The sequence below is a fragment of the Pezoporus occidentalis genome, unplaced genomic scaffold (assembly GCF_034315485.1).
Source record: "Pezoporus occidentalis ecotype Australia unplaced genomic scaffold, CSIRO_AGI_Poc_V1 ctg126, whole genome shotgun sequence".
Classification (NCBI taxonomy): Eukaryota; Metazoa; Chordata; class Aves; order Psittaciformes; family Psittacidae; genus Pezoporus; species Pezoporus occidentalis.
Genome location: NW_026913060.1, coordinates 883,294 through 954,745, shown reverse-complemented (window position 1 = coordinate 954,745; position 71,452 = coordinate 883,294). Strand labels below are relative to the sequence as shown.

Here is a 71,452-nt window from a genome sequence, read left to right as displayed (position 1 = left end):
GCTGTTGAAGGGGTTTTTCCTTCCTAACAAGCTTTATCCTCCTCTGGTGTTGTTTTTTTAACCCACCGGTCAGATGAAGGTGGCTGTGGTGACAGGCTGGCTCTAATACCAGCCCCCTCCACCTTAAGACTAATACATTTTTCTGGACCTTCCTCCTAGAAAAATGCTTGCTCTCATTCAAGAAGAGGGGAAAAACACAAGATATTAACCCTCAGAAACACTTCCCTCCCTTGCATCAACCTCAAACTCACATCCCTGCCTTTCTGAACTGCCCTCTAAGGGCAGTTGAATAAACTCCTGGCCCTGAAAGCACTTAAGCTAGGTGGCAAGAGCTACAAGCCCTTCGATTTGCAAAGGGAAACCGAGGCACAGGCAGGAGAATTTCCTCATTCTAGTTACCAGTGAAGCACTACATGGGGACCTATTTTACCTCATAGCAAGGCTCTCTTCTGAAAGTAATTTGCACATCTCTGGGTGATGTGCAAATGAGCACACACACAATATATATCTGTTGTTCTTCCCTCTCTTTACAACAGAATAATCACACAATCTTTGTTCCATGGAAGTTTGACTGCTGCTGTTTATTGCCCTCTGGAAACTGGATGACAACAGCCCACAGCTCTTCCACAGCAACTCGCTAAGTTCTCCCGAGCAGAGAATTACGCCCGTTGGAGGCAATAAACAGCAGGAATGGTAGAGTGACTAAGCACCAAAGTTCCTGTATTTCTGTAGAAACTATCAATGAGAAGGAGGAAAGGATGCCCTGGAGGATAAACAGTGCCTTAGGAAAAAGTTTCCAGCATGTTCTAAAAACGAAGGTTTCCATGCATAAGACACAGGCTAAATTTGAGTCTCATCCCACCACTGAAGCTGTCTGTGGTCCTGAGTAACGCTTCCATGCCAGACATGGAGGAGGAGAGCCAGCAACGTGGTGTCCCAGATCCTCCCCACCTACCCCATGAGGAGGAGTGATGGGCATTCAAGCTTGCCCTGGTCCCACCAGAGAAGCTGGTGGCTGTTGTTTCTCCTGCTTCCAACTATCACCCAACCCCATCATGGTGGCAGTGTCATGGGTCTCTGCCAAGGCTCCCTGCACCCAGGAGGGTGCATAGGTCAAGTGATCTTAGCCCAGTGTAGGTCCAGCTTTTTTCACCTGCAGGTCATGGTGTTGTGGTACCATGGTAACTCTGGGAATGGGCTTGGGTCTGATGAGACCCATAGCGAAATCATAAGCTGACAGGTCTGCAGCAGTGTACATTATGTACTATATATAAATTACGATGATGAGGAACTGCTGCTGACACATGCTAAACAAAGCCCATGGCTGGAGACATCATCATCCAAGCAAAAGGCAGTGCAGGCAGGCAGACAATCTCTTCCTTGGGGTGCTGCTTGTCCAATTACATGATGGCACCACACCGAGGGAAAGTGTTTCCTCCGGGCACACCAGCTTACTGGAAAACTGGAAACTTACAGGAAAATTGGAAACTCACAGAAAAATTGGCCCAGAGTACCCTGAGATACACCCTCCTCCTGCCCTGCCCAATGTGGTTTGGGTGTGCGATATAAGGACAGCTTGCATACAGAGAGAGAATGTCTTCTATCTGAAGTCATCATGTGTTGGGCTTCTGTTGCTGAGCTCACCCCCGTCCGGTTTTTACTGCCCTGTGGGAAGCCCTCATTTAGGCACATAAGGATCAAAACCATGAGGGGTTTCAGCACAGGAAACTGCACACCAGGCTTCTTTTTTTTACTGAGGCAGAGCTGCTCTGGCAGTGGCATTGGCAATATGTGTTCCCACAAAGCTGCTGTCCCAGTGTAATCCTGAAGTACACAGGAAAAAAAAATAATTAATGTCCTTTTGTTCTTTTCCCTGACCACCCCTTTCCTACATTTTTCTTTTTGATTAATTTTTATGTTCAGTGGTATAAATTTTGCAGGTCAGTGCCAAGTCCCTTGGTTGTGTGATCTTTACATACCAGCCGACATATGCAGAGAGATGAGAGGAAACCAAGTGCAAACCAATCCATCCTACTGACACTTTTATTTATCTATTTTCTTTCCCCATCTGCCACTGCTCAACTCCCTGTGTGTCTGTGAAAGAGGGATGGGGAAAACGGATGGGATACTGGTAGAGCCAATGAAGATCTCTGTAGCTGTAGCTCTCTCTGTTCCTTCCTACTCACCTGCTATCCATCCCTCCTCTGGTCTTCTCACGTTGCCTCCAATCCTTTGCTCATGTTCTGCTTTGAGGCAAAAAAGAGACTAATGTATCAAATAAAAATAACACAGGGGGTTTTAGTGCTGATGCAAGATGCCAGCATGACAGTCAGGAAGCTGGAGCCATCTGCCAAGCCCAGACTCGACACCAGTGGCAAAGCTGTCCTGCTGCCAGGTGCATTAAGGACTCCCAAGCAAGAAGCACCAGTGTCCACAGCTTGAGCTGAGCTCCACGGCTGAAAGCAGAGACAGATGCACAGTCTGTGTATCAGGCAGAGGGAGGGACTCTTAACATACACTATTAATGGCCCTGACATCCAGCAACCACACTGAGAGGAGAGACAAGAGTTTGTTCTAGATTCACATTTAACCATGCCCTTCCCACTGAATGTGCAAGCCAAAGCTAATCACAGCACACAGTGGAGTTCTTTGGCCACTAGGCCTGAGTCAAGGCCTAATTTTTTTCATATAGTCTGTATCAGCTACAACAACTGCTACTCTACTCTTACCCAAGATGGTTCTGGACCATCAACTACAGACAAAACAAGGTCCAGTGGATGCTAAATCTCTCCTCTATATAATAATTATCATTTGGATAATCTCCATCCAGAGTATTTAACTTCTACAGCAATCCTGTTTTCTCTTTTAGGAACTAAGCCTTAAGAACTCATGACCCACCAGGTATTTGCAAAGTGGCATGCATTCAAAATGCGCTTATTTTATAGCAGTGATGTTATCACATATTGAGCTTGTTCCTGGAATGAGCATTGCTTAGGAGTTGTCAATACTTCAATCTGATTTACACAAGCTGTGTTCTCTCTCTCTCCCTCTTCCCTCAAATAAGCACTAATAAGTCCTCAACCTGGACAAATCCCAGGTAGTGGGATCAGTAACTGGCAATATAACAGCTTTGTTGTTGAAATCGGGGATTTCAACATGAATGTCACTGCTTTTAGTCTCAAATTCCGTCAGCATGATACTGTGCTGTGATGCAGTCACAGTCAGCATCTTGGTTTGACTTATGTATTGCTTCACAATTTGCACCAGGAGGGCTTAAGGCCCAATTCTGCAAAGAGCTCTGCAAATGAGAAAATTCATGCCCACAACTGCTAACAGACCTGAGCCCCTGACAACCAGCAAGCAGTGTTCCCACAGCATGGGAGAGCACCACCCACCCCAGCAAACCGGTATGGAAATGGTGGCCATTTCCAAACTTTTCTTGATCTCATAGGCAGTGCTTGATTTCTCGGTGTTACAGTGAATCCAGATGGACAACAGGGAAAGGATCAAGGGACTTGCTGAAAACCCAGCTGCTGCTTCTGAGCTTGGATTTTCCAGGTCAATACATTTCAAAAATTTTTCCACCAACAGAGAGAAGGGAAAACCTCACACTTCTACATTCAGCCTTAAATCTAGGTCCTGCAAGATAATTTTAAAAGGAATTTGTTGGTTGTTAAAAGGGAAGACCCACTCCCAACCCGTACAGCTACACTGTCTTTTGATTCAAGACTGCCCCATAGCAATGAGCAGACCTACATTACTATCCCTCTACACAGTGTTATTGAGGGTCTCAGTAGCAAAGGTGGGGGTTGTAGCACAGACATCTGTTTTCTAGGATCTGAATAAAGAATCATAAACTCATTTCACTTAACACTAGTGAACAGCTGTCAGAGCAACAGCTTTCAGCCCTCATGAACCTAAGCAAAATGCAGGCCAAAAAGTTACTGGCAGAAGACTCCAAATTCATCAACAACTTCTGAAGCATTTTTGTCCTCAGCAGCAGCAGCATAATCTCAGATTAATACATTAAATCACAAATCCAGAAAATTACTATCTCAGCAATTATATATATTTGTACACATGCAAATATGTATACATGTATAAACTCAGTGTGTGTGCTGTCTGTGTATGTGTACACCCTTGCATGACAGGAGATCTAATCAGACAACTCTTGCACTTTTCTCCTTTCCTAATACAAAAGCTATGGAGCAACCACTGAATCTGAAAGACAGAAAATATCAGAGACCACCAGGATTAACTGTTGTTGCATTTTATGATCAGCAAGTGAAATATATCGCCTCAAGATACCACCCAGGATCAAAACGTGCATTTTATCATGGCCAGCCATGTGACAATCCCACGATTTATCACCTAAAGCATGGATCTAATCCCTGGTGCAGACAAAAGAAAGGATTCAGTGGACAATCATGCTGAATGGGATGAATAGTTCCTTTATTCTTGTATAATGAAGCTAAATCACATCATCTTTTACTGTGGTAACTTTTGTGTTTTGTAATGCTTTTTACTGGGCAGAAATATTCCAAACAATGCTAGTTTCTTGAGTCTCAGAAGTTACAACTGATCTTAGACAAACTTTTACGCCTACCAAACCATTACATGAGCAAACTTTCTGTAGATCCTTCATCAATCTTTCTCAGGGTGAGACACGGCCTGTCCTCACGATGTTACACTACTCTTTTCTCTTTTTTCTTTTCAAATGCGAGCTTGTAATTGAATTTGGGCATACTCGACTACATGACAAACACTAAACCCACTGCTTGTTGTACAATGTACGCTATGTTTAAGTATAGTCCCAGTGCAGAAAGAACAACTCTTTATTCACCTGTAAAGAGCCCTGCATGCCTGTGCCACCATAAGAATAAAAAATATTCATTGTACTACCAGTCCCTTGAGCCATTCATGCCACTTCCTTCTCCCTCACCACCCTATATTAAGCCTTTTAAAGATGAAAGGGGCTGTAAATCTTTCTAAATGCCAGAGGACCATTTTGCTAAAACATTATCCATCTTAACATCATGTCAGATTTCTGAATGAGAATGACTTCTTTGGGTGAGAAGAGGCATATATACTACTTCTCATTTCCTGAAGCACTGGAATTGTGCTGCTCCCTGATGTTATTTTATTAAGATGCGATTTGTCATCATATTGCTGAAAACAAGATAAAATGCAGGCTAATTAAATTCCTTATTTAACTTGATGAGCATCTGCTTTATGTAGCCACATTCTTTTAAATGGAAACTTTGTAGCTGTTTCTTAGGATCTGGCTATCAATTTTTGCTGTGATCAAAATGGGGAAATGCCCCCCCTCCCAATAAAGGCATGTGCATTCTCATTGCCTATGACCCGTGTTATTTATACTGTGAGATGGACAGCACCGCCCAGGCAGACTGCACCAGCACCTTGTGAGAATGCTGCCCAGACACTTCAAGAGCTCTCCCTGTTGTTTAATAATTGCTATCCCATGGAGCCCAGTGGAAGTCACTGAGACAAGCTGGTAGCAAAATACTGCAGCTGACGGCAAGTGTTTCCTAGATCAGGCTGCTATACAAAGTATAACAAATAAATCAACTTGTGATTCCCCCCTTCTGTAGCAGATGAGACTCCCAACATAAAGGAAAATCATCTCTGTTGAAGGAGGAGGCTCAACCAGCTTAAGTACACTCTTGAAGTTAAGTGTGTGCGTAAGTATGCCGTTTGCCAAGGCCAGATCCTAGCTCACTTTCCATTCACTGGATTCACAGAGATTTCTAAGATGACAGCAACCTTCTTGCATCACTGGCTGAGTGAAGACTGAGGCAGAATGGAGTCCTGTGCTAAGTCCATGTTCCTAATTAAAGCAGGAGTCTTATGCTGCTCCCAACTAAGTCACAACAGACAATACAGTTGTATCAGAACTGTCCTGGGTTCAGCAGTAGCAGTCATTTTTCCCCTTCTTGGTAGCTGGTGCAGTGCAATGTTTTGACTTTCAGCTCGGGAACAGAGCTGGTAACAAGCGATGTTTTGGTTTGGCCAAGGACTTTGTGAGCCTCATGCTCTGCCAGGGAGGAGGGGAGGCCAGGAGGAAGCAGAGACAGGACACCTGACCTAAACTGACCAAAGAGGTATTCCATACCACAGCACGTCATGCCCAGGATGTAACTGGGAGTTAGCCGGGAGGGCTGGGAGACTGCAGGGTTGGAGGAGGTATCGGTCGGAGCTTGGTCGGGCTGAGGGGGGGCAAGTTATCGGTCGGCTGGTGCTGAGGTGTTGTATTCTCTTCCCTTGTTATTTCCTTTATCATTATTATCATTGGTGGTAGCAGTAGTGATTTGTGTTATACCTTAGTTACTAAACTGTTCTTATCTCAACCCGTGGGAGTTGCACAGAGCAGGGGGAGGGCAATGACGAACGTTGTGACTGGGTTTAAACCACGACAAGAACCCACTGTAAGCTCAGAGCTTTTAGGAAAGTCTTGGGCATGCCACACCTGCGGGTCTGCCTCTTGGAAGCCCCCTTGGCATCAGACTTTGCATCCCACGGAAGTCCACAGCTGCTCCACGAGCTCCTCTTGGTCTGGAGTATGCTTTGAGATCCTCCAAGGAGAGATGCTGCTCCTGTGCAAAGGCAAAGGACCATTAATATTACATTGGTGGTTAGTTATTTAACATCAGTAACCTCTGATGCTCCTGCTTAAAGGACTTCTCCATATCTCTGGGTCTCTCATGCAACAGGAAGAGAAAAGGCAGAAAACTGTGGCTAGCTTTAATAAACAGTATCTTAAAAGTTGGCTTCACATCAGTACTAAAGCCATAGGATTAGCTGCTTATTCTGAGCTTGAAAACCAGGCCAGTAATTTAAATTCCAGAATAGAACTGGGAATGCGACTTTGTATTAAACTGGTTTCCTATGGAAATAAAGCTTAGGCAGTTAATTTTCTGTGTGTACACAAGTCCTTCCTTCTAACTTTGCACCCTTCTGTGAGTTCAACCATGTTTACACTAAGATAAGGTTTGTTCAGCATGTGGAGCAAAAAAAACACAGTCGTTTAGAGCAGAGGGATGTGCTCTGCCTTGATCTTAAGCATATTATAAGACATTGGAAGTCCACATTACTGATACCCTCACCCTAGCTGGACCACAGCTCACACTATATTAAATGCTGGTGACACAGAAGCTTTGGAAGCACTGTCTGTATCTCAGTGTATGATGTGGGTTTTTTCTCTTTAAAATCTGCCAGCAAACTGCCCCCCACACCTGGGCTGCATCGCATAAGATCAAGAGTCAGTTTAGATTTTCAGCAGCCCTGTGAGTGTGCCAGCGGCCTGGCAGCGAAGCAGAGGCCATGTGCTATGCAGACCATTGCTCTGGACTGGAGCTGTGGAGAGGAATCCAGCCAAGAAGGACAGAAGGCAAAAAAGAGACCCTGCAATCTGTTGGAGGGGTTGTACTATAAACAAGAGCAGGAGGGCTTCAGCATGCCAGGGAGGAACAAGCTGTGCAGATAAAAGAGGCTGCTTCAAAAGAGTGGAGGGTGACTAATTTTCCTTGCACTGGGTGGCCAAAGAGCAGGGAAAAAGAAGTGGTCTTCACTCAGCTGGCAGTCAGAGGAGGGGAGCAACCTTCTCATGCTGGAAAAGCTCAAAAAAAAGCCTCTGCAGGTCCTCTTTCATCAGAGTTTCAAGGGCAGATGGATTCAGCAGACTCTGAATTTTGTCTTTGGTGCTGCAAAGATGCTTGGAGAAAGGGCCTGATTCAGAGTTAACTTGCAGTACTAGCTGGGCTGTCAAATGGGCCAGCAGGTCCTTGATGTGCCACGATGGCAGGGGGAGAGTAGAAGTGAGTAACAGATGTCCAAGATACCCAGAAAGAACTTGCATGGGGTGGGGTGGGGATATGCAGATTCAGCATTCCTCCAAACCCAAGCACCCTCCAAGCCTTGGGCTCTGGTTGCCTATTAGCAAGCTTAGATCCCACTGAGGACACCAAACCAGAGCACAGGAAACACAACACTGCAGCCTACAGAGGACAGGTGCTGTAGAAAGTACTCAGGTCAGACCCTAGCAGCCTACAAGAAAGGGTTTCTCCAACCAGAAGTTCTGCCAGTCCAGGGTGTTCTCTCTGGCTCTCCTGCCCCAAGTCCTTCTCTGAAGAGCTGACCTGCATGTCCCCAGTCCAGGCACTTGATTGATTTTAGCTGGGAAGGAAGTGAGCTAGCTGCTCACTAGCATGGGATTAATTTATTTTGGAAGGTTCTACAAGGTCTCTATAGCTGGTCAAAGACTGGCATATTTGGGAACCGGTAATGGTGTCTCTGAGCTCAGCATGAACTACCAAAACCCTACAAGAAGCTGGGGCATCTGAGGACTATCAGCCTGGGCTGATTTCCAGTTGTCTGCTGGATGTCCTTGCTACGCACAGCAGCTCTACATGCAATTAAGCCCCAGCAGAGAGTGCAGGCTTGCCCTTCATCCAGGATGAAGTCAGTCAGCTCTGTCCATGCAGAGAACCACCAAGGTGTGTTGGCAGGGCAGAGGAATGGGGTGAACATATTCACTGTGACAGCAGTAGGACCTCCTAAGAACATCTCAAAACCTCTCAGAGGACAATCCATAAGATTCCAGGATAGCTCTGGGGTCTTGGGTCACTCATATTTTGGATATTAGCTGCTGCTCACACAAGAGGCAGTTCTGTCCTCACTTGGGAGCCAGCTATCAGGACCAGACACCCAGCCATTGAGAGGATGTTTAGAGCATGATCCAAGTGATGGAAAGATCCTGTTAAGAACAGCATTGGAACCCAAATTCCTTATTTCTTTTTTTTTTCACCAATGGGAGCATTTCTTCAGAAGTGGGTGAACCATTTCCTCTGCAACAGAGCTGAGGTGCGCTAACCCTCCCTGTCTGCCCAGGATTTTTTTACTGCATCTCTGCTCCCTGACCCACTATGTGGAGAGTGAGTCCAAGCCACTGCTGGAAGCATGTTCTGACTGGAAGGACACCTGGAGTGCTGCCAGAAAACTGCCCACAAACGTCTTCTCATTTTGTAGGTCTGTTCACTGCATGGCTGGGCTGTTCCTTGTGCCTTGCTGAAGTTGTGCCATTTGGAACAAATGTTCCAATGTCTGTCTGTGCGTCTGCCTGACTGTGCAACCCAAGAGCTCTTTGCAAATGATGCTCCCCTCTCTCATCATTTTCATAACTTGGGGATATTCCCCGATAGGGTCTTTTCTTCACTTTTCCCGAATCTCCCCCTTTCCTCTCCCCCACCCCCTCTCCACCCCAGATCTCCCTAAGCATAAGAAGCCATCACCAGAGACCTGGAACTGGATAGCTGCTGGGGGTAGAAGGTGTCTGGAAATAGTTGCAGAGTTCTCTCTGCATGTTCTCTCCCTCTCTCCCATATGTGACACTGGAATCTGGTTTAGCTTTGGGCAGTTAAAAGTGTGACAAGGAGGATCAAATAAGGTCCCTCATCCATTTCTTTCTCTTTCTGCTGCCTAGTCAGATGAAGTCTGCTGGCTTGAGGGGAAGGGAGGGCGATGGCAGAGGATCTGAAGGGAGGTCATGGGCTGAGCATCCCTTCCTAGCAAACCCCTTGAGCAGTGAGAGAGCTTGGATCTGGAAAAAGGTTCAACTTTTTTTCTTGAGAGAAGCTGGGACAAAACCCTGGGCTTGGGCCTCTGCTCAGCCCCACGGTTTTCCTTAGAATTGGTGTGTTTGCCAGCACCAGTGTGCACATGGTGTGCTCATGTCTGTGGTTGTGCGATTCCCAGGTGAGTAACAGCACTCCCAAGGTTTTGCTGTGTGTCAAGCTGCACCCGTTCTTCCTGCCTGCCTTGTTTTTCTCAGGCTGATGAACTCCTGACTAACAGCAGTCACTGCTGCTTAATCAGGAAGCAATTTAAGGATAACCTTTTCTAATTAACCATCAGAGAGAAGAATGAATAAACTGTGAAACAGCCAGCTGCCATCGGTGTCCTCAGCCAAAGGGTCTGTCAGGGGGAGAAGATGCCATCTGGGGACAGGGTGGCAGCTCCAGACCTGCCACTGGGCCGGGTAGTGCATCAGAGATGGGAGGGGATTATAGTTCTCCCCAGGGCTTCTCTGCTTTCTCCCCAGGTACTGCTCTGGTCATGCACATGGGGATCATAATCATCTAGGAAGGACAGCTTGATGTGTGTAATCAAGCCCCATATATAACTAAAACCCTGGGAGACTCTTTTATTCAGAACGTTGATGCAAATATGAGTTAATTACCTTATTATGAAGGTATTCACTGAACCACAGAACAGGCTGCATTGGAAGGGACCTTGAAAGATCACCTGGTCCAGCCCTTTGTGGGAAAGGGAGCTATCTCCCTTATCTAGATAGATAGCTAGATAAGCTATCTAGCACCCTGCCCAATTGTACCTTGTAAACCTCCAGTGATGAGGACACCACCATGTGCCTGGGGAGATCTTTCCAGTGATTGACTGTTCTCAATGTAAACGATTTCTTTCTTATATGAAGATGAAACTTCTTCCAGTGCAACTTGTTGAGCAACATGGGGCCCAGTATTGACCTCTGAAGGACCCCAATTGTGAGAGGCCGCCAGCCTTAGTAAAACCCATTGACCACTGCCTTCTGCATGTAGCCTGTAAGCCAATTTCCTACCCACCTCACAGACCACCCCTCTAGTCTTTATCTGGCCAGCTCATCCGGGAGGAAGCTGTAGGAAACAGGGCTGAACGCTTTGTTGAAGTCCAGGTAAACAACATCCATTGCTCTCCCTATGCAGACAGGAATACCATTTTGTTGTAGAAAAGCCAGGCTTTTCCTTGTCACCTGCTTCATTTGGTTTGGGATCATTTCTAGGAAGAATCGCTCTAAGACTTTCTTCTGTATTTTTCTCGGTCCTTTTTTGGGCCCTCCTTATAGATAGCTCTGACATTTGCCCTCTTCTGGTCATGAAGGTCACCCCTTCATCTCGACCACTATTCAAACATTACAGACAGTGGCCTTGCACAGATGTCAGCCACTGCTCTTAACACTCTGGGGTGGATTCTCTCCTCACTGCTCACAACAGGGTTTTCATCCTTTCTCATACATTACCACCATTTTTTATTCCCCATTCATAGTCACCCATTTAAAAGCCACGCACACTGGCATATCAGGCCCCCTACACCAGAAGCAGCGGGTGAGGGAGCGCTGCCCTAGCCGCGCAGCACAGGGTGTTGTCTGGGGCAGGGTCTCAGCCCGTGGCCAACAACAGGGCTCCTGCACCCAGCGTGCGTGCTTGACCCGAACCTCGATGAGGGCGTGGCGGGTAGGCTCCCAGAGCCCCTAAGATGGCGCCGGGAGGGGAAGACTACATTTCCCAGCGGCCCCAGCGCCCCGCGCGTGGCATCTCAGGTTTCGGTATGCCGCACTCTGCGGCTGCTTGGCGCCGCCGGGCGGGAGTGCGAGTTCTGCTGGGAGTTGTAGTCTGTGCGGCTGCCATCCTGGCCTCTGCCAGCCGGTGGGTTGTGCGGGCTTTTGGAGGGGGGAAGCGGCCCGCCCGGGGCTGGGCCCAGCGCGGGGCTGTAGTGGAGCTCCCGGAGGACAGGAGGGAGCGGGCGTGGACCCTGGCCTCAGTGTGGTGCGGTAGCGGCGGTGCTTGAGGATTGTGGGGGCCTCAGCCTGCGGGGCGGGGGCTGGGACCTCAGTGCAGTTTTGGATAGGGGAGCCGGGTGCCTGGTAAAGGAGCGGGGCAAGGGGTTAGCCTCACTTCTTATAGGGTGATGAGGAAAATAGGTTTTAGTGCTGCAAAGTGGGCAGCCGCTTGGGGCATGGAGCCGGAAGTAGATGGAGTGAGGGCAGCTCCTGGGAGGAGAGGTGGTGGGAGCCAGGTCCTCGCTGTTAATCAGAATGACTTTGGTCTGTGAGTGGCCGGTTCTCAAGGCAGCAGCTGATTCTGCACTTTGGGGTTCAGTATGTATTTGCTACGCATTGTGAGATGCCCACAAACTGGAAGGTGATCAGGAAAGACAAGATTTTTCCCCATCTTTGCTTTAGGTACCAGAAATACGAAACACTTCCACACAAGGCTGTACAGAAATGTATTGCTTTGCTTTCATCTCTTTGCAGGGCTGGTCCTGTATTACAGGGTGTCCCAGTGCCTTGGCTATTTTACCAGTTCTGCTGGGATTTGCAGAGAAGCATGCTCAGAACTGTAGCAGACCAGGGATTTTCTCCTTTTTCTGTATGTTTTATCTACGTGGAACTGACATGCAAAGCCCCAGCAGTGGCTGTCAGCATCTGCTTGCTGATAATGGCTCAGCATTGGTCTGACAGCTTTGCTGTACTACTGGGTTTTTGTGTAGGATCAGTTACTGTAATAGTCGCTAATAATACTTAGTTATCAATACAATAACTGTTTTTGTGGGGAACACAGTTGAAACTTCCTGTCTCTTTTTACTGTGCTTTACAGACACGTGTGACTGTGATTAATTCCTGATGCAGTTTTGATTCAAATTTATTGTTTAAATTGTTGAAGATGTCATCAGGCCTTACAGAGGAACAAAAGAGAAGAATTGAAGAGAACCGCCAGCTGGCTTTGGCTAGGAGAGCAGAGAGGTTGGCAGCCCACAGAGGTGGGCATGTGGGGGTCGCTGGACCTCAGGTGAAAGAACAGAGTCCAGGCCATCAGGGAAGCTTGAAGGAAGAGAACAATCATGTCAGATTCATTAGCCAGCACAAACAGAATCCAAACAGTCCAGTGGAGCAGAAGAGCAGTCTTCAGAAAGATTATAATCATTACACTGCAAACCAACAGATGGCTGGTTCGCATGGAGAGCAACAAAAGAATTGTTCAGAGAACTCGGAACAAGCAAGTGGCATTAAGCCTACAACGATCGCAAATTCTCTGAGTTATTCCCATAAACATTATGTGGATGCTGATGGTCAGGAACATGGACAACAAGCTTTAATTAATCTTGGTACATTCCAGCAGCCCAAATGCTACCCAGCTTTCAAAACCCCTATGGAATCATCTCATCCCATATTAATTGATAACAGGCACCCTGATGGTAGTAAAGATTTACAGAGTCAGAAAAAATCTGCCATAAAATACATTACACCACCAAGCAGTGCCAACCCGAGTGATACAGAAATGCTGATAAGGAGACCAAAGGAAAGAGAAGGGGAAGGAGGTAGAATGCAGAAGCGGACCAACTGTATCAGTGCAGGCTCTACCTTTGAAGCTGCCTCTTGCAAGAAAGGAAATAGTGTTACAAGAGGAAAATGCGTGAAATATGGGGAAGACCGATTTCAGGTTGAAATAGGGTATAATGCTGAGCTTATGGCAGTGTTTAAGAAGATACCAAGCAAAAGCTATGGTAAGAATTGGTTGTTTGCTGTTATCCGATGTCCCTGACCTTGGCAGGGGGATTTGAACTGTAGATGATCTTAAGGTCTTTTCCAACCTGAACTGTTATCTCCATTTACATGGGATTGAAGTTTCAGCATCTGCTGGAACTGTAATTGCTATATGCTCTTAGAAGTGTAGCTATTGCTGTGGTAAAATATGTGGTATTAAATGGGGATTGGAAAAGTAAAGACATCTGAAATTGGAAAGAAATTCTGGGCATATATAGCTTGCGCTTGGATTTAGCCAAGAGGTTAAGAGGCCCTGCTTTATGGACAGTGCTCTAAGAAGTGTAGTGGCAGTAGCTGCTTGGAGCCTTTGGGAGCGAAAGAAGTTGTCATAAATTGATATGAGAAAATGAGTCACTACAGCTGAAGTTCAGAGTTATTGAGGTGATTCTGTTAGCTGGGTTACTGAGAGCAGTGGAGTCTCCACCTTTTGGCTTGCTTCTGGTCTTTTCTCACTGCCTTTATTTGTTGTATTCCACTTTTGTTTCTCCCATGTGTTGCTGCTTCTGTGAATGGCTGCTGATTCTTCTTGGTTTAGTATTGATATTCCCTATGGCTTTTTTTGGTGTCATGTATCTGTAAACTTGAGCATACTGTTTTTCAGATGTGTATAAAAAAAGCTTGCATGAGTAGCTTGAATTCTGTCTTACCTCTCATGAGTGTTTCACACCACCATGTTTTTCCTGCTACACATGATTTGTATTCTGCCCTATTTTAGATCCTGATATGAAAAAATGGAATTTCAGCCTGAAAGATTACAGCAGTTTCAGTAAGTAAATGATAAAAAAGAATCCAAATCTTGACCCCCTTCCACTGTCTTCCATAATTATTAAGTAGTTTTGTTATTGTCTGGAGTAACAAAACCAGTGCTACTCAAACATAATGCCTATCTGTTAGGCATCTAGCTCATAACATTTTTCTGACGCTTTGTATTGATTAGAAATAACTTAATTTTTCACATAATATATATAACTTTTTCTGATGTTGCTGAATTTTCCAGCGTCCACCAAGCCTGATTGTAGGAAAAATATTTACTGTGCACATACTTCATAGGAATATGTATTGAGAACTGTGTTCTACTTGCTTAATTTCTAGGTCTGTTCATGTGTTTTCTTTCTAAAGAGCTCTTTTTATTTATTTTTAAAAACAAACAAACAAAAAAAAAAAACCCCAAACAAATCACACAACAGACGTATTTTCCTGTTAATTTGGGTGGCAGAAAAGGAAAAAGAGTTAATTTCTTAGGGCTTTGAGTGAGCCTGAGAATGGATTTGCCTTTTTCTGGCATACCAAATATGGTCTTTTCTTTCTCTCCTGTCATTTTGTTCTGGAAAGACTGAGAGATGATAAAGGCAAACACTTCAGGTAAGCTTTTCAAAAGTGTATTGTATTGAAGTGAGTGATAAATCACTATTGATTTCAGTGGGAACAGAATTAGGCCTGAGTTGAGCACTTTGAAAAACCCACAGTTGAGTGCTGGTATTTTAGCTTCCCATGTGGGTTGCCACACATTTATAATTTAAGTGCTGCTGGTTTGCTTGAAGTGTATCAAGTACAGATGAGAGCAGAGTCTCTGCACCAAGGAGCTTGCAAGAGAAGAGGATGGTTTTTAGAAATCAGGGGTTTTCCTTAAAGCTATCAAATATGAGTTTGTTCTGGAAAGTTCACGTTGACAAGTGAAGACAGTATCTGATCATCATTGGGCAATGGTATCAGGAGAAAAATACCCTGAAAAAAAGGAACTGACTTAAAAGGGCCTTGGTTTGAAGACTTGTAAGTGTAAAAACAATTATTTTAAAGGTTCCTACAGTTAATTTTATTCTTCTGAATAGTGTTATCCTGTACTACATTTATTTCTTTGTACTATAAATAATTAAACATGCAGTCAAACTTAGAAAATGATGTTGAAATAAAAGAGTAAAAAAAAGTTTGTTTTTTTTTGTTTGGTTTTTATGTTTTTGTTTGTTTGTTTTTTGTTTTTTTTTTTGGTTTTTTTACAATTCCAGTATTTGTTGTAGAGGTGAGATCTAACTATGTAATACTACATCGCATCTAAAATCTTTTGCTTGATGCAGTGGGAGTAGAGGGTATAAATTGGTGGCTTCCTAGTCCTCTACTTTAAAAGTTAGTTTCACTTTAATTTTTTAATTTTTTTCTTTGGAGTATAAATCTCAAATGCTTGAGTTTATTCTGGAAGTCAGTTATTGTTTTAAAATAAAGTTGAATTAAGTCCAAATGGTTTATTTATTTATTTCTGATTAGGAAGAAAGTGTCTGAAATTATTTCTTCCTTTTTTTTCCCTTTTTAAATCTTAACACTGAACTTAGATTTTGTATGTTTTTGTTGCGTATCAGTAAGCTGGACTATTTAAAAATAAGCAGAGTGGGTCATGATGTGCAGCTTAATGCTGAAAGGACTGGATTTATGCTAAAAAGCTACCTAATAGGGAAGATTGCTTCTCTCTACAAATACATGTGCTTAGGGGCCCTTTGCTTTTGAGTCTAATGGACTAGAGATGTTAATGAATCTTTGTTTTACTGTAGTACCTGTGAGTTGGAGTCTTGGGGATGAATTTCATTGTTTGATGCTGTAAAAATATAAGGAAAAAAAATGTTCTTAACCATCACAGTTTGGCTGTAATAATAAAGACAACATATGTGTGTAGACTGGCAGAGGAGCACAGGGAGAAGTGGAATGTTTACTAGTGTGGATAGCTGTGGTTTCAGGCTAACGGCTGTAAAATGCTGTGTCCCCTCTCTCCCCATGCCCCAGCATCATGACAGAGGCTGTTGCTAGTCAGCAGTAAGATTGGAGGACAGATGGTTGGGGGGAAGTAAAAGTCTAAGACACAGTAGAATAAAGGGTTATGGACTTTAATTATAATGAAGGAGTTTTAGGGGTTTGGACTAGATTCCTTCCTGATATCCTTCCTAAAGGATTGTGAGCATAACAGCAGCCCTCCTAGATGAGGTTGCATATCAGACACTGACATAAGGCAGGAGGCAAATATTTTTAGATCTTTCTCCTTTGCTGTTTGCAGAAGTAAGCTTCCATCTTTTAAGGCCCATACTATTGATCACCGTGCCCCTATCCCTGTGACTTCATAAGTGAAAATGCTGTGTGGCTGTGTGTAATTTACTGCTCATGTAAATCTGCAGATTGCTTCCTCTGCCCCAATAAGCCACATTTTTGGAAATGCCAGTAGGGAGCCTAATACAGTGACAGTGCTGGATAGGCCCTTGTTCACCTACTGTCACATATGCTTTCTGCCCCTGCTGTATTCTCTGTGGAAAATCCCATCAACCTGCTCCTCCAGGCCATCACTCTCTCTAGTCCTTAGCCCTGTGAGTGAAAGCAGGGGAATCATCATGCCTTTTAAACTTGAAGATACATGATTTGTTTGTCATCCTCCTGTCTTTTATCTTCCCAAACCATCCTGTGCATCTTTAGTTCATCAGTGTTCTTCGTTATTAATTCTTTTCTCTTATCTCGTGTTTTTCTCCCTAGTGGAAGCAGCAAATCAACTTTCGTCAGTAATTCTGGCACCACTGGAAAGAGAAAATGCAGTTGGCTTGGCATCAGGCTCTTGTTTTGCTGGCAATAGGATTGATCTGAAATCCCTCTTGAAGATGTGTAAGAACTGGAAGAAACCCTCAGCCTGTGTCAAAGGGAAGTGTGTGCTGATCTCTCGCTTGCGGTTTGAGGTTGATATTGGGTATTCTGCAGAAGTAATTGGAGTGTTCAAGCAAATGGGTTCAAGAAATTATGGTGAGTCTCTGTTGTTTCTGCTTTATTCTAATTACATTGTTTGGGCTGCTTTTGGAATGCTGTGAACACTTCAGAGGAGAGATTATAAGAGTACATCCCTCTAAAAGAACATAAGAGGTTGTGCTTTGGTGAAGATTTTGAGCTCCCATAGTTACGGCATAGTGCTATATCTGTGTTCTGCACTCCATGGCAGAACATGTACTCTTCTGGGCCAAAGTGATACTTCAGGAATCAGCACAATTATATTTACTGTTGAAGCTGGATGTGCTGATAATTTGCCAGAAGTATGAAGACCATGCATAAGTTCTTGTCTTTATCATCAAATGCAGTTTGACATTCCTGTATTTTTTTTCTGTGATATATAATGACTGTGACTGCCTGAGCAGATCCAGTTTACCAGCAGCTTTACTGATGTTTTCGGGGCAGGTGGAACTGTAGAGTGCTTCTCTGTTGGCATTCAGATTTCAATGGGAAATACCTTTTTTTTTTCCACTTGTAATGTGGGAATTGAGGCACAGAGTAATGAGATGACATGTACAGTGTCACAGCAGGTCAGTGACAGCATGGGGAGCAAACCCTCAGGCTCTTGTTTGGGCAGGGCCCCAGCTGGCTCATTGTGTCTTCAGCTGACTGAATTCAGTCTGCCTTCCCTGGAAGCTGTAGGCAGGTGCTTCCCAGGAATAAACCTGCCAGACAAGTCTTCAAGTTACATTTTGGGTATTGATGAATTGGTGAATTTCCTCTGTGCCATCCTGAGCACATCCTTTGTAAGATACAGAGGTAAAATTGAAAGCAGTGGTGTTACTGACAGAAGCTAAAGTTTATTGGTTGACAAATAAGAACCTTCACACACATTCTTCCTCCTTTCTTGCAGTAAAAAGAAAGTGGTTGCCAGAATCCTTGGGCAGGTGGCTTTTTGCAAAGGTTCATTAGGGAAGCTGACCTTGGCTTGCTCTGGTGATACCACCACTTCTAGATGTGTGCTCATGCTTTTAATTGTACTTCAAACTGCTTAATGTAAAACAGAGGAGAATTGATTGCTGGATAAGTAAAAATTCTTTTAAAGCAGTTCTGAAATGCAGAGGATATAGATGGATAGCCATGTTCTTAGGGACAGAGAATTCAGTCTTTTCAAAAAGACTTATGACAGTGTTTGTAACTATTGCAGATATCAACACCAAAAAGTGGAATTTCCTGCTGGAGGACTATCCCAGACTAAGTGAGTAGCTGCATTTTCCTGGCTAGGGCTGTTTTCTGGGGAGGCAAATTAATCCTAACTTCATTTCTCAGGCTAAGCCTTTTCACTGTGGGGAGATAATTTGCGAACAAACTGTGAAGCGGGTATCTTCCTGTTTTGTCAGACATTTATACTGTTTGTCCAGACTCAAAATTTTATAGATGTGTGTTATTCATGGCAGTCCTTTAGGGAGCCATTGGGAAGATGGCTCTGTTTTGTCAGATTCTGCACTGAATTCCTGTGCTGTTTTTTAGAGCTCATGGATGTATTTGCTATCACAAAGTTATTTTTATTATTTATACAGCAGCTCTATTTGAGCTAAGGAGGTGCAGCAAAATGGATTCCTCTGTTCCCATTTGCCAAATTTGAAGAGGTCAGTGTGGCTGTCAAGCCTTCCTGTCCTTACAGAAATTCTTTTTTTTTTAGCTGTACTGTCCTTAGCCTCAGTGCCAGCCTGCATTACTCCCTTTTGTGTGTATATCACTTCATAAACTGGCACAGGCACCCCTTGCTTAGAAAACAAACACATACCAGGCTGTCTTACTTCCAGTTCTTTAAGCAGTTTGGATGATATTGTGCTGTTTCATTTCACAGCACATTTTGTGTTTCAGGTCAGAGTGCTAGATTTTCAAATCAAATTATTTCTGTAACAGCCAGCTCATCCACAGTTACAAGTCTAGTTGCTGTCTGCCTGATTCTGTTCAGCCTCCTATGTTACAGCTGGTAGTAATGGCTTTGCAGGCAGCACACAACTGTTACGTTTTTAATTGATGCACAAGGCAGGTTAGAATTCAGGTTGCTTCCATAGCTGAGTTGATTCTAAGCAAATAAGAAGAGCTGCTTGTTTCTCTTGCAGAAGTGTGCAGATCTGCTTGAAGCAGAGGCCTTCATCTTGAAGCAGATTTTAATATTTCATATTTAAAATTTCATATTTCATAGAAATCCAGATTTATTTGTAGCTGGTTGATGGATGCTTAAAAGGAAGCTTAGCAAAAAAATCTTTTTTAAAAAGCATTGTATTTTCCCCTGCATGTGCATCTAAGCATATAGGGTTGCTACAACATTCATTTCTTGATTGAAGTTGACCATTAGACGCCTGCCTTTACGCATCTGTGTAATGCTTGTGAAACTGACTCACAGATCTAAAATGAAGAGCTGTGGTTTGTTGTGTTTGGTTGGTTTTTTGTTTGGTTGGGTTTTGTTTTTTGGTTTTTGATAATGGATGCCACTTTGAGGAATAATCCAGTCTCAGCAGCATGCTCCTAGTACATCTGCTTCTTAGTTTATGTTTAGCTACATTTATGGAGTGCTTTGAGATGAATAGCATTATGCAAGTCCTAAGTATTATAACTGTTATATATCAACCCAGTTGACCTTCTGTGTTTTGTCTTGGTACTCGTGTGAAGCTGTGTGGCTGTGGAATTTGATTGGGGTAAGCTTCAGGCAGATAATAAGAAAGGTGCTGACATGTCACACTTTTTAAGTGTTACAGAGCTGAAATGCTGCTGCTCAGAGGAGTTTTCCTCTAGCATGAGCTCCTGCATCCACAGGATACTGGAGTGCATTTAATAATTGAATATCTGCATACTCCTATGATGCGTGTAATGCAGGGCCTTGTAGGAATGCCAGATCTTGAAAACATGCGAGTGTGTTTTGGTGGAGGCTATTGGGAAACTCCAGGATTGGGATGCTGACAGACTCTGATTTTTGTGAGAGCTGCTAATCTCTCACAATTTGCTATAAGTGCCTTTTGTGTCCATAGGGCCTGATCCTGTATCACGTGGTAGGCAGTATGAGCAAAACCATCATCTCCCAGTCTGTCACTCTCTCAGCCATGCTGGCTGGCAGTTGTATACATACACATCATATGAAGTATTCAGAATCCTAAAGATTTGAGGAAAGAAAAAAAAATCATAAATCTTCTTGCAGGGTGTAATTTGTGAGGGCATTTGAGGCTTCTGGCACATGCCTTTTTGAGGAACAGCATTTGCTTTGTGCCTGTTTGTTTACCTACATCAAAATAAAAGACTTTTTTAAAGGCTGGTTGCCATTTCCAGCAGAGAGATATGTTGGCTGGTAACTGTTTGCGGAGGTTAATGTCTCTGCCTAGTTGCTCAGTCATCTTTATGTAAAGGTCACTTCAGTAAAAAATGTCTGTGGGATGAATCATGCTGGTGGCAGATACATCTTAATCACTCTCCCAGCTCATGTACAGAACAATAGCAACAGAATTATCAGTGAACAAATTGTAGCAATTATGCTAACACATAGCTCAGTCTGTGAGTGTAATAACAAGTTTGTGCTGCACTTTGGGTGGAGAGAATTCCTGCTATTGAGGAAGTATAAATTAAACTGGAGAGTTTAAAAAGTTTGGTTGTTGCCCAGCCACAAATGGAAATCTTTTCATATGGATATTTCTTGGAACTGCTTTCCCCTTTCATATGGCAGGGCTCCATCCTGCTGCTTTCCTCTTGGATATAGCTGAAATAAAAAAACTGGATTCTGGAGGTGCATTTACTGCTGGTATAGTGAATTCTTGTTTCAGTTATTTTTGCAAAGAGTTGTTTTATGTCTTTCTGACTTCTTACACAAACCAACCACTAAAAAAAAAAAAAAGAGTAGCTTCCTGCAGTAAAGGATCTGTGTACATGTATTTGTGTTCCTAGTGTAGAGGTATCTCTTATTTCTCAGTCAGTGGCCAAAGATTGATGGGTAAACATGTTTTCCTCATCCCAGATCACTGCATGTTTTAAACTGGTATTTGTTTTCATAAAATTTGTTGTTGGATTAAAAAGAAATACTTTCATCTTTCTGGGATGGGATATAGGTGGCTGGAGGGGACTGAAATAAGGTTGTCTAGAAGGAGAGTTGCTCTGACGCTCTGCTTGTTGTGATGCATGGGTTGAAAAGATGAAGGCCCAAGGTCTTTACATAATGGAGGCTGGGGATTTCTTTAGTTTGATTGGGAAAGCTTTATCCTGTAGATAAAACTGAGAGGCTCCATGGCTGAAACAACAGTGGTGGTGAGGGACTCAAGTGACTGCCTATGAGCTGGTTCTGGCTTGCAAGCTACTCCAGTCCAAGAGAACAGCAGTGGATGATAGCTCAGCAGGGAGTTGCTATTGGTACTCTGTCCCTGAAGGATGGCTGTCAAAGTGCTGCAGATGGTGGTACAGGAGCAGTTTCTCTGAGTCTTGAGGTGCTTCCTGTTTCCTTATCCAAATGTGGTAAAAGAGGGGTCATAAAGTGGAGACGGCGCCAAACCTGTGTGAACTTGAGAAGAGAGTTTTCAAAGCTGAAGTTGTATGATATTCTTTAGGTAACTGTGTCTCGGGTCACTCCTGATCACTCAGAGACAGTGGAGACCTCACAGGTGTTTAATGCATAATCCCAAGGTCAGGATAAAGATGCCCCTGCTTTCTAGGCTTCAGGAGTTCTTTTGTTCAAATCAGTACTTTTATTTATCAGTATAGTGTGCCCTAAGCTGCACTCAGTGTGAATAATCCAGCTCCAGCTGTATTAGTAGCAATCATCTCTGAATGATGGCATCAGACTCAGGGTTTGTTTTTTTTCTATAACCAAGTCTAAATATGAGGGGAGGAGATGTGATTCATCATGTGGCTCTGAAATAGACTTTAGGGAAGAGGTCAGGTCAACACCTGTACATGATGCAGTACTTTCTTGAGCTGTTTCAGGATAGGAAATAATAATTGTTAATGAGGTTGAGGGTGTTCCCTAACATCCATAATGTAAGTTGTGCGTATGTTGCCCCTTTCTGATAATAAAATGTTCTGTTCTTTGCAGTGGAAGTGTTACAGAGCCTTGCGTCAGTAGAAGTGGAGCCGCTGCCAGAGGCAGTGATACAGACCTTTGCTGCTCAGATACAGAGAACTACATCACAGACAGACGTTCCTGATGCTGACCTTTCAGTAGTGGACTCCAGAATTGTGAAGAGCCTCATGCCCTTTCAACGGGAAGGTGTGAAGTATGTCCTTTTTGCATGCTATTAAGATCTAGTCCTTGCCTAGAATTGTGTACTCTGTATTGGTACCCAGACTGCATTATCTTCTATGGAGGGTTCAGCATTACCTCAGAGTCTTGGGCTGTTATGCTCTGTTGCTCAGGACTCTTGGTTATTCGGTGTGGTATGGTTTGTTTTGTTGGGGTGGTGTTGTGGATTTATTTTGAGTGACACATCTATTCTGTTTCTACCTAGAATTCTTTATCATGAGTCATTTTGTTAGTCTCATAAAATTGTTCAAATGATACATTTCTGATCTCCCTCTGGTGAATCAGTGTGTGCCTAATTGTCATATGATTTTTTTATGTTTTAAGGTCACCGTTTTTTGTTTGGTTTTGTTGTGTTTTTTTTTTTTCAAAGTACATCTCTTGTTGTTGTTTTTTTGAATAATAACTGCACATGGGAAGGTGCCAGCAAATGGGACCCAGGCACTGGAAGATTTAAAGTGGCTAATTGTATGCAGAGATAAACTTTTAAATGGCTCTGTCCCCATCACATATGGTCATTAGTTGTTGACTTCAAGATGCAATCCATGAAAGCCTGTACTTACTGATGTTAAAAGGGCACTGTTACTAATATTTTCTTAGCTCAGCCAGGATGAGCTCTGGGACAGAATATGAGTAATATCATGGAAAGAATGTGTTTTAAATAACTGTAGGTCTTGAGATGGCTACTCATGAAATCAAAGTCTCTAAAGATTGGGTTGAACCACTGCTGAAGAGCTTTCAAGTTTGAAAGGTTTGTGAGAATTGCTCACTTGTGTTAAGACAAAGGGAAGGGCTCCAGGTTTACTGAAGAACCCAGATCACTTCCAGGTGATCCACATTATAAGCTTGGTGGAGTTGTGCTCATCTTGGCTGCCATGACACATAGTAATCCAGTTCTTGACTCTTACTCAATTCCTCTCTCTCTTTACCCCAGCTTTGCAATTTTAAGAAACGGACGTTTACTTATTGCGGATGACATGGGATTGGGCAAGACTGTCCAGGCAATCTGCATTGCTGCGTATTACCAGAAGGAATGGCCCTTGCTGGTGGTGACTCCTTCTTCTGTGAGGTTTACATGGGCAGAGGTACTGTGAGCTTGAGCATGCACAGGTGGCTGCTAGAGAGCATGTGTGATGGTTGTGCTGTGTTGCATTCTGTGTAAGTTAAAATTCTAAAAAGATGTGTGTTAAGAGGGGGAGAGGGGAGTTGCATGGCAGTGACTGTATGGTATAGGCATATTTGATTTTATTGGCTGATTTTCGTTTTGCGGTCCAGATGATCTGCGGGAAAGAGGGAAGTCTAGGGAAAGTATCTCCCTGACCCTCTGTTAACTTTGCTCCCTGCAAGTCAGCTGGCTCTAATGGGGTGTTCTACTCACCAGTGCCAAAGACAGTAATTGCATTCAAACAATTCTCTGTTGTAGAGAATTGTTCAAGTCCTTCATAGCAGTATTTGCCGGTCCCTTGGCTGGAACAGAAGCCCAGATGCTGGCATTCTCCACTTTGTTTAAGAGGCTCCATTCTCACCATCATTAAGTGTCTTTCATAATATCTTTTGGCTTGTCCACTGTGTGCTGCTGACTCCTCTGAGTCCTTTATTAAAAATCAGAAGCCCAAGAAAGCTTGCATAGTTGGGAAATATATCTTGAAATAAATTATTGTGATGACTTTTACACTGAGACTGTTGAGTTGCCATAGGCTAGTGAGATGTTCGCTATGGGAGAAAAAGGTGAGCCAGAGGTTCTAGGTCAATAATTTCATGCCTGAGCAAGAAGGGTTGAGAGTTTAGCTTTCCCTGGAATGTTGCATTGATGAGAAGTGTATTGATTGGGATTTGCTGGTTTTGTGCTGTAGCAGGTTGTTAGAGCATCTTAGTGTTTGTTTTTATATCCAGTAGTGCAACAAAATGTTGGGCAATGGGAAAAGAAAATTGTTTTCTGAACAAAGAAGTGATGCTTATCATGTTTGATATTTCATAGGCTTGTAGACCTCTGGGTCAACATGTAAATTCAAGGCTTCTGTGGGATACCTACTGGTAACAAACTGGGCTCTGGTTTCCTGAAGTACTGGGCACCTGCCAGATAAACTGTGGTGTCCTTCAATTAAGAAATATGAGGTGGGGTGGTTTGTTGTTTTTTTTTTTTTTTCTTTCTTTGAGTGCTTCCTTCCCCTACTCCCAGGAGGCTGTTGTAGGAGATGTTTTGTTAGAATGTTTGCTTTAGAATGAGTTGTGTTGCATTGTGTGAGTGTAAAAGGTGCAAGTCTAATTAAAGTGTGTCACAGACAGTGGAAGAAGGTGGAGTTTATTATTGTCTACTCTGTCCATTGTTGTACACCTGCGTTTTACTATAATAGTAGAAGGTTTTGTGGTGTCTCTGGAGGCGAATTGCCAGAAATTGTCTTAATCTCAGAGTTGTTAGCATTTTATTTTGGCTTTCCAGGCTCAGGCCACTGGGAGCCTCTATGTTCAAAGCGCCATAGGAAGCTGGCAGGACCATTTCAGATACTCTGGATGAGAAGTACTGCAGCCATGCACATTTTGAGTTTGGCAATGGAACTTGAATAATTAATGTTCAGAAAATTTCAAAGCACTTCTTGTGGACAGAGGTCAACATCAAGTAATAAATACAGGGTCACTTTTATGGTGTGAACTAGTCATGTGCCTTCATAAAAGGAGAGGTCAGTACAGCTAGGAGCTTTCATATACTTCCCTGTTGCTGCCAGATTTGTCTTTAAGTTTTGGCTTAGTGTTAGTCACATAGTTTTCGGTTGGGATCTAACTTTGTCCACTTGTTGGCCCATTTTTTGTTGTGGTGCTTTTCATAAGTGGTGAAGGAAAGTTAATTGTTAGTTTCTCACATACTGAGAAACGTGAGAAGCTCACATTTAACTCCTCTGGCTGCTGCATGTGGTTACTGAACAGAGGAGAAGAATGATACTTGGGGGACTTCTGCAAGTGAAGGGCCTAGAGGCAGAGATGCCATTTCTCATCACCACTTGGATACATTTTCCTAAAGGGAAGCAGATCCTGGTTGCTGAAGCCCTAGCCTTTCTCTGCAGAGCAACATCAGCAGAACTCAAATGATGCAGAGAGGTTGGTATCATTTGGGACACAATAACAAGGGAAATGGTGGGTGCTCAGTAGCTAACAGATGGGTTTGGGGGAGGATATCTTGCTCTGGTGTGGGGAGCACTTCAAGAGGTTGATTTGAATGACACATGTATTTCAGCTGCTATCATAGAGCAGCTGGTGTGTTGTCAACTTGACCTTTTCATTTTGTTTGTTTGGAGTATTTTTTATAGGTGCTTTAAGGAGAGGTAGTGGATGATTTTTTGTCAATCTGGATGAGTAGTACTTCATCCTCACTGTGGAGTAAACATTGCTATAGTGAGAGATGTTTACCTCTTAAAAGTTTGTGCTTCACAGCCTGAGTTTGCTGTTTAGTGGGAAAACTGAACTTCCCTGTTAGTAATTGTCACTGTCTCTGGCTCTGTGCGAAATGGGTAACATTGTCAGGAGGTTATGCAAATTTCTATTACAGATCAGATTTTGGTTTTCAATAAGAGGGAAGAATAGAGCATGCTTGAGCCTTCCTAGCTATGGAAGATAGATTTGGCCTTACAGTTTTGTTCTTTATCTTCCCACTACTAGGGTTGTTTCCTTGGAGAGACTGTTTAGCCTTACTGTGCTGTGTCTAGTGGTGGGTGGGGTGGCTCCACGTTCTAAGCATTTCTAAGAATGCTTTGTGAAGTGCTTTGTGATCCTGACAGAGAGCATAAGCACCAAAACACAATTAATTGCTTTCCTCTTCCTCCAGGCATTTCACAGGTGGCTTCCATCCTTGAGTCCAGGCAGCACGAATGTCATAGTGACTGGCAAAGACAATCTAACAGCAGGCTTGATCAACATTGTCAGCTTTGACCTCCTCAGCAAGATGGACAAGCAACTTCAGAGCACTTTCCAAGTAGTTATTATTGTAAGTGGTACACTAAAATTTTGAAGTTAATTGTATGCTGCAAACGGGGTGACCTTTGTGTTGTACAGTGGAAAAGTGTAAAGCAGGCCTTATTTGAGACTGAAACTGACTCATAATTGGGGCTGCGATCATAGCTGTCTTCATGAGTAGAAGTAGGAGGTTTCCCTGAAACCTTTTGAGATAACTAGTAGAGTTACTCATTTATGATTCCTGAAGATGTGTTTTCTCTTTTAATTGTTATGGTGCCCCTCTGATTACAATGTGTTTGGGCATGTCCTCTGCTGGAGAGAATGGTATTTAATGTGGTGCTTCAATACAGTAGGCTTGGAATCGTATCTTTTAAGGGGATTGGACTTTAGGGTGGTGTTACTGTTTATCCAGTAAACCAGATAACGTCTCAACATCAAGTATGTGGATAAAGCATAAAAAACCCCTCCCTTTGCTTGTGTTCCACTGACAATCTGTATTAAGCCTTCTTTGATCAGTTGTATAACTTCTTTTGTAAATTACTTTAAAATCCATTATTTAACCTTTTATAGAGTCATGATAAAGTGCATTTTTCTAGATTTCTGTTACTAGAAATTCGAAACATCTAGTGTTTCAAATCCAGCTTGGATCAATAGAGACCAAAAGTGTATCTGTAGCTTACTGTGAGTGTTTGATGTTCTCAGTCTAGTTTTCAGCACATGTATGTACCTGTCCCTAAGATCATGACAATTAGAGTGTAATAATCATTTTGTTTCTCAGCATCAGAAGGGAATGTGGGAATAGATGGAGTTCTCTGGAGATCAAACTACTTATGGAGGAATTGATTCCCTCCCCCTCCATTTTTATTTTTTTCCGCTGCGCACTCCCTGACAAGCTATTCTGTCAGGGCGGAAATGTGAACTATTACTTTCATATGGTGGTGCTTGAAGTGAAGGGACTTGGGCTCTAGGACTACTGCGCTGAAACTGTGAGATGGCAGATGTTCTTTCTGTGTGTTTATGTGTTCAAATTTGGACCCTGTATATATTTTTACAGATGAGAGTAGTCTTATTGAGTGCAGAGCTTCCCTGCTTTTTCTCACAGTCTTCTTTTGATGTCTGGGAACATTAATCCAGCTTATTTGTTAGTCAGGAGGGAGAAGGCAGTGTCTGAGAGGCTAACCAGTTATGTTGTCTTTTCATGCATGGTCACGTGCTTATCCACAAGTGTAAAGATGAGAATGTACCCTTAGAGGTCACTGACTACTTTTTGTGTCTAAGTTCTGCCTTGCTACAGCAGTAGAAATGAAGTCTGTCTGGGGGTGATATCTCAAGTAGGAGGTTGTTGTCCACCTGGTGAGCCCTATCAGCAGAACAGTTGGATCCTAATTAGATTTCTTTTTTTTCCCCCTCATCATTTTCATTAACCCCTTATTTAGGGAAGTGGAACTGTATAGGCCTCCTGTATTTTCTCATTTAAAGGACACACAGGGGCAAATGAGTATTGGTGGTAGAAATAATGTTCCTGTTTCTCCTTCCCTCTCCAGCCCCCTCTGCTCACTTGTATCTGGTCATTTGAGATTCATAGCCTTAAGGTTTGATTTCTGTGCTGTTTGCTTGCCACTGTGGGTTTGAATGTAGGAAATCCTGCTATTCCCCATGCTGTCTTTTCACTTAGGATTTGATATGGCTACCCCAGTGCTTGAAATATCCTCTGGGGTGATAGATTTGAAATATTAGATAGCAGAAAATACTGGGAATTTCTCCTGTAGCCTGCAGTTGGACTATGGCTCAGAACTGTCTTCACTTTCATGCTTGTTTTGTTTCAGGATGAATCGCATTTCCTAAAGAACATAAAAACTGCACGATGTCGGGCTGCCATGCCTCTACTCAAGGTGCGTATTCTGGATGCTAAACCTCCAGCAGCTAAGGTCAGGCTCCCAAAGCAGTGTTGCTCCAGTTACCAGGTTTAGGAGCCAGCAGATGAATTCTGGTGCGCAAGTGGAAATCCAGGTAGTGTTGTAGGTCCCAGAGCAAAATTTGTCTCTGGCTTAGTCACTTGTTTCCATACAAATGTTAGATAGTAAAACCTAACAAAAGAACTTCAGAAGTACTGCCACTGATGAGTTTTATGGTGATGGGGAAAAGGGAATATCTTACTGGATGGGAAAACTTTCTGGATGTGTTCAGGGAGAGCAGAAAGAATAGTAGTATCAATGTAGCTTGTTTAATAATCACTATCAGTTACTTCTTGACGCACAAATTGCTGCTGTATATCAAAGTGACATTACATAGGTTTGTTCCTTGGCTTTGGTTTAGGGCTTTACTCTGTTCCTGCAAGCATTCAGTGAATTTGTGTGGCTGGGGTTCAGGAGCACTCCTCCTGGTTAAATGTACAAAGCTAGTAGGAAATGGCAAAATGTGGGGTTAGCAAGACAAGTGGCCCACAGGAAGGAGGCAATATTCAATTATGCAGTAACAGGAGAAATGTAAATTTTCATGTCTACCTGTTGTCCTGGTATCAGAGAATCAAAAATCTCCCTGGTAGCCTTTAGCAGATTAAAGTTACTAGTAGTTTTACATACTAAAGAGTATTAGAACATGTACGTTAGACCAAGGTAAATGCAGTTCCTCTTCAGCAGTTATCAGCAAGTGTGTATGAAGAGATTTGATCTGTGATGGCTTTATTGCAACCTACTTTTATATGAAAGATTCTTAATGGCATGTTGAAGGTGGTTGTCCTTGAATAGCTTCGTTGTTCCCTTTAAAGGCCTGACTCTTCTCTTGGCTTTCAAATCACTTCAGGCTTGTAACATTTGGAAACTTAAGTAGGAGGTCCAATTTTATGAGCAGTTTGGATTACAATAATTAGAGTTTATATCTGAAAATGGTGGAAAATAACCTCATTGGAGGAAATTCCTTATGGAGGAAAATTCATCTCTTTACAAAATGCTCAAAAGGTGGTCTCATCCTTTCCTACTTGTAGCTTTATGAGGATCAGCTTGGCAAAATCATTTGCAGGCTAAAAGATACGAGAATGAAAGATGGTAGCTGTTAGGCAGAGGTTAATTGCCTTTATGCACTTACTGAGAACTTACAGTTTTATGCTGCCACATCACTGGTCTTAAAGTATTGAGAACTGGTGCTTCTGAAACTGAATTTCAGTGTTCTGAAAGCATAAGATTTTCGTGTTCATATCATGCATTATCTCGCCTGTAAGCAGCATACCGCACCAGGTAGGTGAGGGTAGATGTTCAGGTAAATTTTATTCTGCTTGCTGACTATAACTTCTGAAGTGAGTATTTGCTGTAATAGCTACTCTTTTGCCCTCCTTGTTTTCCAACACAGGTGTTTTCCTTTAAAATTAGTTCCTTTGGCAGCTTTATCCTCAAGTATTATTGAGTGATGCTGTGTTCACTGTTGGCACAGCACGTCACAGCAATGCTTTTGTATTTGCATGACTGCCAAAATATGAGACATTTTCATCACTTGAATACTGGGTTTAACAACTGTACTGTGTCATCTTTTTAGTAAATAGTCAATGTGGTAAAAATTGAGTATTTTCAGTATCTTACATGGCGCTTTGAGATTATTAAATAAAAGACATTGATAAACATGGAAACATGCTGCTGGGGGAGAATATTCTTGCTCTTGCCTTCTTTAGGTTAAAAGGCCTAAAAGAGTAGCACTGGGCCTCTTGGAAGAGACCAAGAAAACATGCATCCATAGGTCACCCCTTGATAGGTAAGCTACTTCTAGCACCTCAGTCTCAAGGTGACAGTGTGAAGCCATGCCAGTGCTGTAACCAAAGCTGCTGGAGCCAACTCGTGCATTGTATGCCTTCAGAGCATTGCCACAAGCATTGCCATTTCTAACTGTTGTTAGCATTATACTACTTTAAACTTTCTTAAATTTCCCACAAAGCTCCCAGCATCCTCATCCATGAAAGCTTAGGTTTGGCCTGAATTTTGGGGCCAGAGAAGGAAAAAACTCAACACCTAAGAAATGTGATTCTTGGTCCTTACATGCTACAGATGCTTGAGTCCATAATGACACTGGACAGATCCAAGCTAAATTTTTTCTGACCCTGAAATGTTTCTGTCACTTCCATCCATACTTAATGGATTCTTTTCACCTTGATAGAATCTGCTCCTGTGACTTCTCCATTTGAATAATAAGTAACATATAAAAATTGTTGTGAGTGTTTAGGCAGAACTGCACAATAATCAGATTAAATCAATACATTAATAATAAAGATGACTTACCTTGAATATTAATTTTGAATCTGCCTTGTTAGCCAAGCTGAATCTCCACTTCTGAAATATTTAACCTATGGTTACAGCATTTAAAGCTTCATTTTAGTTTTAATATCTGACATTTAACTGGTTTTCAAAGTGAAGTGGTATTTTTAGCCACTCAGTAAATAATGCATCTTTTTCTGCTTCCTTGCATATATTACGTAGCATGTCCAGTATGGAATTATTAAGCAGAACCATGCATTAAATTTGTGGCCTAAGTTTGTCAGTTGGGAACTTACAGACATTTTTCTAATATTGAAAAAACTTACAGGCTGTGTGTGTGTGTGCGCAGTATTTGGTGTGTGTAGTATTCAGTGCTTTTGCAACATAGTTAGCTGCTACCCTGACAGAAATCTAGGAGAGTTTGGCTTTGGGCAGTGGGAAGAGTGACCAGAAAGACTTTTTAGTGGGCTTTTACAATGGCTGGATGTATGCAGTAACCATTATCGATACTAGTAGCTTGCCATAGGTTGTCACTGGTTTGGAGTAAGTATATAGACATGCTGTGCCCAATTTATTGTTATTGGTCAAAAATTTGAGAGGAACTAATAGTTAGAGAAACAGTAAGATAGGGTGAGCTGACTTAACAGCAATAAAATGTTTAGGCCTCATTTCTTATTGCCTTCACATTCCCAATGAATGTGAAAACTTGTGGGTGTGCAGACTTGTACAAGGGGAGAATACTTCATCTGCCTATGTGGAACCAGGTGGCAGAGTTTGTACATAGTCTGTGTGCATCCTTGCAAAATTATGGGGGTGGATGGATTGAAAGCCATAGTTGAAAAGAGTCCTTTGATGTTTTAGCATGTGGCAAAAATCCTGCTTTCAAGCTCAGCCAGCATTCACACTGGCCAGTTTGTGCTGGCAGCTGTGTGAGATCTCTCCCCACCTTCAGTATCTCTCATGGTATCTAAGAGAGCTAGAAGTTCCTGTATTCAAAGTGGTCCTTTTGTCTTGTTTCCACACTTCAAAGTGAGAATAGCTTCATGCTACTGGCTTTGTTTGGGCTTTGGTTGAGTTGCCTAAAGTCCTGATCATGCCTGGCTTGTCCCTACCCCTTATCCAGAGCTGTGGCAATCAGTAACAGGACCTGCTTGTCACCTTGCTGTGTTCTTTACTGTCATGACTGGGACCAAGTTCTCCTGGGTGTAGTGACAATACTGGTTGTTCCCTTCACCTCTGCCGTGCATCTCAGAGGCAGAAAGTATCATGGTGTTACACCGTTTGTAAACATTTTATTTTTGCCTTCCAAGATTAGACTGGCCCAGAGAAATGAACATAGGAGAGGGTGTATATTTGCTACCAGCATCCATAAAACAGCAAAGCCACAGGGGCACAGATGAAGAAGAAACAGCAAAACAAAAAGTTTTTCACTGATCAGTGATGGGATCTCTTGGGGACTGGAGTGAAAAGGATTCTACATCCTTCAACCAGCCAAAGTGCTGCATGATCTTTCTTCTTCTGTAATTGCATGGGGTACTGCAATGCAGTGGAAACTGGGGAAGGTCCCAGTGGAACATGGATAAGTTTCTTTGAAGCATGTCAGTAAATTCTTGGTGAAAAACTGGTTTGGAAACTGAGAAATAAAAGGTAGTATCTAATAAAAAATTTCAGTGGCATAAAATGGTCTTAGTCATCTTGTGCTCTTTATGGGCTTTGTTCCACATTATTTAGGTAATATTACTAATGTGATTGTTCCCATTGAGCTGCTGTTCAGGTTAATAGCATGATGCACATCCTCATGTTTGCAGGGTTAAAGGTCTTTGTTTCTATTATGGAAGCCCAAATACATGGTGTGTCTGGAGTCTAAGATACTTTGTGCTTCTTTTAATAAAGAAACACAAATAATAGAGGGAAATGGATCAACGCTGAAGGTAGAATGTGAGGAGGGACCACAAAAATCTCCTTTTCCAGTGGGAAAGAAATAGAAGCTGTCTTTAGGCATTACAGATCCATATGGATTGGATAAGTAAGCCTTTGCTTGTTGTCATCTGCTGAGAGAAGGAGCTTCATCTTGAAACTGGAGAAGCTTCAAGGTTATGTCTTCACTTCTGCTGTTATGTTCCAATTTCCCTTTTTTTTTTTTTTGCTTCAGTCATAGCTGATTGTCACCCTTGGACACACATTCTCTAAGATGTTCACTTAAGAATAGGGAAAGGCATTTATATTTTTGTGAATAACCACTGTAGGACCATCTTAGGAATGCAGAGCTCTTTCTGTCTTACCCAAATACAGAAACAGACTCCCCAAAACAGCTACAACACTTTATCAAATCTTCTATTTCATCAGGTGATTAGTATATTATGGTTACTGCCAGATTATTTTACTTCACCAGATGAGGTATCCTTATGCTAAGCAGTTCAGAATGACAGAGTAAGCAAAAACTGGAGACACAAGTAACTGTACAACCAGAATCAGCCACACTTACCTAAAAAAGTATGTCAGTCTGCTACCATATGGCAGAGCTCATGCTATGGAAGTCATTTAACACAGGACAGCCACTGTAAGTTAACAAGGCTCTTTGCATGCTCAATTATTTGTTTGTGGCATAACCCCTCCTCTTCACCTACTCCCCTTTGAATCAGTTGAGTGCAGGGTTTTGGACTCTTTGACTTTCAAAACTTACTTTTGTAAATGTCACAGCTGTAGAATTAATTCTTGCTGGTGTATTGTGTGTGCAAGCATAATGCTAAAAAGCCACAACTGTCTTAATGTAACTTAGTAAATGAGCTGTAGACCGGGTCTCCACTAGTCAAGCTACTGTCAGAGTTCCCTTAAACACAAGAAAGTTTCCTTTTTCACAAGAAAGTAGTTCTAAGAACAGTCACAGAGACCCATGAGAGAGGAGCGTTTCTAGGGAAGATTTAATTTCATGCCCAAATGCTGATGGGCACCTAATGTTAGTTCTCTTATGTGGAAATATGTATCAATTGATTACAGATCTGGTTTTGCTAGAAAGTCCTTTCTGCTCCCTGCAATCTTATTTTCTGTGCTGCTGTTCCATATTATTCTTACAGACCTCCCAAGAAAGAGGATAAGCTCTCACTCTTGACAGCACAGAAGCTCCAGCAGGAAACAAGAATTAAGCAGTGATCAGCAGAGACTTCTCTGTGGGAGCAAATCTTTATTGGCATCTATTCAAAATGAGTTGCCACTAGAAAAGCAAATGTGAATCAGAGCTGTTTCTTTCATCCAGACTTTAAGTAAGCCTTCAACACTTGGAAGCTTGTCTTCCTAAGATTTATTTTTTTTCCTTCTTTCTTCAGCTCCTTCTGGCATGGATTTTAAAACTTAAAGGGACCCTTGGGATAAAGAATTTCATCACCTGTGTTCCACACAATTTTCTGGAACTAATTTAAGTTTTTCATGGTTCTCGTAGAGCTAATTTTTTTTTTGTTTTGTTGGTTTGTTTTTTCTTGCTGTTTTTTACTTCTCAATTTGCTTAAAATGGTTAATTGTAGAAGATGTATCCCAGCCCTTGGTAGGTGCTTGCAGTGGTTAGATGCTCTGTCTGTTCAGAAGTAAGTTGTGCACGGCAAAGCTGCAGCTGGACAAGTTTAGAATTCATATAACATGTAACTGCATCATTCTATCTTTGGGTACCTATCTAGGGACTGGGGAAGTAGTCTTAATTGTTTTGACTACTGGGGGTTTAGTGTTCCAACCTTGTCTCATGTAGTTCCTAGGGAACACCCTCCAGAAAGAAGTCTTGAGAATGGCATAAAACCTTTTAACACAGTTGGGTTTATGTTGCATTTAATATGTCCCTGGTCTGTTTGAGTGAATGTTTCTTGCTTTAGCTTAATCCAGAGTTATTTTAAAATGAGCTGTAATTGCATGACCTTCATGTTGTTTTTTTCCTATCAGTAGTTTTCTGTTAGCCCAGGAAGAAGAAGTTTAATTTGGAGGTTTCTTGCACATGTGGGATTAGCTTCTCTTGTGTTTCAACAGGTTTCTCAGGATGGTGTGTGTTTTCTCCTCAAAGGGTTCCTACAGGGGATCACATATTGTCTAGGTTCTGCTCAGCTGCCTCCACTGTTACCTTAATTTCTAAAACTGACCTCATTTCTGTTTTATCACTGTGTTTCCTCATGGGATCTGGTATCTTTGGTCTTTAGGACTCCTCTGTCTTGTGCAAACTGACTCTTATGTTCTGACATATCCAAAGGTTTGACCTCTGCTTTTAGTAAGTTCAATAAATATCCTGCTTTTTTAAATGCTTATGGGAATTGTCTTAAATGCTTATGGGAATTTATTGGGAGAAAGCAAATCCCACTTTGACTACAACCTATATATAAATATCTGATAGAGTCCTGAAGTTAATTTCCGGTAGCTGATCTGTGAACACTTTTTTTCTACCAGGTTTGGTTGGTGAGTGGATGAATCAGCTGAATAGATTTGGGTTGACTGGTAGATCTCAGTGAAATGATAAAAGAATTTAATTTTCTTTTTCATTTAAATGTGAATAAGCTGTTGGTACAGATGTCACTCAAGAATCTCTTTGTTATTTTAATGAACCTGCATTAAACCATGCAGGAAATTACAAGGCATGTGTAATTTAACTACTGTATGTGAATTTACAGCAGTAAAAATTCATAGCTCTCACCCAAGAACAGAATTAGGTAATAATGGAGGTATGAGGGTAAAAAGGCTTTTATGCCTGTAACTTTTTTTTTTATGTCTGTAGCGTAATCTTTTTGGAAGCACATAGTTTAGATGCAGGTTTCCCACCCCCTTCCTGTGTCCCTTACAACATGTTTTACAATCTTCTTACATGATTTCGTATTTATGAACTCATGTTCTAGCATCCAGCCAGCTGTGCCTAGACTCACTATGGCTGTCAGATTGGCATCTTCTGGTCCTGCTTCAGGCAGCATCTTTCTCTCCTTGCTAGTAGAATTTTGAAAGGAAAAAGAACTAAAAGTAAGAAAAAATCCTACTTCTCTGGATCTTTTCTGCTTTTATAAGGAAGACAATCTATTTGTGGCTTGCTGTGGCAGGTTTATTACAAGAGAATTTATTTTGGAGGTGAGGATGTACCTGAAAAGGGTGTGTCACTTTCCTGTGACATCTGATGGCAAATGAAATCTTGAGCCAGGCATAAGCTATTAACATGCCTAGTGGGTAAGTACAAATTCAGAAAGTAATGTCGTAAAAATTGATGTCCCCTTCCCTTACAGCATGTTTTTTTTTCTTGTGTCCTAGAAGTTTTAAGCACTGTCCTTAAGTGTCTTCAGGCAGCAAAGGCTGCAAGTATCTGTGGATGGTGAAGCACTCCTCCATTTAGGGTGCTGGACCATGGCTGTGGGACTTTCTTTCAGGACTGGGGATGAGTACTTTGCAGGTTCTGCTTATATTGTAAGCTGTATGATGACAATATTCTATTTTGCTTTCCCAGGCTGCCAGGAGAGTGATCTTGCTTTCAGGAACCCCTGCCATGTCACGGCCTGCAGAGCTCTACACACAGATTGCAGCTGTCCAGCCAGCCTTCTTCCCACAGTTCCAGTCCTTTGGGCTACGCTATTGTGATGCCAGGAAGGTACTTCAGCAAACATCATCTTATTTTTTTCAAAACGTGGAGGCTTTTTCCTTCTGTCTCATGTTACATTTTTTTTTGAGAAAGTCTCACTGCAGAGTAACATTTTGAAAGCTCTAACATGAGAATCTCTAGGTGCTGCTCCTGAGACATGGAGGCAGTAATGCTTCTTGTCAAAATCTGGCCTGAAAGCCACAGAAGTAGATAGCTTTAATAAATAAATAAGCTGTAGCTGGAGAAAGGAGCCTACTCTAATGAGAACTTGCCCCTAGACCCCAGAGTGTGTGGTCTGCTTTTGTGACTTCAACAAAGGCATTGGTTGCTTGGGATTTTATACCTCCAGGTAAGTCAGAAATGAAGACTTGTAGTCCATCCTTGTATTTTACCCTCCTCTAATTCCGGAAATAGATGTGATTATCAGTCACAGTATCTTGAGAATAAATTAACTTTTATCACTGCCAGCTGCTCAGCAGTGGTTTCAGCGGAGTCATTGAGTCCAGTCACTGCAAGTTCTTGTCTTCGCAGGAAGCCACCATTTGCAGCCATGATGGCAGGTGTCTGCCTTGCTCCCAGTGTAAAGGCATCTTACCTGTGCTTGGATTTTCCATCTCTAGGGCTGCTGCATGTGTTAAAACACACACTGTTAAGAGAGGAGCTCTTGCTGCAGCATGTTGTACTTGAAGGCTGTGGGATCAGTTCTGTGCTGGTTGCATAGACACAAAGATGGGAACCTGAGTTCTGATTTGTAGCAAGAGCCCTCTAATCTGGCTTGCCCTTCAGCTCCTCCAGGACAAGCATGTAGCAATTAGCATGTGGCACAGAATCATAGAGTCAACTCGGTTGGAAACCCCAGGCTTGACAGTCTGAACATGGACCTGTGATACATGAACTTGCTTACTTTGCTTTGTTCTCAAATAATCCATTTCACTTCTTGTGCCTCATTTTCTGTAAGACTAGGCAATAACTTTTAGAGTGGCTGGAAATGAACATTTCAGTGCTCAAAAATATATACAGAAGAACTGAGCATCATTATATGGTATAAAAATTATTATAGCTATTTGTAGGGGGTTTGTGCTTGTTTTCTTTTCCCTGTTTGGGGAAACTAACATATGCCAAGTTTTCTCAAGAAGATTTGTGTTGCAGTCTCATGTAAAGTTCTAAAGTCCCTTTTTTCCTAGATCTAAATGCCCACTTTTGTAGCCAGCGTGGTGCTCTTCTACATATGACCAAATACGCAAGCTAGATGAGCAAGTCATTGGCTTTATTACTTGTATGCTGATGCCATTAAAGTAAGGCTGATTAAAGTAAGGCTGTTAGCATGCAGAATCACAGATACAGAGCTTGAGTTCTGGAAGATTCAAGTTAGCAAAGCGATGTTTTCCTGACAGGATAAGCTTACTCCATCCATAGTAGGACTCATATGGAGGGAGAGTGCCATGTCTTCTGCTGAGCTTCATTATCTTTGTTGAAGGATTTCTGTTTCAGTAGTGTCCAGAATGCTTCCTAGAGGGAAATTAAGAGATGTAGTTTAATCTTGTTGGTTTTCTGCAGTAAAAAGAAAAGTTGAATTGCAGCATATGAGTCTAAATAGGTTTGGAGTTTCATAAACCCTTTGAGGGTAAAGTTCTGCATGACTAGTTGTTGCTTCAGTTGCAAGGCATATAGATCTCAGGTAAAATGTTGAATTGGATGGAAGAAATGAAATTGTTTTACATGATCCAGGTTAGAACAGTGTATTCTGTGTAAATGAGTTTTGAACCCACAGTGAAACTCGGCATGGAGGGCACAGTCTGTATCAGCTTCCCATCAAACCTCTGCAGGGTTTCTAGTACAATTTCATTTCTCTGACCTGCCACTGCTAGACAGTTGAACATTACTGGTCTCAGTCCTCCCCTGGGACATTTTGCTACAGTTAATGTCAGTAAATGATAGAGTGAACCTAGAAAGAATTTAGTTACTTAGAAAAGAAATGGGACTGCTGGAAATAGAGATGTGGATAGTATTAGAGTTAAAAATGGTACTGCTGACTATTGGGTTGCCTTAGATCCACTCAGCAATAAGCAAATTAAAAGGTGTTTTGATGACTGTAGTTGTTCCCTCATGGTGGTAGTATGTCCCTCATGTTCCTTTTTGCAACTCTAAACTAAGATTGTGTTAAGAGTTACATCCTCTCTGAAGAACTGTTGTGGTACTTCTGCTGTCATAACTTAAATAGGTTCTTTCTCTCCTGAAAATGGCAGTATTATGAGTGGAAATGGAATTGCACATAACCTGAGAGATTTTGCACAGCTTTGGAAGAACTGTCAGGATGAAAGATGCTCCATAAAAATGTTTTGGTATTACAAATAAATCTGATTGCATTACAAGAGCAAAGAAAAATTGATAAACTTGAACCATTCAATTTAAAATTAAACTTGACTAGTTTCTGTTTGAAGAGAATACATTTTATGACAGAAAATTGCAAATATCTGGCAGATGTGATGAGAAAAGAGAAAAAAAGAAGTTTATAATTTTGTAATTCAACCTCCTAGCATCTGTACTCTTAAAAATGCAGCAAGTGAAACGTCACCTGCTTATTTACAAAATATCTCAAGTCTGTTTCTGAAAATACATGCTGTGAATTCATTTTTCAAACTGGGTGATGTTGCAAATATTAAATAATTTCTATCCGAGTACATGCTCTGAATTTGTAAGAGTTTGGAAGCTTCTGCTAACACTGTAATAAGTTTACTGACTCATGTAAGATGCTCTCACACTTTGGTAACAAAATCACAGTTGAAAGCATTTGTTGGAATGCTGTGGATCAAAGCCAGTGTTTTAACAAAATACATGTCCTTCTTTTCTGTAATTTTCTACTAGGATATACTAAACTATATTTTAATAATTTGAAGAATAATAATCTTTTTATCACTAATTAGGTGCAGCACAGAACTGGCATGTTTCCTTGTTTGAAAATTGTTCCAGCAACAGTCACCATAAAAGAAATACAGTAATCTGAACATATTTCAGGGATTCTGCTTGTATATGCTTTTTAATATGACAGTATATTGGCTTTTGATTTACACCTTTCTGTTATGATGGTATTATGAACTGAAATAAATTGTGCTACATGGACACAAATTTATGTATCACTTGCTTGGAAGTAAGTAATACATATGTTCTGTGTACTGGAACATAGAACATAACAGTTTTCTTCTGTGTTCTATGAAGTGGAAAAACATGGGCTGCATGAGTAGAATGGGGTAGCCTGAGGAGATGTCCAGGCCCTGAAGCAGGTCTTGCTCAGCAGCCTGGTCAATGTTGATCCCTGCTTCTTAGCTACCAGTGCACTGAGCAGAGGGCTTACGAAGCTGGGTGCAGCACCAGGTCAGTCGTTCTTGGTCCTGTACATCTCTTCTGCTGGGTCATCCACACAGCCTGAAGAAATGCAGAGAAGGGGCACAAAGACTGGGGCTCAGCACTGTCAGCTTTCCTGCAGCATGCCTAAAGTTAATAGACAGATTTGAACCAGCTTTTCACAGACCAGAGGAATATATCTATATTGCACTCCTGGTTTCAGGGAAGTGGAGCAGTAATAACCATGTTGCCTTTTTTAGGAAGGCAACATTGGGTTGGATCCAGGTGGGCTTATTACCTCTAGCTGTATACCACTGTGCTGTTGTCAGAGCCAAAGTTTTAACTCTACAGGATCCAAATTGTCTAGGGTTTGACTTGTTTCCTGCTTTAATGAGCTGACTATAGATAATCAGATGGTACCATAACTATGTAGGAATGGATTAAATCAAATGAGTTTTAATGATGGCCATTCTAGAATCTGAAGTCAGTTAATGTTTCACATCAGTACAATACGGAATGGAATTGCAGATTGTCCTGTTATGTCTCAACCTGAAGTAGGAATGTTCACTTCCAGATAACAAGGAGGTCTTAATTGCCTAAAAGCTGTTTGATTCCTCCTCTCTCTCGTAGCATATTCTCATCCATGTTCCATCAACGCACCATCTCTTAATACAATCAGTAATATGACTAAGCTCATGGCTAGTATGATTTTATTTTTGTCTCATGCATTCTACATGAGGATGGAGGGTGCAGTGAATACTTTGGAGTGTTTTCCTATTTTACTCCCATTTCTGTGTTGCAGCAGGTTTCTCTTGGGGAAGGCAAATAAGAGATACATAGATTTTTAAGGCTAAATCTATTTTAGCCATTAATGTGACTCAAGAGTGGAGCAGCAGATCAGAGGGGTTGGTGCTGTGGCTTCGCACATCTCCATTGTATGCATTTTATGAGGTTGTATCAGGTTTCTTTGGGTTGTTACTCCAAGACCAGAGGTTTCATTTTTTGGCTTCTTTCTTTTGGTGACACTGCGAGTAAGACTTGTAATTACAGCTGTGAAGAAGATCTGTTCTCTCCCCTCCCTTAGTTTACATTATTACTGTGGCTATATCTCATACACTCATTTGTGAAAACTTCTATCATGAAGATGTCTCTCTGTTCTTCAGCATAAAAACTTTATTGGTCTCCTCTCCAAAAAGAAAAAGTTGGTTACAGGTATTTCTTTTGGGAATGTACCAATTTTGATGCCAGTATTTGTCAGCTTAGTTGTTCTTTTCCAGAAAAGAACAAATGATAGGCTCTGGGGTTACTAGCAGGAGAAGTGATGAGCTGAGATTAATAGAACAGATACATATTGTTGGCGCACAGGTTACTGGAGGACAGGGCAGGTTCAGTGGCGAGTGCTTCAAGGAGGAGTAAATGAAGGGTTTCAGAGGAGCTTTGAAGTGATGATACTTTGAAGAGACAATACTTGGAGAGATGTTTTGGGCCACAGTTTATTTATGGTTTGCTTGAGTCTAAGCCAAATGTGGTAACGGCAGAAACAGTATGTCAGGAAGCAAATCAAGAGACAGGTCACAGTGGAAAACAGGCAGTTTTGACTTAGCATTTACCAGGCATGTTAGACAAGTGTTACATCTGTGTGAAGGCATTTGGGTTAAGGATGTTTGTCCTCATGCTGTTAAGAGAAACTTCTGTGTGTGTGTGTCTGCTTAAAGGTGAGATGAATGTGCACAGAACTGCAGAGTTCTGTCAGCCTGTCCAGAGCTGTAAGTTGAGAGCAGAAACACCTTGTTGTGTGAGGATGAATACCAGGGCACAGTGTTGTGGGAGGGATCCCTGCCTTTCTGCATAGTCCTGCACCTCCCAAGTCCTGCACCTCCCAAGCATTTGTAGATTAAAAAAAGGGAAGTTTATAAATTACCTTCTCATGTTGGGTGGATTCGTTAGTACAGTTCAACCTTATTGCCATTTTTGTCAAATCTCCCCTATCTACCTGCCTTGTGCAGTTTTCATGGGAGTTTATTCGACTCTTGCATCACCTGCAGACCAGTCTCTTTTAAGTTTGGCACTAATAACTGCTTTGATGTTTACCAGATGCCTTGGGGTTGGGACTACTCTGGATCATCCAACTTAACGGAACTGAAAATTTTGCTGGAAGAGTCCATCATGATCCGACGTCTGAAATCAGATGTGCTTTCCCAGCTTCCAGCGAAGCAACGCAAAATGGTTGTGGTGGCTCCTGAAAAGATTAGTGCAGAGACCAAAGCTGTCTTGGCAGCTGAAGCAAAGATGATGACCAAAGGATACAAAAGTGTAAGCTGGAAGCTATTTTCGTGATGAGCCATTGGTGTTTCAGATACCTTATTTAAAGCATCAGTGGGAAAAAAGTACCCTGACTTGCAAGGAAGGTCAGAACTGCATCTCGTGTGAAGGCAAAGCAGAAGGCTGTTGAAGGCACAGTTTTAAATGAATGTATAACATAATCAAAACAGCTCAGCTCTTTTTCTGTTCTAAGTGGTCTACTTTGTCCCTTTTTGTATGAAATACCGTTTCCTCTTTCTTTTTTTTCCCCTCTTATTAGTCCTTTCTACTTGTCTTTTGTACCTCCTGCCTTTGTACTTTTCTGTCGTGCCTTGTAATCCCATTCACCCTACAAACACAGCCCTGTTGAAGCTGTGTTGTGAGCACAGCAGTAGCCAAAAATGTGAAGTATATTTTTGCCTTTCTACCCCCCACTCTGTTTTCCTTGTATGGATGGCAAATGTTCTAGGCTCCTAGGTTGCCAGTACAGTTCTGTAAGAACTTAGGAGTTTTTCCTTGCCATTTTAGTTTGGAAATGTTTTCTAAACTAAAACTACATGTTTGATATGCTTGTCATCCAACTTGGAGGAGTTGAGTAGGAGGTAGGAAAGGAGGTGTCAGAAGTAGGAGTGTGTGAGTATCTGCCATACACAGTAGCAAGTAGACTCCCCCATCCAGTCCCCTTTTGTTGTGCTTTTTTAGGCTGATTTTTCCTCCTAGCAAAGTGTTTATTGGCAGCAGCAGACATCCCAGATCTGTAAGCAAGAAGGAGAAAAGGCATTTCTGAAACTCATTTATTTATCTTTCTCTCTACAGAAAAAACAGGAGAAGGAAGCACTTCTCATCTTCTACAGCAGCACAGCAGAAGCTAAAATCCATTCAGTCGTGTAAGCTGCATGTCATTGCTTCATTCTTGCCTAGTAAAATGTGTTTTTTCTCTGAGAACAGGAAAATGGTGCCTTAGAGATAACAGTACAGGGACACGAAGCATAGCCTTAAGCTAGTGTAGAAAAAAATTGATTTTAATTACAATGCACTAAACATTCTCTTCTCTCGGAGTTCCTAGGTGGACTAAGTCTTCTGATTTCATTCCAGATACGGATCTAAACTGTCATTTGAACTATCTAAAACTGCTTGATGTTTGCGATTTCGATCAAGTTCCCTGGTCCAGATCCCATTGCAATTTGAGGAGCAGGGGGAGAATGACATTAAAAGTATCAATTTGAGAAGCAGAATTTGAGAAAACAAATGCTGCAGTCCTGCTTCAGCAGGAACCCTGAGCCAGAAAGCTTATGAGGTGGACTGAGCTTCAGCTGTAGCATGCTGTTGGGATGTTACAGACCTTACTGAAGTTCTTTGCTCTTCCACAGGGTTCACGTGGGACCTCAGCAGCAAAAGTTTTTTATCATAAGTGTGCTTTTAACTCTGTTTTCCCTAGGAATAATTTCCTTCTACGACTTTCTGTGCCCTTTCATCCTTAGGCTTTCTGCTGGGGCTGCAGGGAGTTTCTTTACTTTTTTTGCAGACCTCTGAATATAAGCACCAGCTGATGTGCACTGGGTGATTTCACAGTCTCAGACCTTGCTGCGGAATTTGCCTGTTCAGCACAGAACTGCACTTCAGAGTCCCAGTGCTCATTTCTGTAGAAGAGTTTCTTCCTTTTATGTTAGTGAACAGTTAGAAGACTTCCTTTTATTTCAGTTGCAAGTGTGAACTGAATATAAAACCATGAAGTGCTGTTTACTTGAATCTCTGTTAGGGACTAGTCCTTTTTTTTTTTTCTTTTTCTTTTTTTTTTAGGTTTAGTAGCATTTAAAATACTGCTTATTAGAAGCTGCTGAAGTACAGTACCATATAGCTAATTGTAGTGTCCTATGATCCTCATCACCTCCCATGTTTTACCCTTGTTGACAGTGATTTCCATTGCTTCCACCAACTAAACATTTGTTAAATGGAATATGGAGAATGAGGTACACAGTAATTGTGATGTGTTGGCATCTGCTTGCTACACTGAATGTTCACTTTGATATTTGTTTTAAAAGCCAGCAATCCTGCTGCTCTCCCAGCTTTTCTTGTTAAACGATATTGTCATGTAATTTGAATCTGAACATCATGAACCCTGGGAGCTATGTGCAAGGCACTGATACACCTTAATACAGGGCTGGAAATGCTGCTGAGTGTTTTCTGACAGTTGCTGCTGACATAAGCTGTGATGTATTTAGCAAAGAACTTGGAATTCTTGATCTTCACAACAACTTTGCTATTCCAAAGAAAAAATGAAAGTTGTATCATCTCTATAGGCTTATCAGTGATTTTCAGGCTCCAGCTGATGTAATTGTAGCATATGTTACTACATAGGAATGGGTTTTGTGGCTTTGTTGTTAGTCCATGGCAAAAGCCAGATGTCTGCATTTTATTAACACTGTTTAAATGTTTAAAATGGGTGTTGTTACCTTTTATTGGTCATTAGTCTATGTGCATATGGGTAATTCCTAGAAATAGCTTTTGTATTTAGATTGCTAAGCCATAGTAAGTTGTCAGTGTGAACCCTTGTGAGAAAAGCTACTTTTAGGATACTCTGATCCGTGCATTTAGACCCCTTTTCTCCTAAAATAGAAACAGTCCTAAGTGAACACAGGAACGATAATTGTACACAGATTATCTTAACATACTGTGATTGTGAAAAGTTAGAAATACAGGAGGGTGAATGAGGTCATCAAATATGTATAGATGATGGAAGGACAGTACGGCCCGGCACAAGCAATCCAGGAGGTTCCTTGATTGTGTAGAAGACAACTTCCTTCTGCAAGTAATAGAGGAGCTGACAAGGAGAGGTGCCATGCTTGACCTCGTGCTCACCAACACGGAAGGGCTCATTGGAAATGTGACGCTCCAGGGCAGCCTTGGATGCAGCGATCATGAGATGCTCGAATTTGAGATCCTCAGGACAGTGAGAAGAGCATGCAGCAAGCTCACTGCCCTGGACTTCAAAAGAGCAGACTTTGGCCTCTTCAGGAACCTGCTTAGTAAGGTTCCATGGGATACAGCCCTAGAGGACAGAGGGGCCCAAGACTGTTGGTAGATATTCAAGGATCACCTGCTACAAGCTCAGGAGTGTTGCATCCCAACCAGAAGGAAGTGCAGCAGGAGGGCCAGGAGACCTCCTTGGATGGATAAGGAACTCCTGAGGAAAATTAAATTGAAAAAAGAGGCTTATAAGTGGAAGCAAGGACAGGTGGCCTGGGAAGAGTACAGGGATGTTGTCCGGGAAGCTAGGGACCAAGTTAGGGAAGCTAAGGCTCAGTTAGAATTAAACTTAGCTAGAAGTATTAAAGATAACAGGAAGGGATTCTACAGGTACATAGCGAATAAAAAACAGACTAGGGACAACGTAGGCCCCCTCAGGAAGCACTCGGGAAAACTGGCTACACAGGATTTGGAGAAGGCTGAGGTTCTGAATGACTTCTTTGCCTCGGTCTTCACTGCCAAAGGCTCTGACCAAACCACCCAAGTCTTGGAAGGCAGATGCAGGGACTGTGAGAATGAAGACCTTGTGCCCACTGTAGGAGAGGAACTGGTTCGAGACCATCTTAAAAATCTGAATGTGCACAAGTCCATGGGTCCTGATGAGATCCATCCACGGGTCCTGATGGAGCTGGTGAATGAAGTTGCGAAGCCGCTGGCCATCATATTTGAGAAATCATGGCAGTCAGGAGAAGTTCCCGATAACTGGAAAAAGGGAAATATAACCCCCATTTTCAAGAAGGGGAAAATGGATGACCCGGGGAATTACAGAGCCGTCGGTCTCACCTCTGTGCCTGGCAAAATCTTGGAGCAGATTCTCCTGGAAGGCATGCTAAGGCACATGAAAATCAACAAGGTGCTTGGTGACAGCCAGCATGGCTTCACTAAGGGGAAATCCTGCCTGACCAATTTGGTGGCCTTCTATAATGGGGCTACAGAACTGACGGACAAGGGGTAGAGCAGTTTATGTCATCTACCTGGACTTGTGAAAAGCATTCGACACTGTCCCACATGACATCCTCCTCTCTAAATTGGAGAGACATCAATTTGATGGATGGACCACTCAGTGGATAAAGAACTGGCTGGATGGCTGCACACAAAGAGTTGTGGTCAATGGCTCAATGTCCAGCTGGAGACCAGTAACAAGTGGTGTCCTTCAGGGATCGGTGTTGGGACCGGTCTTGTTCAACATCTTTGTCACTGACATGGACAGTGGGATTGAGTGCGCCCTCAGCCAGTTTGCCGATGACACGAAGCTGTGTGGTTCAGTTGATACGCTGGAGGGAAGGAATGCCATCCAGAGGGACCTTGACACGCTCGTGAGGTGGGCTGATGCCAACCTCATGAGGTTTAACCATGCCAAGTGCAAGGTCCTACACCTGGGTCAGAGCAATCCCAGGCACAGCTACAGGTTGGGCAGAGAAGAGATTCAGAGCAGCCCTGCAGAGAAGGACTTGGGGGTGTTGGTTGATGAGAAAATTAACATGAGCAGGCAGTGTGCTCTTGCAGCCCAGAAAGCCAACCATATCCTGGGCTGCATTAAAAGGAGCGTGATCAGCAGGTCGAAGGAGGTGATCCTGCCCCTCTACTCTGCTCTTGTGAGACCTCACCTGGAGTATTGTGTGCAGTTCTGGTGTCCTCAACATAAAAAGGACATGGAACTGTTGGAACAAGTCCAGAGAAGGGCCACGAGGATGATCAGGGGACTGGAGCACCTCCTGTATGAAGACAGGCTGAGGAAGTTGGGGCTGTTCAGCCTGGAGAAGAGAAGGCTGCATGGAGACCTCATAGCAGCCTTCCAGTATCTGAAGGGGGCCTATAGGGATGCTGGAGAGGGACTCTTCATTAGAGACTGTAGTAACAGGACAAGGGATAACGGGTTAAAACTTAAACAGGGGAAGTTTAGATTGGATATAAGAAGGAAATTCTTTCCTGTTAGGGTGGTGAGGCACTGGAATGGGTTGCCCAGGGAGGCTGTGAATGCTCCATCCCTGGCAGTGTTCAAGGCCAGGTTAGACGAAGCCTTGGGTGATACGATTTATCGTAGGGTGTCCCTGCCCATGGCAGGGGGGTTGGAACTAGATGATCTTAAGGTCCTTTCCAACCCTAACGATTCTCTGATTCTATGATTCTATGACTTCCACTTGATTGGTCTGGATATCATGTTTCAAGTGGGATATAATAAATTGGTTCTCAGTGATATCCACAGATAAATGTAGGCAGCTATCCAGCTGCAGTGAAGAAAAATGAGTGGATTGTCCTGTAGTGTCTTTTTTTAATCTGTAAGAGACCTGACTTGCTACTTGCATTTTACTGCAACTTTTTTATGTTAGCCTATTTCCTAGTTTCTCTGTATAGATGAACTGTATAGTTGTGAGCAAAGCCTGTATTCTCTCAGCACATAATTTTAGAGTTCTGGTTTGGTTTTGTTTTGTTTTGTTTTCCTTTTTCATGTAGAGAATACGTCCTGGACTTACTGGAAAGTGGCAATAATAAATTCCTGGTGTTCGCTCATCACAAGATAGTGTTGGATGCAATAGTTGCAGAGCTGGAGAAGAAAGTAAGTAATAGACTGAGTCATCTTAACTTTATCACTACTCCAGCTTCAAAGCTGTTTAAGAGCTCCCCAGAGTTATGTCCGGTCAGACAGTTTATGAAAGTTAGTAGCAGAAATCATTTCTACTTGCTGTGTTTCTGAATGTGCCCTTCACTGAGGGAGCTGAGCTGTCAGGGTGAATGCCTCACACGATGCACTTTGTATTAGCTGAATAGCTTTTGTTGTATTTAATGTTCTTTAATCTCACTATCTGCCCTGGAGCTTGTGAATTCTTGGAGTTTTACCCTGTGTGGCCATCTCTGCTTTGTCCTCCAGGCTTTCCTGAGAGAGGGAGAATGTAACAGCTATGGCTGCCTCCCTTTATCTCGGTGGTGCTGTTACATTTTTGAACTGGGGTACTGCAGGGAGACTTCTTAGACCTGCCAGTCATCTCTCTGACTTCAAAAGTGTTTGGTTAATTGTTCATGTGAGACTTCATGGAATGCCCCTGAACAGTTCTGGGTCAGTTAATATTCCAAAGCATAAACCACTGTGACAGTGCTGCCTCTGTGGCTGCATCTTCCAGTACAGCAAGGAGGATGGACACCAAAGAGTTACAGCTCTATATTACCCAAGTTTATCATGCCTCTCCTGAGCTACCACAGAGCAACTAAGATGTGTAGGATTCCATCTCCTCCTGTTGCAAACAGGAGAAGACTTAAGAAGGTTGGGGAGATTGTAGCAGCTGTAGTATCAGCAGTGTTCAGCTTTGTATTAAGCCAATTGCATTTCCACTGTACTTGAGTTGCCAGTTTGTTGCTATCCTTCCTGTTGCTCAGAACTGGTGGGAGAGCAGTGAACATAAGAGCAAGTCGTGCATTGTGAACAGAGGGGAGGTATGTTATATGCTGAGCTACAGTGCCTCTGCCTTGAAGATAAGGAAAGGTTTTGAAAAGACAACTGGTGCCTTTTTACTATCCTGGTTCTGCTGTGGGGAAGGAAAACAGAATCCACTAAAATATGGAAGGAGGATACAGGAAGGGGGACACACAGCCTCTAAAAAGTCTCTTCTGCCTTTTCACAGGATGTTGAATACATTCGCATTGATGGCTCCACACCTTCAGCTGAGCGACAGTCTCTGTGCCAGAAGTTCCAGTTGTCAGAGAAGCAGATGGTGGCTGTCCTGTCCCTCACTGCTGCAAACATGGGCCTGACATTGTCTGCTGCAGACCTGGTGGTGTTTGCAGAGCTCTTCTGGAACCCAGGGGTACGCATCCTGGAGGGAACAGGGGTTGGATGCTCCCTGGACAGCAGAAACATTGGTGCTAAGGAAAAGATGTAATAGGCAGGGAAGTTTCTCTGGGATTTTTCTCCTTTCTCTGATGGCTACTTGTCTGTTCACCCCCAGATGCCAGGGCTTGAACAGTGAGGCTACTTACACAGCTTGCTGCTTGCAGAATATGGTGTGAAAGGGAACCATGCTCCTGTTTCTTAATTTGACAGAGCTCTCAGTTGCTCGCCCAGCCAGGACCTGAAAGGGTCCATTACTAATGCTACTGAAAAATGCTCAGTGCCTTTAGGGAACCTTGTGCACCACATTACTTGGTTTAATCTGTGTTTGAGGATGTGGGTATTAAGAGGATCCAGATGAGAAACAGTTCCTAAGCACGAGACATGAGATCTCCCTGTTCTCTGGTGCATACACTATTGCTTAGATGTTTGAGTTCACACTTTATTTTCTTTGTCATGTCTTTACATAAAGGTTTTGATCCAAGCAGAAGATCGGGCACATCGAATTGGACAGACCAGCTCTGTTAATGTTCACTACCTGGTGGCTAAAGGCACAGCAGATGATTACTTATGGTAGGAAATGAGAAAGACACTTTGGTTCTCCTGCCACTTGTTTTCACTGTTTGTCACATGATGATGTAAGGTGCTTAATAATAGAATCATAGAATAGTTAGGGTTGGAAAGGACCTTACGATCATCTTGTTCCAAGACCCCTGCCATGGGCAGGGACACCTCACACTAAACCATGTCACCCAAGGCTCTGTCCAACCTCGCCTTGAACACTGCCAGGGATGGAGCATTTACCACTTTTTGGGCAACCTGTGCCATTGTCTCATCATCCTCACGGTAAAGAACTTCTTCCTTGTATCTAACTTAAACTGCCCCTATTTAAGTTTAAACCCATTAACCCCTTGTCCTGCTGCTAGTCCCTAATGAAGAGTCCCTCCCCAGCATCCTTGTAGGCCCCCTTCAGATACTGGGAGGCTGCTATGAGGTCTCCACGCAGCCTTCTCTTCTCCAGGCTGAACAGCCCCAACTTTCTCAGCCTGTCTTCATACGGGAGGTGCTCAAGCCCCTTCATCATCCTCATGGCCCTTCTCCAGCAGCTCCATATCCTTCTTATGTTGAAGACTAGAACTGTACACAGTACTCCAAGTGGGGTCTCATAGGAGCAGAGCAGAGGGGCAGGATCACCTCCTTTGATCTGCTGGTCCCGCTCCTTTTGATGCAGCCCAGGATACGGTTGGCTTTCTGGGCTGCGAGTGCACACTGAAGCTGGCTCATGTTCATTTTCTCATTGACCAACACCTCCAAGTCCTTCTCCACAGGGCTGCTCTGAATCTTTTCGCTGCTCTGAATCTTTTCTCTGCCCAACCTGTAGCTGTGACTGGGATTGCCCCAGCCCAGGTGTAGGACCTCGCATTTGGCTTGGTTGAACTTCATGAGGTTGGCATTGGCCACCTCTCAAGTGCATCGAGGTCCCTCTGGATGGCATTCCTTCCCTCCAGTGTATCAACCGAACCACACAGCTTGGTGCCATTGGCAAACTTGCTGAGGGTACACTCAATCCCACTGTCCATGTCAGCGACAGATGTTGTACAAGATTGGTCCCAACACTGACCCCTGAAGGGCACTACTTATTACTGGTCTCCAGTTGGATATTGAGCCATTGACCACAACTCTGCATGCAGCCATTCAGCCCGTTCTTTATCCACTGAGTGGTCCATCCATCAAATGTTAATGTTAGTTCTGATTTCCACAGCCTGTAAGGGGAGGAGCAAAACTGCCAATCAGGGCTGCTGTGAGCTGGTGAATGCAGTGGACACAGCTAAGTGAGTATGACAAGCAGGAGGAATAGAAGTAGTTACCTGGCAAAGAAGGAGCTTTTGAGAGAAATTCTGGGAGAGCTGATGTATCTAAAAAACTTTGCAACCTCTGTGTAAGAAGAAGTTGTCTTAGATACAGCTTGGAACATTTGTGCTAGGGTACTGTAAAGTGCTAAGTACTTTCAAGCAAAGTCAATGTACTGGAGATGGTTGCGTATTGTAGGTCAGGTCTGAGGAGCAGTCTGGCTGCTGAGTGCTTGGAAAGGGAACTGTGAAGGAGGACTGCGCTATAGCTTTTCTCTTGCTTTTCAGTGATCTCTTCGGATGGACTAAAAAACTGCTGCTGGCCTGCCTCTGGAAAGTTATGGTCTTGAGTCTTTTTGGCTGCATTGAGAGCTATCAGTAGACACTGGTCCTTAAGGCTGGGGAATCTGACATCCTGGGCAACAGGAGGATCTGAGAAATCCTTAATGCTGCAAGGGAACTGACCTGCAAATGATGAAAAGAAATTGTCCACCAGCTGGTTCATTTGAAGTCCAAAATTACATCTTTATTACCTTATTTAAATGAATGAATTAACTCAGTGAACTTGTGCAGTTCCCAGAATATCATGATGGCAAATAATTATAACCCTACAATGCAGAGATCTGGAAACTGATACATCACCCATGTTTCATGGAAAGTTAATGACAGTAATTCTGCCTTTGTGAAATGCTGTCTGTGCAGTCAGTAATGCTAAATAGGAAGGAAATGTGGCTCTTCAAAGGACAGTGGTGTCCTTTTTAAAGGCAAGAAAAAGAACAAGATGATGAGACTGTTTGCTAAATGCATTAATTGTGTGCTGTAGTCTTTGCTGCTTTCAAAGTGTGCAGTCCACAGGTGTGGTTGGGACTTTTTAGGGCAGCGACAGATTCTTCCTCCTGCAGTACACTGGAAGATACTCTAGAAGTGCTGATGAATGTGTTGATGGGGAATTTATCATTGCCTACCTTGGAGACTGAATACACAGGCTATTGGTTAGGTGCATATTCTTGTTCTGACTTTATACCATTGGTGTTGCCTCAATCAACTGGTTTCCCTATCAGACATGTGTTCTCCAAATATTTATAGCCTCCTCTTGTTATTTATTTAAATTGGATTGATACTTATGTAGATAGGATTGACACTTATTTAGATAGGATTGACTTGATACCCCAAGACATCATAAACAATAGCAGGATAGGTTAAGGAACTAACAAGCTTTGGTAGAAAAGCCATCTTTATACCCCTGTTATCTTTTTCATCTACCCACAGTAAATGATGTAATGTCCTTGCATGGTATTTTCTTCCTTTCAGTAATACCTGTTTATCTTTCCTAGGCCAATGATTGAAGAGAAAATTAAAGTGCTGGGGGAAGCTGGTCTTTCCGAAACCGATTTCTCCAGAACAGCTGAATCCACTAATTACTGCCCTAAGGTAATTGACCTGAAAGAATATTGATGGTTCCTAGGAGAGACTGAATGGGCTTTGGCTTGTGTACATCTAGATAGGCAGGTGATTGGCAGGCTGACCTTACACCTGTTCTGCCTTTAATGCCACAGACCAGATTCTCCAGTTCCTCCCAGAATCCATGCCTCAACTTGGACTCTCCACAGGGAGTTCCCAAACCAGCATGCTGCATTCAAGGAGACATGATAGCCTTCATAGCATATATATATATGTGTCTGAGATTTATGCGTGTGTGTATGTATGTATGTATGTATGATATATGTATCATATGATATGTACACACATGTGCGCTGTCTTGGGGGAGTGCCCTCTGGTTGTTGCTCACTTTGTTTTTATATTACAATGTGTATGCAGATTCTGTCTGTTCTTCTTTCTCAGGCAGATCCAAAGCAGAAGACCATCTATGACCTTTTCCAGAGGACCTTCTCTGAGAGCCAGGATGACACTGATGAAGCTTTGCTTTTGGAGGCAGCTGATGCTTGCTGCAAGTTTGACTCTGGCAGTGCCTTGCAAGATACAGGAGAAATGTGTTCAGTGAGTCCCCCCAGAAAGCGGCGTATTGAGGAGTTTTTTAAAGTGTAATGGTGACAGCAAAAGAGACTGCAGCTATTTTTTTTTTTAATTAAAGACAAAAGCAATCAAGTATTACGAGTTTTCAAAAATAAAAGACTACGTTTTCTGTATCTCTAGTGTGTTTCATCTTGAAAGATGAGAAGGCAGTCTGACAATGTGACAGATGATCAGCCCATACCTGGCAGCCTGCGTGTTTTTTGGTCCTAGTTTCGCTGATGACTGAAGGGCTATGGACAAGTAATGTGCTGTTTTGTTTAAGAAGCATTTAATGGTTGTCAGGCTACAAGGTAGAACTGTTGTGAAAACTAACTGCTCAGCAGCTGCAGATTGCTTGTAACAGTCTTCCATCTCCAAGAATTTTAGTCTACATTTATAAGAGTCAGTTCACTGAAAAATTTGGCCCTTGCGTCACTCACAAACTGGCTCTCTGGTATTCAGTTTGGCAGTGAAGAAAAAGATCCAAACAGATCCTGATGTTCTGTTTTGTTTAGGAAGAAGAGAGACAGACCCAGATATTTCTGTGCAGAGCAGTCAGTATTTTGAAACCAAGTAGTACAGCTGTCTGCCAGGAGGTGTATATTGTCTGCTAGGTACATGTCTGCCTGAGCACCCTCATCATTGGCCTCATCTGCTAAATCTTAGGACCTGCTCCATAACAGGTGCTTCTTGTGTCAGCAGAGGGTGAAGCTTATGCTGACTGCCAGCAATTAAGCCTGGCTGCTCAGAAAGGGGAAAGACTAAAGGCTGACTTCCACAGGTGAGTAAGGAGAGGGGAGTATGTGTAGACTTTTGCTCTTGCTTTGTAAGAAGCTAATTCTGGACTGAGCTGTTTAAATAAAGAGTTGTTTTAAGTCATGGTTCCCAAACGTTTAGTACTTTTTCTATTTTAGAATTTCATCTCCCGTTTGGAACTTAAGCTTGGGAAATGTGATGCCGTGGAAAAACTAGGGTGTGTGGGGTTTTTTTTATTTTTTCTTTTATAAATATTCACAGTGCCTGCAAATGACAGGTCCTTTAGGGAGCACTTCTTTTGTGCTTTCTAGAATGCATCAGCTTTCAAAAGGGAAACTTCCATGATACTTTTCTTAGATACATAGAATGGTTTGGGTTGGAAAGGACCTTATGATCATCTTGTTCCAAGCCCCCTGTGATGGGCAGGGACACCTCACGCTAAACCATGTCACCCAAGACTCTGTCCAACCTGGCCTTGAACACTGCTCGGGATGGAGCATTCACAACTTCTTTGGGCAACCTGTGCCAGTACCTCACCTCCCTCACAGTAAAGAATTTCTTCCATATATCTAACCTAAACTACCCCTGTTTAAGTGTAAACCCATTACCCCTTGTCCTGCCACTACAGTTCCTAATGATGAGCTCCTCTCCAACATCATTGTAGGCCCCCTTCAGACACTGGAAGTCTGCTATGAGGTCTCCTTCTCCAGGCTGAACAGCCCCAACTTTCTCAGCCTATCTTCATATGGGAGGTGCTTGAGCCCCTTCATCATCCTCATGGCACTCCTCTGGACTTGTTCCAACAGTTCCATGTCCTTTTTATGTTGAGGACACCAGAACTGCACACAATACTCCAAGTGAGGTCTCATGAGAGCAGAGTAGAGGGGCAGGCTCATCTCCTTCGACCTGCTGGTCATGCTCCTTTTGATGCAGCCCAGGATAAGGTTGGCTTTCTGAGCTCTGAGTGCATGCTGCCAGGTCATGTTAAGTTTCTCATCAACCAACACCCCCAAGTCCTTTGTTACAGGTCTCCAACTGGAGATTGAGCCATTGACCACAACTCTTTGCGTGCAGCCATCCAGCCAGTTCTTTATCCACTGCGTGGTCCATCTATCAAGTTGATGTCTCTCCAATTTAGAGAGCAGGATGTCATGCAGGACAATGTCGAATGCTTTGCATAAGTCCAGGCAGATGATATCAAATACTTTGCCCCTGTCCGTCAGTTCCTATAACCCCATCGTAGAAGGCCACCAAATTGGTCAGGCAGGATTTCCCCTTAGTGAAGCCATGCTGGCTGTCACCAAGCACCTTGTTGATTTTCATGTGCCTTAGCATGCCTTCCAGGAGAATCTGCTCCAAGATTTTGCCAGGCACAGAGGTGAGACTGACTGCTCTGTAATTCCCCGGGTCATCCATTTTCCCCTTCTTGAAAAGGGGGGTTATATTTCCCTTTTTCCAGTCATTGGGAACTTCACCTGACTGCCATGATTTCTTAAATATGATGGATGGTGGCTTAGCAACTTCATTCACCGGCTCCCTCAGGACCCATGAATGCATTTCATCAGGTCCCATGGACTTCAGCACATTCAGATTCTTAAGATGTCTCACACCCAATCCTTTCCTACAGTGGGCCTAAGGTCTTCATTCTCTGTGTGAGGTGAATCCCCAAGCTAGACACATGAATGTTAATAAGCAAATATCTAAACACCCTCTGTAACACAAAAGAGATTTCTTAAATAATTCTTTTCCAAAAGAAGACCTCACCATAAGCAGCACTGTAGCAAATGCCACTTGGTATACTGATAAGGAATGGTGAGGAAATCCTGTATGCCCTCCATGTTTCTGCAAAGTTCATGCAGAGGGAACCAAAACGCCTTTCTTTCACCTTTGGGGTCACCACAGTAAAATGCCTGCATGTGGTATAAATGCCTTTATTGACACAGTCTGAACATGCAGATTAGTTTACAGGGACACCCTGCAGTGGTGCCCAGTGTGTGGCCACTATGGGCAGGGAAATCCCCCAGGGCTTTCTGGGCACAGGCACTGCCTCAGGGCCAGCACCCCAAAGGCTTTTCTCCAAGGCATGCTGGGCAAAGGGGCAGCAGCAGGGCTGCGGTGAGCAGGGCTATGATGGGCAGGGCTGCAAGGGCCCCATCATCCCCGTGTCATAGTGCCACCACCTGCCAATGCAGCATCACAAAGCTCTGGGGCAGTATAAGGCAGCGTCCTCCTGTGTCCCACTGCCAGATTACCTGGCTTTGCCACCAGGACAAAGTTGGCAGCCTTAAGGCACCGGAGAGGAATTCCTTCAGGCACCAGTGGAATTACTTGGAGGGGCAGAGTGGGGAAGACTGCCCGAAGCTGCTGGAGGCTCTCTACTGCAATTCCAGCTCCTGGAGGGGCCACACTCACAGCTCATCATCAGTCTTCAGGGAGCTCACCGTCCTCATCTTCTGGGGAGACAATGGCAGTAGCCATAAGAAATAGGATCCACAGATGGCCCAATGCCCTCCCCCAGTGCTTTGGAGCTCCCACTGGCCAAGCACAGGAAGGGTTCTTGCCCCCAGGGTTGATCAGGCCAGCGGCATTTCACTATTCTTGGAAGCTCCTGGGATGGCTCGAGGTAGAAGGAGAAAAGGCAGTGCCAGTGTCCCCTTAGAGGCATAACCAGCCCGTGGACCAGGAGCAAGTCTTGCTCATGTGCCCAGGGAGTAGCTGATCTGATCGCCAGCGCTGGGGTCAGGAAGGAATTTTCCCCCAGGGCAGGTTGGCACTGGCCTCGGGGTTTTTTTGCCTTCCTCGGAGCACTGAGCATGACCGCTTGTCAGGGTTCCTCTGGTCCTGATGCTCTGGGTTATCGCCTGGTGCTCATGCTCCACGAAGGTGGCCCTCGTGTCCTGCAGCTTGGAGGGGATGGCTTTTTTCTACCCAGGTGGACTAGCAAGTGTCCCCGGGGTTTTTTGCCTCCTCCACAGCCAAGCACAGCCCCTTAATGGGGTTCCTTTGGGTTATTGTGGTGTTCGTGCAGGTGTTCGTGCTCCACACAGCTGGCCCTCGTGCCCTGCATCCGGGGGAGGCAGCGTTCAGCACTCCCAGGGTGCCGCAGCGTGGCCCCGGGATTTGCTGCTGTCCTCTCTAGCACTGAGCACCCCCCCCCCCCCACCTTGTCAGGTCTTCCCTGGCCCGTCCTGGCTGGGCTCTTCTTGCACTGCTCTTGCATCACCATGGCACCGCTCCTGCCCCAGCTTTCCTTTGTCACCCCGCAAGGGATGGTTTTTTTAAGCCAAACTGAAAGATGCGTCAGCCTGCTGCTGGCTACATATGTGCATTGTGTTAATGTGTGTGAGCATCAGCTCTGAGAGATTCAGAAAAAGAAAATATAATCTAAATTAGACTAAAATTAACTAAACTAAGCTAAACTAAACTAAATAAAATAACTTTATTTATAAATAAAATACTGTTTCCACCTGTAACCTGATTTGTGTCTTTGAAAGTGTTTTTGGTGCTGAAAACCCCTTGGCATTTCAGGTAAATAATGGTCTCATCATTATACGCCTCACTGTCAGTACAAGGAATGGAACGGAACAGAACAGAAGAGAATGGAATGGAACAGAATGGAATAGAACAGAACAGCTATGCTATGCTATGCATAAAACTCTGCAGGACAAGCTCTAGCATAGGTCTGAGGGGCCATCTGCAGCGCAGGTCCCAAGGGAGGCCGGTCCTAGGCACTGAGGCCTATGAACACCCTCTGGACCCTGACAGAAGTAGACCTGCTCTCTTCATATACTCTCCTTTACACATGTATGGGGTGCCAGTGGAGAGAGAGTATTGGGGTAGACAGACTCCTGATGGAGTGGTGCTGTTTTGTTCTGTTTCTCCAAAAGCAACAACTCAGGCATTTTAAAAACCAGCATTTGGGGGGAGAGGTGGGGTTGGGAGCAGGGGGAAATCACAAGGAAATGAGCAGCTATTGCCCACATAAACAAGATTTGCAACCATTTAGTTCAGGAGCACATCCTGCTTCAGGCCGAGGGCTTGAAGCATCACCGATGCCAGAGATGTGGTCTTTTGCTATCCTGTGGAAACCTAAATAAACTGGATGCACACGGAAGAGTTTCAAAACCCAGTTCACGTGTGTTTTTCACAAATCTGTTCAGATGGTCAAACTATCTGGAGACAGTCAACATCTCTCACTGCCATCAGAAGGCACAGCCTCCTTCCCACAGTGACAGAGCCAATGCCTATGATGAGACATGATACCCATTCAATCCCTTCCGCTAGTGCAGGCTGGGAAGAAATGTCATCCAGTATCTCCTCAGCATGTACTGTTAGGGAAAGAAGGAAGTAGGGAGAAAAAACTAGAAGTTGGAAGAGACCTACAATGATCACTAAGTCCAACTGCTCGACCATGTCAGGGCTGGCCGAAAGTTAAAGCATGTTATTAAGGGTGTTGTACAAATGACTCTGAAACACTGATGGGCAGAGGGCGTTGATCACCTCTCTGGGAAGCCTGTTCCTGGTTTTGGCCACTCTCTGGGTAAAGAAATGCTTCCTAATGTCTACTCTAAACCTCCCGAGGCACAGCTCTGAATAGTTCCCACACGTTCTATCAATGGATCCCAGTTAGATCAGCACCTCCCTCTCCATTTCCCCTCCTTGGGAAAAGCTGTAGAGAGCAGCGAGGTAAATCCAATGTCCTCAGCTGCTCTCACAGGACGTGCCTTCCAGCCCTTCGCCAGCTTTGCTGCCCTCCTGGATGCATTCAAGGACCTTCATATTCTCAAACGGTGGGGCCTACAACTGCACCCAGTACTTCAGGTGAGCCTGCACCAGCATTACCAGGATTACATCAGGACAGTTACCTCTTCCTCCTTTTTTTTGTTGGATTTTTGTTACTAGCTCCCTAGGTTACTGCCCTCTTCCTTTTCTGCGTGCGCTGTGGTGGACGCTTGTGGCCCCTGCACGGTTTTGGCCTGGAGCAAGCAGTCCAGCTCCCTGCCAGCTCCCTGACATCTTTCAGCTACTGACAGCGTCCCTCAGCTCAGCCCCTGCTGCAGCGGGACCTCCACCAGGGCGCACCGAGCGCAGCCCTGCCCATGGCGCACCCTCGCCTCACCAGCCCAGTGCAGGCACTTTCTGCACCCCGAGCTCTGACCTGCAGCCTCCTCTCTCATCGGCTCTGCCTGGTGCCGACGCTGTCACCGCCGCGGCAGCCAGAGCAGAGCTCACAGACCGGGGCCTGCCGCGGAGGCGAGCGCTCGCTCCCTCGATTTTCCCCGCTCCGGGCGGGGCCGTTCCTCCTGGCACCGCCCCCTGTGAGCCCCTGCTCGCCTCAGCGGAGCTGCGGCTCCTGGGCAAGGCTTGGCGAGGACTCGAGGTTCCCCCAGTGGCTCTCGCCGCTCAGACCAGAGGCTTCTGGATGCGGGGCTTCCCCTCGCTCCGGGGTTGAAGGCTCCTCTCTGGAGCTGCTCGCCTCGGCAAACGCTTATAGATGAATCAACAGCAACTTCAATAAGACGTTTAGGTTGGTACTGATACGTGGAGAGACTCCACAACTCATTAAAGTTGTAAAGTAGGTATGCTTTTATTCAGCGCTGAGACGCACGGGGATAATTCCTCAAAGTCATGCGTACCTCAGTGTGGTTTCCCTCTACATTTATTCTCTAAAGTTATATATATTCATATGGTTGCACAATACACCTATACATATTCATGTCCTATCCCCGCTTCATATTATAATGAGCTAGAAGGTCCTTTGCGCCTGCGCAGTGCCCCCTCTGGTCGTGGGCAGGGGTCTCAAGATGAAGTAAATGAGCCTTCCTCTTCTTGAACTTTTCACCTTTTAGTCTTCACGTATGGCCTTAGGGTTTGGTCGGTGTCCTAGCCATAAACCATCTGCTTCTCCCCCTTATCAGGCGTCTGCTTTTCCTTATCAATAGCTGCTTATCAGGAGAATCAGGTGTCTGCTTTCCATATCAATAGAACTAGGTGTCTGCTTTTCCTTATCAATAGTTACTGCCTTTGTTCTGCTTAGTAGGCATGATAGGTACAGACAATACTTTTGTATAAGCGAACGAATTCGTCTAACCCCCTTGTACAACCCCCTTGTAAAGCCCCTCTAACCCCCTTGTACAACCCCCCCTGTACATTGGTCAACCCTCTGCATCAGTACCCTAGAATGTGTTATTTGCTCCCATTACAGTTCTGTGCAGGTTACACAGAATGCCAAAAGCAGCACCGTGGTGCTTTTTTAAACACAGCACTGCACAGCTTGTGTGGTGCAGTGATTAAAAATGCCTGTTGTGATATGATTGCTTTGGGATTTGTGATAGTCTCCAACATGCCCTCAGCCCTGTGAACATCTGACTCCCAGCATTGGTGCTGCCCGAGCAAACCTGCTCTTTGTCTCTTTTCAGGAGGCTTTGATACAATTGTTGTTTCTTAGGCATGCCCTGATTCCACTTCACGGCGGTGATGCCTCTTCAAAAGCTCTAGAGACCACTTTTGATGTGGGCTTGATGTAAAGGCGAATGGCTCTGTTTATCACAACTGGTCTTCTCAGGCACATCTGCATGGTCATATTCAGTTTTCTGTGCCTGTGCATTATTGCCAGTGTAGTGTGACCCCAAGTTAATGTCTTTCATGCTTCTGGTCTTCATACTCAAAGATACTGGGAAATGAGCTAGTGTTAAGCAAATGTGACTAGGAAGTAAGAAGACAGAATTACACGGAGGTACCAGTTAGCTATGTTTTACAGCCATAAGCTCTAGAGAGGGGTGGAGAAAAGCAAACTGAAGGCTTACATTTAGCATCTTGAGGCCAGGAGCCAATGTGATGTGCAGGCAGCATGCTTGGCTATGTGCAGATACCAGACACTGACAAAAAGGTCTCCCTTCCACGGTTGAGGAGGAAAAGTTTGTGCTACAAAATCTTCTGATAAATAATGTTATTTTTTCCTGCATTGAAGGGTTTGATGATCCCATTGTCAGCAAGTGTCATCACGGAAATGCCCTACAGACTGTGCATGCAGTTGTGATGAGGGGAGACTTGCTTTCATCCTTGACTGCAGAAGGTGGTTTGTTGTGTGTGCAAGCAGAGTAGGACTGAGGATCATGTGGCTGGCCAACTGGAGGAAATGCTTTACTTTTGGATTTTAGACTGAAACTTATACGTAATTTCTCTTGCTGCAACAGCTGGCCAGGAGATAACTTTCAACATTTTTAAATGTCTTTGTTTTTGAACACAGAATATTTAATCAGCTTCTGTTGATGCGGGATTCATGGACAACGCAGAGACGGTCAATGTGATCAAGCGATTGCCGTTTATTGAGCATCAGACATGATCTTTTATACGCAAATCCACACATTGGTTATACGCTGATTGGTTAACATGCCTTGCCAACAAGTTTCTGATTGGGCTTTACACAAAGTTCCTTAATACAAGTAACAACAGCTACTTATGTTTAGCACTAACCTCAACATTCTTACACTGAGGTTTTACATCCTGTTTTTTGTTCTTAACGTCGCTAACGTTACAATTTCATTTCCCCCACTGCTATCCCTGGCTAACCTCCCCTCTGGCCTAGTATTTTTCCACTTACAGAGAAGCTCTACTTATGCTAACTGAGAAGCCCGACTCATGCTAACTAAATCCATACAACAATTCCCCCTTTTTGTTTTTGAGGTGGGCACATTAGTCAATATCTTCATATAACGCAGTGATCTCTTCATATTTGGTGCCGAGTTCCAATTCCATGTGTGATTGTTGAACAAGCCAAGCCTTCGGAATGAACCTCATACACAAAGCCTTCCCACATGCAAAAATTGCACAATCAATGACCAGTAACACCAACAACGTGATTAACAATTGTGCTAGGCTATACAGTAAAGGTCGCAGCCAGCCGCTAAACCCCAACTGAGCTAGCCAGTCGTCTAGACCTTGTTCCACTTTAATCGTATTTACATGTTCTTGCATTTGCTGCAACCGCTTCTGAATAGATTGTGAATGATCGGTTAGATTAAAACAACACATGCCTTCAAAATCATTACAGCCATGCCCATGAGCTAATAATAAAAAATCAATAGCCGTGTGATTCTGCAAAATAGCCTTGCGACTACTATCTATATCTTTCATGAGGTCTGTTAAAACTGCAGATGTAAGATTGGCTTGTTTCACAAGCCAACAAGCAAGCTTTTGCAAATTAGCATTAGCAATAGTTGCTGCACACCCGGGATAAAAAATACTTGTTAAGGCATTTTTGACTTTACCCAAAAGCGTTACAGAGTCCTTACAGGTGCTCTCCAGCTTAGTAAGAAATCTACGAGATCGAACCAAAGTAGTTTTGTTTAACAGAGATACCGATGGAGCTACAAGACTAAGACGTCCCAGATAACATGGTCCACCAAGGGATACCTTGCCAGACGCGATTACCACAAATCAAAAAAACTCCCTTAGGCAAAGCTAAGGATATGTTTGGAAAAAGTTCATACCGGTCAAACTTTTCTAGACCTACAGCTCACCCACACCATGCTCGGGCCTCAGAAGCATCCCATATCCCATAAATACCTGATCCAGACACATCTGTTCACACATCAAGTAGATGACACTGTATGTCAGTACGAGAACTTACACACCTTGCTTTAGCTGGGACATCAATTATATTAGTGCTAAATCCAAAGCACAAGCCATCTTTAGTTCCGTTTATGGATCCTGCCAGCTGCACTTCCTGTGGATCCCACGGTAAAGCTTTATTCAAATGATGAATAAAAAAAATGGACATCCAAGCTAGTGTCCGGTTTGCGATATTATCATTGATACAACCTCCACACCAAATCTGTTTGTTGGACTGGGGCTGTTGGCAGGCCGTCTGATTTCTGTTACACCAGTTATCAGACACACTAGCCTTGTCTCCTTCCAAACCTAATATGGTTTGGTTAGCTAACGAAATGTTACTTATATATCCCACAAATCTTTCTGGCTCCAAAGAACCAATTAAACAAGTGCGGAATGGGTCAGACCCAGCTGTTAAAGACACACAAAAACTAGAAGTGTTGGTTCTGTTCGCCCATGTTACCCATATGTTGTCTTGAGGCAATGCCATGCTTAAGAGTGGGTCTTCCAGACCTTTTGCTACAGCACTCATCCAGGCAATTAAAATGAGTAGCCTTGCCGATCTGGCTTGACCCATCGGCTGGGTACCCATAGTGGTCCGGAATCTGTGGAAACACAAATATAGCCCCTTCCAGTCATTATGATCTCAACTGGGCCCTTCCATTCCCCTGTCTGCAGATCTCTATAAACCACCCAAGCACCATTCACCTTAACACATCCTGCTGTTAAGGCATTGCTATGTATCAGGATAGGTGGCTCTGTCCTATCTCCTGTCAACCACAAAAAATTTAAAACATAGACAGCTTTTGTAACTCGTTCAGCTGGTGGGAGGGGTGCTTCCCCTTTTTGTTTTTGCAAAAGCTCCTTAAGAGTTGCATGAGCACGCCCCACGATAGCTCGACCAGTTGGAGAGTGAGGGATTCCTGTGACATTGATTACAAAAAGTCTGAAACTTACTGGAGATATATGCAGGCCCGTTATCCATTTCAATTTGAAGAGGGACACCTAAGGCTGCAACGGCAGAGTGCATGTGTTGAATGACGTGACGAGACATTTCACCAGTTTGTACGGTAGCCCAAAGTGCTAGCGAAAAGTTATCAATAGAGACATGGACATATTTGAGTCTACCAAATTCAGGGACATGTGTAACATCCATCTGCCATAACTGAAGGGTCATAAGGCCTCGAGGATTTACCCCTAGGCCTACACTGAGGCCACTATGTTGACAAGCTGGACAAGACTGGACTATGCCCTGTGCATCTGTTACAGAAATGCCAAATTGTCAAATAAGCATTTTTGCAGATTGATGGAAAAAATCATGGGAAAAACGTGCTTGCTCAAATAAATTAGGTGTGGGACCTGTCCATACAGGAGTAGTGAAAAGTTTGTGTGCATGGTTATTTCCTATGCTAAGACCGCCGCAACTTTGATGACTACGGATGTGTGTTATAAAATACAGCTCAGTTCATTGATTAATGACCTGTAACAATTGTAGCAAGGTTTTTTGTAAAATAGAATTGTTCAATGTCTTAATCATTGACCATTCAAGGCGTTGAACAACTCCCACAACATAAAGAAAATCTGATACAACATTGAGAGGTTCTTTTTCCACCTTAAAAAGACCCAAGCCACAGCCTTCAGTTCTAAAGTCTGAAGGGAATCGCCAGGTTCCCCTTCAATGAATTGTTTTTTCCAACCATTGTTAGTGTGCCAGGTTGCAATGGCAGTTTTGGACTTCTTGCCCTTATCTGTAAAAACAGTGTAACCTTGTATGGGTCGCTCAGACCTTTTAGGACATTCCTCCCATTGCTGACCTGATAATAGCGGCAAGATTTTTGCTTTAGGGAAGACACTGGTCACCTTTCCTGAAAAATCTGTCATAGCAATTTGATATTCCGTCGAAAAATGTTCAAGCCACTCCAAATAACTAGAAACAACAGGTAAAAATATCTTACAGGGGTCACGACCCGAGATATCGATTACTCTATTTCTCTCTTTCATAATTAATTGAGCAAATAATTCTGGTCTGGTAATTACTGTTTTGTGAGGCTGATATGACAAAAAGATCCACTCAAGGATTCGCAATGAGTCAGCTTGAAATTGAACTACTAAAGCCAAAGGGTGCTGTCTATCTCCTCCAGAATTTATGACCATCGAAGCCACTGGTTGGTCTGCTAAACGCCTGGAGGCATAACCAGCAGCAATTTTTGGGATATACGATCCAATGCCTGACTGCTCACTGGTTAGCTGGTGCTTGGCTTCTGCATTATGTTCTTGGCCTAATAGAGGCATCAATGGTGCAAGATCATTATTTGTGATACCACGAACATGTCCAACCCACTGAATATCTCCCATGAGTTTCTGCACATCAGTGAGCGTTTTGATCTTGGAAGAGATTGTTACCTTTTGGGGTCAAATACTGCTACCAGAAATGACCCAACCCAAATAGTTCCATGGGGCAACTCGTTGGATCTTTTCTGGGGCAATGCATAACCCCTTGACAGATAAGGTGGCTTGCAGGTCATCCAATAAGTCACCAGGAATACTCTTTCCTGCTATGAAGATATCATCCATATAATGATAAATGATCAACTCCCGATATTTTCGTCTCACCGGCTCCAATGCCCATGCAACATATACCTGACAAATGGTGGCGGAATTTTTCATCCCCTGGGGTAACACTGTCCAGTGATATCATTTTGCAGGAGCTTGCTTGTTCACGCTGGGTACTGTGAATGCATATTTTTCACAATCCTCTGGGTGCAGACGGATTGTGAAAAAACAGTCCTTCAAGTCAGTAATTAACAATTCCCAGTTCTCAGGGAGCATCGCAGGTGATGGTAGCCCTGGCTGTAATGCTCCCATTTCCTGCATGACAGCATTTATGGTTTGGAGGTCATGTAATAATCTCCATTTTCCTGATTTCTTTGGGATAGTGAAAATTGGAGTGTTCCATGGGTTTGTAGACGGCAGGACATGTTCTGCCTGAAGCTGTTCCTGCACTAATTCTTCTAATTTTTGCAGCCTTTCTAGTTTAAGCAGCCACTGATCTACCCAAACTGTTTTTTCTGTCAGCCAAGTTAATCTCAGTATAGGTGGCTGCTCTTCAGTGACCGCCCCTAAAAAGGTGAAGTAATCAATTTTGTATGAAGTTGACTCAAGACATCTCTTCCTATCAGTGCTACAGGAAGGTTCAGCACATAAGGTTTGACAGTGGCAAGGGCTCCATCTGCAAAAGAATAATTGACTACCTCTTGACTAATAAAAGTCTGTTGACAGCCTCCCACTCCCATGACTCCAGTAGGAGCCTGTACCAATGGCCAAGAGGGAAGCCAAAGATGCATTGGAACAACAGTAACATCTAAAATCGCTGTGATCTTAATAGTCTGCCCATTTTTATGTGATAATATTACAACCTCAGTTGGTTTCCCTTTGGTAATATTCATAGCAAATAAAACATTTGGTTGCCCTGTTGATCCAAAGTTTCCGTGGCCTCTGTCCTGTGTCCCCCTCCTGAGTATCTTTGCTTCAAATGGAATTAGCTGAGCTATTTTTTCTCCTGCTGGTATTGAAATTGGGGTGTTAATGTATAAACCATTATTTTAATATTACCTTGGAAATCCGCATCAATTAATCCTGGGACTACAAAGATACCCTGATGGGAGACAGAGGATCGCCCAATCAATAAGGCACTAAGTCAATGCCCCAGTGGTCCCCATAATTGTGACTCTATCAAATGCACTTGAGAGTCACTCAACCTAACAGTTACTGCGGTTGCCACGTCCACTCCTGCACTGCCGATGGTTGCTGAGGCAATGCAGTCCAGGCATCCTTCATTTGTGTCGGAGCGCGAAGGTAAGCGCTCGTCTTGCCGTTTCCCGTCCTTTTACACTCCTGTGTGTTGTGAGTTGGTTTATTACAGCGCACACACCATTTAGAACTACACTGATTAACTGGCTGTTGATCTAGACCGTTTCTGGATTGATTCCTCTTTTGTGTCTTACATTGAAAACGAAGATGCCCACAGTTATAGCATTTTCATTCTCTCTTTCCTTTTCCTTTTCCTTGTATAATCGGACGAACTGCAGCCCCTACAGCCTCTGCCATATAGGCTGCCTTTTGTTTATGAACCATTCGCTCAACAGCTTCCAGCATCTGAGCTACCAAAGTACCTCTAGGCAATGTATTCAAAAGTTGTTTCACCTGATCATTAACCCCATCAAATGGAAGCAATTTTGCCTTCATATCATCACTCATGTCCGGGTTGCCTTGCAATGCACCAAATAACCAATCAATAAACTGTGGATAAGATTATCCAGGTCCCTGTTTTTAGAGACCAAAAACCAGGAGTTGGCCTTGTCATTTGGAAGCAAAAGCCAGGCTCTCAGACCCAATTCTTGGGAGTGGGTCAAGACCCGAGCAGGAAGCCTCGCTTGATTTTGTGGATCGGTAAATTGGTCTCGACTCAAATACGCATCTACTGGTCCCCAAACAGTGGGTCTCCTTGTTGGTGTGGCTGATTTGCTTCTTCCATACAAGCCAACTCCCATTTATTCAGAAACAAAAGTTGCAAGTTAGGGGGAAGCAATGTTTGAACAATCATTTTGATATCATACGGGGTTAAGATATATGCAGAAAAAATATGGGCAATAATCGATTGAGTATACGGCGCTTTTAACCCATAGGTTGTTACTGCGTGATGAGCCTCCTCTACTGTTTTTAAATCAAACGTTTCCCAGTCCTTTCCCCCCTGTATGTTATCAAAAACAGGGAAAAGAGAAGGACCTTCAGAAAACTCCCCAGTTACCACCGCGTTCTCAATCATCCCTCGCCACTTTTGGGCTGGATTAACACACCCCGTGCTCCCATCATCCCCCTTTTCCTAACCCGCTTCCCGGTGTGGAGGAGGAAAAGAAAAAGGTGGCACAGTGGGTACAGCGGTCTCTTGTGTCTCAAGAGCTTTGAGTTTTTTCAAAAGCTCCTGCAACTGGGCATCTCCCAGACCCGCAGACACCTGTCGATGGAGTGAACAAACAGATTCATCCTCTGAACCATCATCAGAGTCGGGAAGAGGAGGACACAGGTCTAGCTCTACCTCAGGGGATTCTGAATCTGGTTCCAATTCAGACTCCGGGTTGTCCTCATTTCCTGCACCGGCAACTTTCCACATATCTTTGGCATTCTGCACGTTCTTATCGGGTTTTGGAGGTTTTCGGGCTTGTTCGCCCTTTTTAGAAAAATCAGTCACAGTCCTTTTCGGGACACTCTGCGGTACGACAGGAGGTGCAAAGGCCATTGCAGAGGCATTTTGTCCTGCATTTTTTCCCTTGCTACCCTCTGGGGCCGTAGCCATCAGCACGGACGCAACTGCAGTCCTTTCTGACTTTACGTCCCTAAGAGTCTCTATAACTAACCTCCACAATGTGGAGTGCTTCTGAGCCTCTTTGAACCCTTTACTGATTTCGTCCCACAGTGCTTGACCAATCCGGTCCCATTCTGGAACCCCAAACGCATCTTATACTGAGGGCAAAAAGCCACGATCGCGGGACCATTTTAACAGCCTCTGAAGGGCGGCACTGTCATATTCCAAACCTCTCTTAGAGAGAATGTGTTGGAGGAGCTTCACCACCGCCTGTTCCTCTTTGGATAGCGAGTGCCCCATCTCCTCCCCACCTGATCAGGGCGAGATTACCGAAGTTTTGCAGACATCTGACTTCCAGCGCCGGGGCAGCACTGCTTTCGGCCGGCTCACCGCCCCCTCTTTTCCCGTCGGTCCTTCCACCTTGGCTCTGCAAGGTACCGATCTGAGGGTCCCTGTTCGGGCACCACTCGTTGACGCGGGAGTCATGGACAACGCAGAGATGATCAATGTGATCAAGCGATTGCCATTTATTGAGCATCAGACATGATCTTTTATATGCAAATCCACACATTGGTTATACGCTGATTGGTTAACATGCCTTGCCAACAAGTTTCTGATTGGGCTTTACACAAAGTTCCTTAATACAAGTAACAACAGCTACTTATGTTTAGCACTAACCTCAACGTTCTTACACTGCGTTTTTACATCCTGTTTTTTGTTCTTAACATCGCTAACATTACAATTTCATTTCCCCCACTGCTATCCCTGGCTAACCTCCCCTCTGGCCTAGTATTTTTCCACTTACAGAGAAGCTCTACTTATGCTAACTGAGAAGCCCGACTCATGCTAACTAAATCCATACAACAAGCTTCTATGACATGTGATCTTTCAACCTGCAGAGAGTAAGAGATGAGAAACGCTGCTGTCTGCCAACTAAAAAAAAAATACAGAAGACATTATTTGCATATCCATATCGTCATCTCCTGTGGGAGTAATTTTCATACTACTTGTAAAGCTACAGCTACTTCACAGCAGTATTCTTCTGAAATCTGCTGGAAGCACCCTTGGTGAATTCTGCTTCTCATAAACTCATTTGATCCATGTATTGATAAATCCCAGCCCTGTTGGAGCAATGCTGGGTGTACTCTTTCTGTGTTAGGACCCATAGAATCTCAGCTGGTTTGCTGCAGAGTTGCAAAGGCTCTTCAAGTACACTTGAGACTCACTTTATCCTTACTTAGATGGAGGGGAGAAGAATCTTGCAGGAAAGTGCTTTCAGTCATTATATCTCAAGGGGCTGGAAAGACTGTGCAGGCCTTAACCTAATTACACCATCAGTCTGTCATGAATATGATGAGGAGGTGTCTGGGAAGCTGCCAGCAGGCTCAGACAGGGTCTCCAAGGCTTGATCTTGGGGATTTGTACAAGGTAGTGTGCAGGTTGCCAGTGAGAACCACAGCCAGGCTGAGGAACATGCAGTGCTCTTGGGCACCGTGACATTTGCCCATCAAGTGATGGTGTAGCTGTAACATTCTGGCATTATCTAAAGCCCAGTAAAGGGAAGGATCCATGTTACTGGAACTTGGAGCATATAACTGTGACAGAATGCCTGCTTGTCCATCTGTGTCTGTGCTCTCACCCATGTTAAAGAAAGGTATGTTTCCAGGAAGGAAGCCAAACCAGGAACAGTAGGGAAAACCAACCTGAACGCTGGAGCACTTCAAACTACATCCTCAGCACATGAAGCTGGCCAGCCTGCAGCAAGCAGAAGAATTCAGGGTGGGGGACTATTGATGCAAGGCTTTTGGATCTGTGCTGGCCTATCTGCATCCATCCATCTTCCCAGTCACTTGGAAATGTATGTTTATTTTGGCAGTGCTGGGAATGGCAGTCATCTGAGGGGGGTGGGTTCAGTTGTTGGCAGAGCTGTCTGTAATGCTGACACGTGAAGGACATGACCACATGCTGTACTGTCACAGTGATACTTTAACTCCGTAGGTACAGACCAGCAGCAGATCCTCTGTCCTGGGTGTGTTGGCTGACAGTTGTTTGGTTGTGTTTGTGGTTTTTTTCCTTTTACCAAATAGTCCCAAAACATCAACTGGAACTTTTTTTTTTTAATATGTTGATATTAAAAATTTATTCTGTAGTCATCATAATAAGGATCTGAAAAGGGTAAATACATTCCTAGGATATATCAAATCAGAGTCTGACTCAACAGAGGGAGATATAAATACCACTGCCTAAAGCCCTGCTGAGCCCTCACATTGAACAGGGCTCTGGCCCAACAACTCCCAGGAGGAGCTCCTGCTCAGACAGGAGGAAAGCTTGCAGGGATGAGTGGGAAACAGGGAGCCTGGTGCAACAGAGGGAATTAAAAATGTTGAGGATTCAAACCTCCAGAGGAAGAGCAGCTGCGGTGTCTGTCCTTGAGCATCTTGAAGTACAGAGCCCAGCCAGGGAAAGGCTAACATAGTGGTGGCGTGTGCTCTATGTGTTAATTCCCCATAGGCTGCAAATGAAGAGGAGGCTGTTGTGGGTTGAGGCAGCTGGGGCTGCTATGGGAGGAAAAGCACCTGGGCAGTCCTGGCTCCCTTCTGGGGAGAGGATGAGCGCTAGCCAACTCTATGCATTAAGAATCACTCGGCTGACCGAATTACATTTAAGGGGTTGTTAATGGGTTGTTAATCCTGTTATGAGCATTGCAGCTCAATGGTACTGGTACAGGCCAGTGAAATGTGTATTGGGTCCAAGCAGTGCAGGAGCCCTCCTGGGTCCAGGCCCTACGCTTTGGTGCTGGTGGTAGCTCAGGGATGCTGGGCATCTAGGAGCACCATCTGAGTGTCAGGAACCCACCTCCAAGTGGCACACGGAGGCTTTTACGGCTGGTTGTCTTAATGCTGGATGACCCCACGGAAACCAGGCAGGTGTCATGCTGCAGCTGATCTGGTTATTCTGAAACTTCTGGGCTTTGGGCTGGTGTATTGGAAGATGATTCAGCCTCACTTATTTTTTTAACCCCTATCTACTATTCTCTTTAAAAATGAGGTGAGTGAATATAAGTGTTCAAAACCCGTGTAGATGAGGCCCTCGGTAACATGCTTTAGTAGTGGTCTTGGCAGTCCTGGGGTAAAGGTTGGACTTGACGATCTTAAAGGTCTTTTCCAACCTAGCGGATTGTATGATCTTTCCTGGCGTGACCTTGACTGGAAATCCAGGAACCTGAGTTCTGGCATCTCCCGTCGCCAGCGCTGCCGGGGCTGTCGTACCGCTTGAGGGTTCATACTGACGCACGGTGACGCACTTTCTAAGCGATGCATCGCTCGCCATCAAGGTGCGGCTGCGCTCCTGTTTCTGCGCTCCGGGCTCTAGATAACCCCCCTGCCACAGCAGCAACCGCAGCACCATCACGGAGCTGCCGTGCCAACCACACACCAGCTTCCCTCCTACTTCCGGGTGACTCCTCCCTCGCTTCCGCCGGCGGCTCATACTGCGCCTGCGCACCTAGACCTTCCTCTCCGCGGCGGTGCAGGGCGGGAAGATGGTGAGTGGAGTTGGGGTGTCGTGACCCATCCGCCGCCATCCGTGCCGGCGGCACTTCGCGGCGCAGGGCGATGCAGAGCACCCTGTGGCAGGGCACGGGCCGGGGCCTGGGTGGGGTCAGGGGCTGTCCCGGCGCTGCCTGCGAGACGGTCTCGCTCCTGGCTGAGCGGCTTGTGGGAGATGGCGCGAGTTGAGGGGAATGGCAGGTTGAGGGAGTGACGGGGAAACGCTGGTGAGCGGGGGGGGGGGGGTCCTAGGGAGAGGCGGTGCCGGGTCACAGCGCTGAGAGTGCTGTAGGGGTTGGTGGTGCCTGGCGGGCAGCGCTCCGTGTGAGAGCGGGCTGGGCCTGCGGGGGGACGTGGCTCTGCTCATGCTTGGCTGCCCGAGGTGGCCCGGTAGGAGCTGGGAGGCCTTGCACAACTAACGCGCTTAATTACAGCGTCAGGGTGAGGCGTCGGTCGGCTGCGGCGACGGTTTTGAGTGCCGAGCACCTTGGTGTGTCAGGAGAGGGTAGCAGCTGAGGAGATGGCAGTCTCACTAAAGTTAAACTTGTTCTGGTTTGTCTCCCAACAGGCTAAGCGCACCAAGAAGGTTGGGATTGTGGGTAAATATGGTACCCGTTATGGTGCGTCCCTTAGGAAGATGGTGA

General features: G+C 43.9%; 2 protein-coding genes across 2 annotated transcripts in view; both read left to right on the top strand.

Annotated features, from left to right (window-relative positions):
- The first annotated feature begins 11,408 nt into the window (after nucleotides 1-11,408).
- On the top strand, nucleotides 11,409-53,419 carry SMARCAL1 (SWI/SNF related, matrix associated, actin dependent regulator of chromatin, subfamily a like 1). The gene is made up of 17 exons (XM_062607779.1): nucleotides 11,409-11,495; nucleotides 12,447-13,353; nucleotides 14,109-14,159; nucleotides 16,898-17,158; nucleotides 18,327-18,377; nucleotides 22,200-22,380; nucleotides 23,338-23,488; nucleotides 26,221-26,379; nucleotides 28,175-28,240; nucleotides 36,042-36,182; nucleotides 41,610-41,828; nucleotides 42,633-42,703; nucleotides 47,298-47,400; nucleotides 48,461-48,643; nucleotides 49,139-49,239; nucleotides 51,851-51,947; nucleotides 52,359-53,419. The coding sequence occupies exons 2-17, from the start codon at nucleotides 12,513-12,515 to the stop codon at nucleotides 52,560-52,562; spliced, it is 2,880 nt and encodes a 959-aa protein (XP_062463763.1). The 5' UTR covers nucleotides 11,409-11,495; nucleotides 12,447-12,512; the 3' UTR covers nucleotides 52,563-53,419.
- A 17,894-nt stretch (nucleotides 53,420-71,313) lies between these two features.
- RPL37A (ribosomal protein L37a) overlaps nucleotides 71,314-71,452 on the top strand; it is a 2,573-nt gene continuing 2,434 nt past the window's right edge. The window contains exon 1 of the mRNA XM_062607778.1: nucleotides 71,314-71,452. This exon is cut by the window's right edge and continues 53 nt beyond it. Coding sequence (XP_062463762.1) covers nucleotides 71,329-71,452 — 124 coding nt within the window. The 5' untranslated portion in view covers nucleotides 71,314-71,328.

Excerpts from the sequence above, each read along its gene's own strand:
- SMARCAL1 (XM_062607779.1), top strand. The coding sequence starts at position 12,513 with ATGTCATCAGGCCTTACAGAGGAACAAAAGAGAAGAATTGAAGAGAAC. Across the intron at positions 17,159-18,326 it reads AATGGGTTCAAGAAATTATG|ATATCAACACCAAAAAGTGG; the intron begins GTGAGTCTCTGT and ends TAACTATTGCAG. Across the intron at positions 36,183-41,609 it reads GCTATTGTGATGCCAGGAAG|ATGCCTTGGGGTTGGGACTA; the intron begins GTACTTCAGCAA and ends GATGTTTACCAG.